This window comes from Nyctibius grandis, chromosome 10, assembly GCF_013368605.1.
Source record: "Nyctibius grandis isolate bNycGra1 chromosome 10, bNycGra1.pri, whole genome shotgun sequence".
Taxonomy (NCBI): Eukaryota; Metazoa; Chordata; class Aves; order Nyctibiiformes; family Nyctibiidae; genus Nyctibius; species Nyctibius grandis.
The window spans coordinates 7,283,501-7,347,887 of NC_090667.1; the positions used below are offsets into that span (position 1 = coordinate 7,283,501).

Consider the following 64,387-nt stretch of genomic DNA (forward strand, 5'->3'; position numbering starts at 1 on the left):
TATATAAAGGCCAGAAAGGAGGAAGGCCCGGCCGGGGCTGGGAGAGGGGCCGCGCTGGGGCGGAGGGTGAGGAAGGCCCGGCCGGGGCTCCGGCAGCGCCCCGGGCCGCCCCCCCGCCCGCCCGCGCGCAGGCCGGCTCCCTGCTGACACCTAGCGGCCGGCGCGGCACGCGCACGGGGCAGCCCCAGCCGCGCACGCCCGGACCCGCCGTGGCCTCCCCGCCGCGCACAGGGCCCCGGCTGACCGGGCCACCGGGGGGTTGGCATGGCCTCAGCGCAGCGCGGGGCTGCACCGGGGCACGGCTGCTTCTGTGGAGAACGGCTGGGGGTGAAACTCGAGGTGTGAGTCCTCGTGGAGCCGGTTACTGACGGCCGGGCAGAGACGCTGCTCCGAAGCACGGGACCTTCTTGGGGTCACCCACCCCCTCAGACCGCCTGAGCCCTCTCCCTCTCTCCTACAGTTGTCCCAGGTTCCCAGGCTGGGTGCAAAGCAGAGCTGGGCAGAGGAAGTTCCTTTCTTGCCCTTGGTTTTGGATGGCACGTTTGGGAGGGAGAGATGAGATAGGAGCAAGAGACAGGGGAGAGCTGTCATAGAACAGTTTGGGTGGGAAGTGACCTTAAAGATCATCTAGTTCCAACCCCCCTGCCATGGGCAGGGACACCTTCCACCAGACCAGGTTGCTCCAAGCCCCATCCAACCTGGCCTTGAACACTGCCAGGGAGGGGGCAGCCACAGCTTCTCTGGGCAACCTGGGCCAGTGTCTCACCACCCTCACAGTAAAAAATTTTTTCCCAATATCTAATCTAAATCTCACCTCCTTCAGTTTAAAACTGTTACTCCTCATCCTGTCACTCCATGCCCTTGTAAAAAGCCCCTCTCCAGCTTTCCTGTAGCCCCTTCAGGCACTGGAAGGCTGCTAGAAGGTCTCCCCGGAGCCTTCTCTTCTCCAGGCTGAACAGCCCCAACTCTCTCATCCTGTCTCCATAGCAGAGGTGCTCCAGCCCTCTGATCATCTTTGTGGCCTCCTCTGGACTCGCTCCAACAGCTCCATGTCCTTCTTATGTTGGGGGCCCCAGAGCTGGACGCAGCACTGCAGGTGGGGTCTCACGAGAGCAGAGTAGGACAGGCCATCCAGCAGGACATCGCCATGCTTGGGATTGAAGACCATCCCTTCTCCATCCAGGGGCACTCCCTCATTTTAGAGCCTACACATGTCTCCCTGGATTGTCACTTATCCCTAATGCCAGCTGCCAAGAGCAAACCTGCTCACAGCTCACAGCTCTCTGCCCATGGTTGCAAAGGCGGGACAGAGACAGATGCTCTCCACAGCATTCGAGGGACAGACACCCTCCAGGGTCATCCCACACTGGTCAGCATCTCTACCAGACTGGTCTCCCAGTTCCCACACTTCCCCAAAGCCTTTAACTGCAAAGATGGGCAGGAGCTAGTCCCTCCTGCCTTGTTTCACACGATCACTTTCTGCGAGCAAAACCACCTTATTTTTTTCCCTTTTTGCCATCTACCTTTGCTGGACTGTATTCACAGTGTCTATCTAATTTGCTGTCTGAAGGCCAGGGTGTCACCTCTCCCTGCGTCCCCAAATCTCCCTGGTGATGCCCAAGCACCTTCATCAATGAGCACCTAAAAGTTAAACACCAGCAACAAAACAACAACAAAAAAAGGTCTTTATTTCAATGACCAGGAAGAAAATTTAATTCAAAGAGCAAAGATACTAATACAAACCCCGAAGGTGCTCTAAGCAAACGAGAGTGATCTGCATGAGTCCCTTCCCAAAGCAGCCAGGCAGATGTGGCTCTGGTGCCTGGCTCTCCCCCAGCATGGACATGGTGCAGACCCACGCTTCTCCCCTGCATCCCCTCTTGCTGGAGGGACCCGCAGCGGCCCAGGGAGCTCCCACACCTGGGGAACAGCAACTCGGGGGGTAGGTGAAGGGCTCAGGGCAGAGGGGGTCACTGGGTGAGCTCACATCGACCCTGCAGAAAGAAAGGCACTTCCCAAACTTCAGTGGTATCCTGCCACCTACATGCACCTGCCCCAGGACTGTGAGGCATCCCTCCATCACCTACCCCTGCCCACCCCGATCCAACATCCTGGGGATATAGCTCCTTGCGGGAGTCATGGTGTCCCAGAGACAGCAGCAAAGTGAGGGAGGACATGGCTCAAAGGTAGAGGAGCAAATCCAGCTGAGTAGTCCTCAGTCACCCTGCGCTCACTATGGTCCAGGCACTTTGCTGGAGAGGAGAGACCGAGATCTCTCGCTCCTGGAGAGAGCAGGACAGGGTAAGGCGGTGGCCGTGGGCAGGGATCTCTCCAGAGCTGTGCCCAGAGCCTCCTGCCCCAGGCTCAGCCCAGCAACACGTGCAGTAAGGAGCACTGTAGCCCCAGCCTGATTTTCTCTCCCGTACACATGTCCAACAGTCCACTGAGACCCTGGATGGGGTGCGGAGCCTTTGAGGGAAGCAGGGATAAAATTCTGGAAGCAATATTAATCCAGCGACTGAGTGGATGTCACTCCTAAAATTCAACCCAAAGCCACTGAAATTATGGATGGGAGACAAAAATCCCAACCCTTCAGGATTTCCACGGAGGAAAGCCTGGTCTGTCCAGGGGGATAGTCTTCCCTGTGTTTAGAGACAAGCAGCAGCCAGGCACTTGCAGACAGGCACTTGCTCCCCTGACACTGGGGGCTCACAGCCTTGGTCACTGGTCCTACTCCCTCCCCACCTCTCCAGGGGTTCGGCTCCCTTTGACTTCACTCTGTGCTCTTTTGGGGACCCTGAACTGCTCTGGGTCCCAAGTGCAAGGATCCGGCCTCAGATCAGATCCTGATTTTCTCCTGAGGAGGCAGAAAGTTCACAAGAAACACTGAACATGGGAAAATTGTACTAGTCAAGGAGCAGAAAGTCTCACAAAACCACTTCTACACTTAACTCCCTTGTACCATCGGCTCCTTCCAGGCCCCGGGTCCGACCCTGGAACCTGAACCCAGCCAGGCTCAGGAACAGCAGCCTCTGGGTGGGGGTAAAAGCACCAACACTACTGAATCCCCCCCTCCCACGGCACTTCATGGCAGTGGAGCCGGCAGTCGGGGAAGCGCCGGCAGGCTCCAGCACGGCTCCGGCCCAGGGAAGCAGCCGGTGAGCTCGGCACAGTGAACATGGCAGAGCACCGAGCACAGCGGTGGGAAGGGGACGTCCGGCCCCGGGCATGTTCTGAGAGCAGCACCTCCTCACTGTGTGGCCATGGAGGTGGTTATGAGCAGCACTGTGGGCTTCGGACTGTTTAATTCAACCTTTCTTCTTGTTTGAATAGAAACGAAGTCAAACTTGTAAGTGGAGGCAGAGCTGTCAGCTCCCAAGGCTGGGGGAAGCCATTGGGACCTCTCTGCCTCCCAGTGCCACCTCTCCCAAGCCTGAAAATCTGCTGCACAGAGCAGAACCATCTACCAAAAACCCTACGCTGTCCTTCAAAGAGGAAGAGGCAATCCTGGCACTCGGTCCCCTGCCCTAAGGAGAGTCCTCCTTGGTGCCGAAGCAGCTCAGCAAGTGACTTTGGTTCCCGAGACACAACCCAGCTTTCCATCCTGGTCCCCCCTCTGATGGCACAGCACAGCCATGTCACCAAGCAGCTCCCAGAGGTGGTGTGGACGGTGTAGTGTTGCTGCTGGTGCGGCACCGGCCCCACCGAGCCGGGCAGAGGGTGCCCAGCTCATCGCTAAGGTCACTTTCACAGGGGCTCAAACCACATGCAAAACCATGAAGCAACACATAGAGAGACCCAAGGGAGTGGAGGTCTCCCCTGCAGAGAGGGCCGGGGTTTGGGGGAGCTCAGATGCGGCCCCAGGGGCTGCGCTCAGGCAGCGGGAGCCCGGCGGGGGGCTGCTGCAGCAGGGCGGCGAGGATGCGCTGCAGCTGGGTGAGGCGGGCACGCAGCGACGTGCTGGAGAAGAGGTGCAGCTGGTGGGATGGGTCAAGGGGCAGGATGGAGATGAGCCACCAGCACCACGTCGGGCCATCTGCCAAAGCCTGGAGGGGAGAGAGGGAGAGACCCCCAGGTCAGGAACTGCAAAGTGAACGCGTGGTCTGCGGGCAGCATCGCGGATGGGAAACAGATGCTCTCGTCAGGATAGCAATGCCGGCTTTGGCTACGGTATTCCTCTGAACGGCCCTTTTGTCTGTGCGGGCTCAAAGCTGCTGCATAAACTAATTTAATTTCCAGACAAGCATTCCCCAGGGAGTCTCCAGACACAGATGTAACTGGGAAAAAGTCTATCCTAAAGAGATGAAGAAACATCTTGTGCGTTTCCTTGTTTAAGGCAATGCTTTTCATACACACAGGCCAAAACCTGTGTGGTCCGTGTCTTTTGGGGCATTTGCCCTACCATCACTCAGAGAGGCGAGGCGCAGGCCAGGCAGGCACAATCGCTGGGCAGTGCTTTTGTAAACTGGCTTTTTTGAAACCTGAGCCAAACTAAGAGGGAAATGCTCGATTCGGCTGAAGGAGGATGAGCTGGTTTGTAGCTTTGAGCACAGCGTTGATGCGGCCGCTGGCCAGGACAGCCTTAGCCTGGGACATTTTGTAATTTGGATTTGTAATGATCCAGGCAGGAAACACTTAAGATTAGAGGAGTGAAAATTATATTTTGGGCTTTTTTTTTTTCTCCAGAATCTGAATTTGGCAGAGCAATTTAATAAGCAAACTGGATGCTGCCCTCTTAGCTCCTCTCCTCTGGCCAGCTGTGGCTGTCTCAAAGGAACACGATGAGAAAGGAGATCACAGGGTTGCTGAGCTGTGGGGTTCGTTTCTTTACCCACTTGTTTGCGTTTTTTTCTCCCAAGGGTTTTCAAAGCCAGTCAGCTCAGTTTCTCGGTTCTCACTTAGGAAAAGACTCTGGGAAAGCTTTTAAAACTCAGTGCTCAGTTTCCAAGAACAGTTTACAACCACAAAGAAACATTAAATGGTTTAACAAACAAGCCCTACCATCTCTCTGAGTGAGAGATGCCCTAACTGGTAACAGGAGTGAAAAACAGGAATTGTTTTGCTCATCTTGGGGCTGAGCCAAGCAGGGCAGCAGGGTGGTTAGCGCAGGAACAGCGCAGCTTCAGAGGTTCTCCTGGTACCCTCTCTATTTAGAGCATCCCTTTCCTCGGGGCATTACCTGGATGTCCTCTTCCTTCTCCGGCAGCGGTCCGTGCTGCATCAAAATGTGCCTGGAGGCAAGGTCGCTGTGCTCACAGAACCGCTGAGCCAAGCGGTAGGTGCTTTCGTGCAGGCACTGCAGCTCCTGCAGCTCCTCCCCAGCCACCTGCGTGGAGGGAAGAGGAATGCTGAAGGTGGCCATGGGGAAGCCTTGTCCCACCACGGCGGGGGCTTTGGCCCTGGCCCTGTCCTCACCTTCTTGTCCTCCAGGTAGTCGATGTCGGCAGTGTTGTAGCCATCCCTGTGTCCTCGGCTCAGCACCCGGAACCGCTGCCTGCCGATGGTGTCCACCAAGGACCTCCCGTCCGCCAGCAGCTCGATCTGCCGAATCTCCAGCATACAGCCGTAGTCAGCAAAACTGGAGGGAGCCAGGGAGAGAACAGAGGGGCTGAGCTGGGGTACCAGTGGTGGGAGAGCTGCTTCTCCTAAAAGCACCACCACCAAGGAGGAAAAGGCCTAGGAACAAGTTGGCTGGGAGGGGGCAAATTCAGAGATTCATTCAACTCTGTTGAGCTACCACTTGCTGCTAAGAGGGCAGGGAATAGTGAGCACACTGTCCACGCTCCCTTGGATTTGCCTTATAACAAAATGACTTGGGCCCTTGTACTGCCCTGACATCCAGTGGTCCTGAAGACACCATCCATTGCAGAGACATCTTCCCAAAGCCCAGAAAATGTTATTTATCTCATTTCACTTGAACAGGACTAGAGCATGGGGAGGATATGTCATGTAAATACAGGTATTTAACAGAGTACTTGGGTTAGGAGCCTGGAGACTGAGCCCACCCAAGATCTGGAGGTGCCACCAGGAACACAAAGATGGCAACACTGCACCAAACAAAAGCCCATTCAGCCCAGTGTCCTCTCGTAGCTTGTTAAGGATAGAGTATGAGAAATATGGCAATATTGAAGTGCTCACTAAGAGGAGCTGGAGGACATGGCCAGGGAACCACGCAGCTCAGAGACATCCTGACCCAGCAGCTATTCCCAGATTGTTGTATTTACCAGCCACCACTGGCTCTGCCCAGCCCCAGCCCTGGCCCCATTCCTTGCCCGGACAGTGTGATGCCGGGAGGCAGCGAGATCCCATTTCACTCTGCTGTACGGGGAACACACCAGCTCTCTGCTGATTTTATCTGTGGGGGGCAGTGGGATAGGAAATTGCACCTTGTTCCTCCTCTCCAAACTACTCGGGATTTTAGACATTAGGGGCTGGGGCAGAGAGGGGCAAATCAGCCAGGGCGGAGGGAAGCCACCTTGCCCAGGAGCTCACCTTTTCCCATTCTCGTATATACACATGCCGAACCTCCTCGTGCCGGTCTCCTGGCACCGCCGGATCATGAGGCGGTAGCGAGGTTCAAAGACGTGCAGAGGGCAGGCGATGCCTGGGAAGGACATCGTGCATACGAAGATGGGGATGTTCTTGGTCAGGCTGAGGAACAGGAGGAGAGACCACTTTGAAACCTGCCAGAGCAAATCCCATCCCAAGCACTCTGCACCAGGTGTGTCCTTTACCCCAAGAAGTGATGCTCTAGATCAGAGCAACACCAAAGCTTCCACTTGGCTCACAAAGAGCCCAAAGACTGACTCTGCCCACAAAATAGCTCCTTGCAGAGACGCTCCCTCATCCCCAGGTGCCCCATGGGGCACGTTCACACCCACCCAGCACTGCTGTGACATGATCCTAGAAGTGGGACGAACATCACTTGAGCAGAACCAAGCCAGAGCAACGGTGTGTGGTGTGGCAGCCCCCTCGGAGCCCCTCCCGGCCCCCGTGCACACACACACACAAGCACACCGGAGCAGGTCCCTCTTACTTGGAGAGCTCTGCCATCTCAGCCCGGTGCAGCTCCCGGCGCTCGGCCAGCTGTGTGGGGAAGGTGGCCAGCATGATGTCCTGCAGCAGCACAGTGGGGCTGTAGCTTCCAGCCTTCAGGTACTAAAAGAAATTAGACCCAGAAATAGATTGGAGAAGAGCAGGGAGGGGGAGCCCTGAGGCCCTGTTGGGGTCTGAATGAATCACTCCCACTTTTATTGGAGCTGAGGGCAATTTTAGATCAGAGAAAGTCAGGGATAAAACCTATCGGGGGATGTCAAGCCATCTAGCAGGACGGATGTCAGCTCCACCGAGACCTGCAGATGCGGCTCAGACCCAGGGCCCGTCCAGCACAGTGTCCTGTCTCTGACAGTGATGCAGTCCTTGTATGACAACCTAATTTCCCCGATGGTCTCGTCCGAATCCCTTTTCATTAAAGATTAAATCAAATCTCCAGGGTAGCAGGTTTTCCATCCATTTCCATTTTTAAAAGTAATTAGCATTCGCTTCTTTCTTTCTCTCTCTCTCTCTCCTTCTCAGTCCTGTTTACAATCTCACTAAATCGCTGTGGCATCTCGTGGAAACGAATCTCTTGATTCTAATTATCAACTGTCTGGTCATTCCCACATGAGCGGAGCCGACACCGCTGTGCCAGGGAGCTGCTGACATAAGAGCATCGCACCTTCCCATCCCAGCCCTGGGCACGCTGCTGGTGCCCGGCTCTCCCCCGGCTCCCTTCCCTGGGACTCGTGCCCTCACCTCTCTCAGGCTCTGTTTGCAGAGGGGGCAGTTGGGCCGGTGGTCCAGGCAGCGTTCGAGGCACTCCTTGCAGAAGGTGTGCCCGCACGGCGTCGTCACTGGCTCGAAGAACATCCTGCAAAGGGACTAAAGTCAACGGACCGCAGAGAGTGACGTCGGAGAAGGAGCACAGGTAAGACCAGCAGAGAAGAGACTTAACAGAGCCTCTGCTCACAGTGGGTGCCCTCAAAGCTGTCGTTCCCAAGGCCTGGCTCAGCATCCTGGTTTGGAAACCCCGGCTGGTCTCAGCCCCATGGCAGGGGGTCCCCCAAAGCACTCTGCAGAGGCCCAGGCTGATGCTGCAAAGGTCTAGTAGGACAGGGCAGGCGAAGCCATGCACACAGCTGCTGGCTATCCCCAGCCTTGCACCTGCATCTTCCTTGAACCACCTTGCTGAGAGCAAGAGATTTTGCTGCCAGTAGGAACAAGACATTTCCCATGTCCCCTACGATTTCAAGAGGAATCTGCTGCCTTCATCAGCCTTCTGCACTGAAGACAGCAATGCTGCAGGGATGTGACACCACAGAAAGCCATGTCACACTGTGTCTTCCACGCCCTGGCAGCCCATGGCTATGCAACTCGCCTTCACTAAAGCTGCATTGGCTAAGCTTTGCTCATAACTCCTGTTAATTACATGTAAAGGTTCCTAACTAGCTTACTCTTTTAAGTAGAAGTCTGGGCTCAGGCTGTCGGACTTGCACAATGATGTACAATGAGAACTGCCACAGGCCTGAGCTCTGCTCCCCATCCCTGCAAGGTCCCTGCAGACCCCCTCAGCACCCACATGGCACCCCTTGGTCCTGGCAGGGCTGAGGTCCCACACACCCAGAGGTGTGTAGCCCAAAAGGCAGTGAGGGAAAGTGCCTCCTTCTCCCCTGGCTCTGGGAGCAGAGCCAGCAGCAAGCACTCGGGTTGCTCACGGGGGGCTCCAGGATCAGAAATGAAATGAAAGACTCAAGAAAGTCCTACTCAGCACTGAGCCCCGACTCCTCCTGAACATTACATCTCCCTGTTCTCACAAGAGACCTAAATTCACCTAATCTGGACCAGATACAGCCTTAATCTCTCCCTCCGCTCTGTCATTCCCCTGTGCCATGCCCAGACGTGGAAAAAGCCGCCACACAGGAGACCTTGACCGTCTCTCACGTCCCGTGGTGCAACACCCAGCCCTCTGCGAGCAGCTGCTTGCACAACTGCTCAAGGTCCTGAGACACCAGAAATAACAGCCTGGTTTCAGCATGCTCTGTGGCAGCACCCAGCCCTTCCCCGGCCGAGCCAGAAGACAGACATAGGCTCCACCTGGTCCCCTCTTCCATCTCCAGGCACAGAGCTCAGAAATGCTCCTCTCTGGGTTTGCAATACCCCTGCTGCTGCTCATGGTATTTCCCTGGGGCAACACCCTCCTGTTCCAGCCTGTGGTTACAAAGGGCAACCACCGCTTTCAGTCTTTGACCCCGCCGAACATCCCCACCTCCACACCGATGTCCCAAGCGATATAGACCTAACGATGCTGCGCCCTGAGACAGAGTGATCTGAGCTCTTACAGCCTGGCAGGGCAAAGCATGCCCCTGTCCTTATCTGCTATCTCTACTGAAACCTGTGTTTCATCACTACTGGGGATGCAGTTTGCTATTAAGATGTGAAAAAAGATCCACACCAGGAAAGAAAACCCAGCAGGTGCTAATTCTTCATCCTAAAAGCTCTCCCGCCGGAGAACTCACCGAATGCAGAGGGAACACTCCAAGTCAGATACGCTCAGCAGCTCCCCGAGGCATGTCTGGGTACCCTTTGCTGCTGCTGTTTCCTCTTCGTTATCTAGTGGCAAAAGAGAAGGAAAGTGAAGACGACCCCCCCATTTCAATACTGAAAATTAATCTTCGCTTTCTGACCTTGTTCTGAGGTGTAAGTAGTTAGCTGCTACCCAAAGTGCTTGGAAGGTTAAAACAAAACCACTAGGAAATGTGACGTAAACCCCCCTATTGACCCATCCATGTTCACCCACAGCTTTTCCATCAGTGGGTCTCATGGTTGGCAGAGGTAGGTGGTATCTCCCTACCTCCTTTTGCAGGCAGGGAAACTGAGGCACTAGGAGGTGAAGTGGCCTAGGAAGCTCCCAGATGGAGGTCTCTGGAGTCCTGCCACGAGGCATCATCACTGCCTTACACAAACCCACATACGTGGAAGCCAGCTGGCTGGACACTGATGGCAAGTTCATGCCAACGGAGGTGCCGCTGTGTACCTTGCAAGGGAATTTAAGTTCTGATCTAAAACCCACGGGAACCAAAGGAAGCCTCCCCCTGGCTCCACACAGGGAACAAGGGAAGTCTGGCTTTAGCAAGAGCTTTTCACCAAGTGAGACCCAAAGCTCAACCCAGGAAGGTCAGATCCTCCTCACATGCATGAGAAGCAGCAAATGTGCCGGCCAGCGCTGCCCCGTCAGGTGCCCCTGCGATCTCTGCTCGCTGAGCTGGCACACAGCACAAACACTAAGTTTTCAGGACCAAAATGGATTTTAAACAAGTATTTTCCATGAGATGAGATTTTGGTACCTTTGATGACACTCACCCACCACCTGCCGGCCCTGCCTCTCTGCTGGAGTCTCTGGTTCCTGCCGTCGCCCCGGCTGGGAAAGGGTGGCTGTCCCCTGGCCGTGCTCAGACCCGGTGTCTCCTCTGCCATCCACCAGCTCTTCCCCCTGATCCTAGACACAGAAGAGACAAAATCAAGCCCAAAACCTCTTCACCCTTTGAATACAGTGCCCCATCTACCCCACCGAGCCCGATGGCACCGGGAGTTTTTCCGGTGTGTTGATGCATATTAACATCTTGCATCTGTGGGACAGCAGGTGAGCGTGGCCTTCACAGACATCCCTGCTCATCTCATGGTTAAAACATGGGTTTACTCTGTCCAGATGTACCACCTGGTATTCGGGTGTATCTGAGCCCATTTTCTCTGATTTCCCCCTCTCTCCAAACCTGCCAAATTTATCTATAGAAGGCAAAGAACAAAAGACAACATTCCTTAATAGCTGCTAATGGTTTGAACGGTTCTCAAGTGTGGGGTTTGGATTTTAAAAAACACTAAAACTGACATTTTCTTTTTTTTTTTCCTGAATGTAGTGTGACTTGAGTATTTTAAACACAATGAGAGTCTAAACTCTTACCAGAAGTATTGCAAAATAAGACTGGGAGAGGAGAATGGAGGCAGAAAGAGCCTCCTCTGTTTCCCCAGTGCCCGCAGCATCAGCTCCGATGGTGTCTTTACTCTCCCACCCTCCACTACCCACAGCTTCTCATCCCAGCACACAACCACATGCACATGGCTATGGTCCTGCACAGCCTCCCCTTATCACGCCTCCTTTCCCATCACTGGAAAACCCCAATTTGGGATGTCCCAGAGGGACATTGTGTCCCATTGCAGACTCAGATCTCTCACCTGAGCTTGTGCAGAAGACAATGGGAGCGCAGGGCTCCCTCCATCGACCTGGGGACCAGTCAAGCCCCAGTGAGCATCATCTGGGAGTGCAGCAGCTGTGCTTGGCTGAGGAGCATCCTCCCGCATGAGGATCTGCAAGGAGAAAGTGGGGCTCAGGGGGTGCTGGGAGAAGGAAGCAGGGAAGTGGGTGGGCTGCCAGGCTCCCTCCTTCCCCAGAGCAGCCTCCTGCTCACCACAGGGCACGTTGGGGTTCCTTGTTTCAGCGTTGGCTGAGCTCTCTGTCAAACAAATGCCTTGGCAGTGCGTAAGGAAGAAAGCAGCACGAGGCAGCGAACAAAACGGTGTATTTCAAGGGGTGGGACCCATGTTCTCCAGCACCCACAAAGAGCAGGAAGGGAGTGAGCTGTGGAGGGTACAAGGTTGTTTGCCGTTCCCCTGCCCTTTCCCTCCTCAAGGGCAAGTGTCCATTCATGGCATGAAGTCCCCATGCCAGGGACACTGCCAGAGGCCTCACCGGTGATGGTGATTTTGGTACACAGGTGGGTGCTGGCCTGAAATCATCTGCAGAAAAGACATTGACTCTCCAGTGGCAGCTTTCAGCTGGCTGCTTTGCCTTGGGTGACTAGTGATGCTGCCTCAAAGCCCACCTCATGCCATGCCAGCATCTAAACACTGCAAAACCTGAGACTTGAAGATATGGACTGAGGAAGGGGAGTTTTCTTCATGCGTGAACCTGCATTGGAGCAATGGGAAGGCTTTTGGACCAGGACTTAGCTTCACTTGATCCCAGTGCTGACCAGAGCAGCGCAATTGTGATGGACACGAGTCCTTCAGAGGACAAGGGCATCTCCCTGTGTGATCAGAGGGCACAGGACCCCGCCACGGTACAGCCCACACACCTTCTCCATCTCTCTCCGAGCAGGATGAAAATGAGGACTGAGCGTCAGGCAGTGCTCCCACGCCAGCAGGGCTTCAGCTCTCTGTCCCATCTCCAGAAGCACCTTCCCTTTCCTGAAGAAGCCCTGCAGAGCAGAAAAACCCACGGTGACTACAACAGTGACCAGCTGAGCACATGGCCCTTCAGCTTCCATGCGAGCCCCGAGGGAACCTCCCTCCAGCCTCCTGCCTGCTCCCATCCCAGGCCAAAGCACCCGGACACGTCGCTGCTACCACGCTCAGACCTGTCCTCTCTGCCCACCAGGTCCACCCGCAGCCAGGTACCCACGGAACAGGACTGCAGTTGCAAAAGCCAAGCCAACAAACTCTACAGAGACCTAGGGAAGGAGGCAGGGGCGTCTGCCTCCGAAGCTGCAAAACTAGTGCCAACGAGCGCTTCACAAACCAGCAAGCGAGCTCCCAGGGGTGATTTCTCCAAGGGCAGCTCAGCCTCTGGCCAACACTCCCCTGAGCCCCTGGCTGCGATCCCGCGCACCAGCACAGCGACGTGCCCTGCGCGCCAGCCAGGACAGACGCGGCCCTGGACCTCTCCTGTTAGCACAACGCAGCGATCGCAGCCTGGATTGGGGCTGGCAAGCGTATTTGTGAGCAGGATGAATGCAATGGCTAGGAGGACTCAGGGAAGGGGAGGAACTGCTCCCAGACAGTGAGATTTGACTCCAAGCGCGGTCGGACCTGCCCTCTGCTCACCTCGTGCTCTCCAGGCTCAGCCCTGCACACGGTGTCCAGGTCCTCCAGTGCCTGCACGTGCTGCCCCAGCGCTGCCAACGCCTCTGCCCGGCACAGCCGCAGGGAGCTGGCGTCCGGGGCTGGAAAGGGAAAGGTCGTCACTTGTGTGATGAGTCCGTGCACGGTGAGGTAGCGGGGCTGGATGGGGCCGGGGAGATGCCACCGTGGTGGGACAGCCCCTGCGCCGCTGCCTCGCACCAAGCACAGCCAGCTCCTGCACTCCTCTTCAGCAGAAGTCACTGGCCTCGTAAGTCTGTGCAAGGAAGTGATTTTCCCTAAATATCTAGTTTTAAATTCTCTGAGGCTCTTCCCTTCATTTTTAGCCATCTCCCCTGAAAACCCTCAGCCAAGGAGCCCCACCACTGCCTTGGGGCTCAGCTTCAGCACTTAACGGCTCAGCCACGCTGGGATCTGGGCTCTCATCCATCCTTCTGGGATGCAGCAAAAAGGCAGTACCACACACGCATTCCCTACGGGGGCTGCTGCCACGGGAAGCTCTGCGACGTGATTCACCCAGCACAGCCACAATAACACGTTACCTAACGAGCCTGCAGCTGCAGAGACCTGTGATCCTAAAACACCGGGGAGCCTCCTGGACCCACCTGGCTGCCACCGGCCTCCCAGGGCAGAGGGGAGACTGGGGGGGTGCAAGGATCTGCCCCCGCCATGTGACTTGGAGTTTCCAAGTATGAAAAAGGCTGAGATTTCCAAAATAGAGGAAGGGAACTGGGCACCCAGTTCCTCGTCAGTGAGATGTCACTGATGGGATCTCAGTAGTAGGGGGGACCCAGCTCCTGCGGGTGCTGCTGGCCGTGACACCCCAAGTGTGCTGGGCACCCCACGCGCCCAGCACTGCCTGCTCCTAAATAACAGGCAGTGAGACACTCTTCTCTCCTGCCTCAAGGAAACCCCGTAAAGACCTTCCCTTCTACCAGCACTGCCAGCAGGGGAATCGGGGTGGGGGATGTCAGGGAGTATGAGCAAGCAGCACCCCGAAAGCCCACACTCATGGAGTAACCAGGTGTGGTAACGTTTGTGGGTTTGACCCGCAGAGATTCCCAGACCCACCCCGTTATATCACAGCTTGCCATGGAGGTGACCTACATCCAGTGCCTGCTGGCTTTCCAGCTAAGGTAACAGGTCTGTGCAGCCAGCCCTGCGTCCCCTCCCCTCTGAGCATCACCAGACGGCTGCAGAGGGCTGGAGTCGGGGACCCACTGCTCCCTGGTCCCTCTGAGGAGGCCTCCAGTGTCACACAGGTGCCCGCTGGCTCCCAGCTCCCCGTGGGACAATGGTAAGGCCAGTATGGGCAGCACGTGTGGTGGCCCTGCAGGATGCTGGCTCTGAGGCCATCCTTGCATCATAAATTAGGCACCATTCGCAGGCACTGGTGCTGCATTCACTGTGGCAAAGGGGAGCTGGCAGCATCACCTTGCTGAAGGGCCAGCAGCTCCCTCTGGGGTGAGCCGGGTCCAGGGGGCCGGCCAGCAGCCAACTGGCGATCACCGGGAGACCTGCCCAGGCACCCACTGATCCGCCCCGGCATCCACCACATCTTATGGTGGAGGAGGAAGCTCTGCCATGGCTATCACCTTCTTTTGTCCCCATGCCCAGCGTGGAGCACAGGGTGACCTTGTTCACCACCTGGGGCTCAAGGTGCCACCGTAACCCAGAGAAGAGCAGAGAGCCCAGTCCCAGCCGCTCCGGCACCACGGCTGCACTGAGCTGTGCAGCAGAGCAACACCTGATCCCTCAGAGCTTATTTTCATTTATAATGTTAGCCAGGTCCTTAGGGCTCAAATCAGGAAACGTGGGAACTTGCTCTTGGTACCGTCCCTCAAGCACGCATCCAGAGGTGAACTGTGCCAGCCCCTAACAACAGGTAGAGACGAACAAATGGGTACAAAGTCTAGAGGATTATTTTCCACATGGGCAAACCCATTTGAACATTTGCACAGCCCAGCAATAAAGCAACTGACTTGGAGAAAACAAGATGTGCAAAATGGGGCTATGAATTCTGCATTTCTCTTCTGCTGCAGCTATTTTTGATCTATGATATCAATGGACATTTGGGACCTAAGCCAGCTGGCGGCCCCGGCTGCTGCTGAGTGACTGATAGCTCTCCCCAGCCTCCCGGCTCCACGCGTGTCGGGAGCCTCCTGTTTTACACGCTACAGTACATTTTTTTTTTGTTCACTTAGAAAAACAAAAGATAACAAGTTGACAATTTATTTTCTCCCAAGCAAAGAGAGCTGCTCTGCGCGCTGGGCTGAGTGGGGCACTGCAAACTGGCCCATTGTGTGACACTGACCCACAAAAAAAACCCATTCTCGTGGGCTGGATATCAGCAGTTATGTCTGAAAGCAAAGGGGAGCCCGTAAGTTGTGCAGCCTGGAAGTGGTCTGCAGGAGCTGGAAAACATGTCCCGAAAGCACCACCCACATGGCTGAGCCCCAGCACCACCAGCAAGCGCAGGTTTACGGGAGCTGCGGCTGTGATTGCAATTTCCTCGTTGCCCTAAGCCGGACTTCCCCTGTCCTTCGGGGAACGGAGCGTGCAGGGAAGACCGAGGACAGAGCTTGTCTTTATACTCACAGAGGCTTTTTACAAAGAGATATATAATTGTACACCCCAATCAGACAAAGCCTGGCAATAAGGCCAGCAGGACTAGAGAACCACGCACGTGCATTTGCACTGAAGGACGGGTGCGCAGGGCAGGAGCCGGACGCCTCGGGAGGTTGCATAAAGGGACCTGCTTTCTGCTGCCAGCACCAGGACTGGCCGGTTCCAGGCATACCCTGAACCTCTGGCACTTGTGTCGCAGTAGGCGATGAATAAGTGTCTGCGCCGCAGGAGAGCTGAGTGCTGTCATAGAAACGCCGGTGGAGAAAGGACCTTCTGCCTCCGCCGCCCCAACCCCCTGCTCCAGACGCATTGTATAACCCCTTTTATTTAAGCATTACTCTCCAAGAAATCCACTTACAGCCACACATTAAAGCAGATCAACCCCTCTGGGTCCGATCCTGACCCTGCAGGCAAATGTCTCGCCAGAGCCGGTTGCAAAAGTGGTGTGGGGGGGGGGGACACATAACACCCTGCCCTGCGCAGGAGGGCTGGCACAGGAGCTCGGCCAAGGCTGTGTCCTCGCCAGGCTCTGGGGGTGAGGACATGTCTGTCCCAGGCTGGAAAAGTCCCAACAGCTTTACATAATGGCCACCCCCTCCGGGCAGAGCTCTTCCTATGACCCTGAAATATTGCCGGGCAGCAAGATGCAAGCAGCTGTTTGCAGCTCTTTCCTCCCCGGCCGCTCGTTAAGGCCAGCAGCGTGTGTGCCGTGGGACACAGGCTGCGCACCCTGCCCTGCCCGCGGCCCCGGCAGCCGGGATGAGCGGGGGGGCGAGCCCCGCCACCCGCCCCCTCCCATCACCCCGGGACACCTGCGGACACGGGAGAAATGCCGAACAGCTGGATCCCCCCTTCCCATCCCCATCCCCAGCCTTGCCTTTCCAACACTCCCACCTTCCCAGCTCTGCACCGTGCAGGCTCGGAGGGCGCCGCGGCGCTGGGCCAGTGACCCACATTGGTACCCGCCTGCCCCAACCCCGCACCCTGCGCATCCCCGTCCCGCTGCAGGGCCCTGGCCCCCAGCACCCCCAGCCCGCCCCGCCAGCCCCTCGGGCCCCGGGGTGCTTACCCAGCTCGACCCCTTTCTGAGCCGTCCTCAGCGCTTCCCGGGGGTCCCCACGGGTGAGGCAGTCCCGGACACGGGCTGCCAGCCCGGCCAGCCCGCTCTCCAGCCCCACGCATTTCTCCAGGAGGCCGCAGAGCACCACGTTGCACCTCGCCGCCCCGCCGCCCAGCAGCTTCAGCCTCTCCTGGCACAGGGGGCAGCGGGAGGGCACGGCCCCCCCGAGGCACGGCTTGCAGAAGGAGTGACCGCAGGACACGGTCACCGGCTCCCAGAGGAGGAGGAGGCAGGAGGGGCAGCGCAGCATGTCCAAGCCCCCGCTCCCGGGGCCGAGGGGCTGCCGGGGGGGGCAGGACGGGCTGGGGGTGCCGCGGCTCATCGCTGCCGCCGCCGAGGGGGAGCTGCCCGTAGTGCCGGCGCTGCCCGCACAGCCCGCCCGCCGCCGGGGCCCCGTGCACGGCCCCGCCCCGCTCCGCTCAGCCCATCCTCCCCTGCGCTCCCGGCACGGCGCGTCCCCTCCCGGCCCGCCGGGGCAGGACCCCCCCTCCTAGCCGAAGCGGCGGGGGGCGCCGGTGGCGGAGCTGCCGGAGCCGCCATTGGCTGCCGCCCCGCCCCGCCCCGGCCGCGTTTCGTAACGGGACCGGGGGCGGCACCGGGCGGGCACCGGGCTGGGGGTACCGCGGCGTGGGGTCGGGCACGGGGGTGTTGGGGGGGGCTCTGGTACCGATCCCGGGAGCGGGGCGCGGGGGTGTTGGGGGGCTCCAGAGCAGCCGGGGTGCGGGGTAAAGTCGGGGCACTCGAGCGTGAAGCCGTGTGGGGGGTGCTGGGGAGCTCCGCGGACCAGCTGGGTGCAGGGTCCCCGGGGGATCTGGGGCACTCTGAAGGGCGATCAGGGTGCAAAGTGCTGGGGGATGTTTTGGGGTGCCCCAGAGTGGGGCCAGCGCACTTTGGAGCCAGCCCATGGTGTGGGCTGCCTGGGGTACCTGGGGTGCTGCCCCCCCACAAGGCCTGGGGGACACAGGGTGCTCTGGGACGGGGACAGGAGGGTGGGATGCTCCAGAGCAGCTGGGGCACGGGATACCTGGGGCGCGGGGTGCCTGAGCTAGCTGAGGCTCTCCAGAGCAGGGCTGGGGTGCAGGCTGTTGTGGTGCTCCAGAGCAGCCGGGGCTGGTGAGGCTGGGGCACACCAAGCACCCCTTCACAGACCCCACCATGCAGACCTGTTGTGGCAGGATTTTTGGGGGGAACAAGGTATCCCTCCAATGTAAAAGGGAAACTGCATCTCCCTCAGATGCTCTACTTATCCAGAATTGAATGCGTTCAGACCCTGTACAGGGACGGTCCCCTTCTCACTCATGGACCCCCAGGATGGGCTCTGTGTCCCAAGGGAGGTGCATCCCCTGCCACACAGCCATACAGCAAAGGGCTGGCAGCTCTTACATAGCAGGTGCTGAAAAAAACAGCTGAGATCTGGCAACTCTGGAGCTTAGTAGATCAGACTTTATATAAGGATGATGCACGTTCCCCAAGGGCTCTTTTGGGTGTCCCCAAAAACAAACCAAACCCATGCACGCACTGGAAGGGATGCTCAGGGAGGGAGATCCCCAGCAGGACATGAATGCTGGTGAAACCCGTGCCCTGCTGAGGGAGTGGCTGGCAGCGGTTTGGGCTGTGAAGCAGGTTTTGTTTCAAAATTTACTGTGATTACATTAAACAGCTCATGAGCGGTTTTAAAAGTAAGTGAGTGGTTTTAGAAGTGATTTATGTCTGCTTGGAAGGCTTCGCTGCTTGCTCCGTTATCTTTTTAAGTGATCCCTTCAGACTGGAGAAATCTCAGGCCCTGTTTAGCAGCACAGCCCCAAACACCTCCTGAGTGTGGCATTAAGGACAGCAGTCGCCCCAGGAGCGTTGTGGGGCTGTCAGGGACCCTGCCCCGCAGGGGACATTTTCCATGTTCCCCATCCTCAGGATCAGTCTTTGGTTGCCCTCCCAGAGGGACCTGCCACATCACTTCCCCCAGCAGTTCTCCCATGGGCATTTCTCAGGTGGGCAAGGCTCATTCACACCAGACACTGTCCTCTCATGATTTAGCTCCTGCCATGACTAGTTCTTCCACCAAAACCTGGCTCTCCAATAAATCAAAAGACTGCCATCAGGTAGTCCTCACCAGTCTTACCTCCAGATTACTCCTTTGGACACATTCATGCCTCCTGAGCCATGGAATGAGGGTGATTTTAGCTACTGTGGTCAACTTGCAGCGACGTGCTTCAAGAATGCTCCCATAACCTGTTTGTGTGGCTCGGCTTGGGAGCAGCAGCCCTCTGAGGAGAGGAGCATCTTTCATCTCCCCAGCCAGCTCCTCTGGGAGACGCCGGGCTGTTCCCTGGGACCTGTCCTGTTCTTTTCCTCATCTCCTGATTCACTCCGCAACCATTCTTGTATGTGTGGGCTCTCCGGCGCCTTGTAAGCAGCGAGCACGTGCCGCTGCCTTTGCATAATGCAGTTAAAAATCAATCACCCGCGACACGCGAGTCCTTTGGAAACCAGGCTTCATTAGTGCCAGCGCGAGAACAATTTGTGGTCTTCATTCCATCCAGAGCTGAGCTGGTTCTGAACTCCAAATGCTTTCTCTTGTCAATGCTGTGTTTGTGCTGACTCAGTACATAACTGGAAAAAAAAAAAGCTTTAAATGCTTCATGCTAACCGTTCTGCTGGCCAGATGAGGGCTTCACGTTTTGCGTAACACAGAACAGATCACACTGTGCTTAGGAACTGTTTGCAAAGCACAATAGGATTTATTTTATAACATTTTTTCTTCACTTTAAGGGTGGGAAGCGGCTCTGGGTCAGCGCAGGGTGAGGAGTTGCAGGTGTTGCTGCAGGGGAACCCAGCTCCTCCTCTGGCTCCCAACCACGCGCGCCGCTTGCTCTTCAGCTTGAGTGCAGCCTCATTCGTGTGGTCCGGGCTGTTGGCAGCACAACATGGGGATCGGGGGTTTCACACCGGCCTTGTTTGCTCATTTTTAGTGCATAAATATTTGTTGCAAGTGTTGACGTTTGATTTTGACACATTAGGGATTAAGGAGTGGTTCAGAGGTGACAGCACCTTCCCAGTGGTGCCTGTTTTTGTGCAGAGAGAAGACGCCTGTGTGCTCCTTCTGGTGTCTTCAAAGGCAGCACAAGCACTTGCTAAACAGGAATGTGCACTGGGAATGTCATGACCCCTTTTACACGCAGCTGTCCCTGCTCTGCTGTCACCATCAGACCTGAAAGTCCTGTTGCACAGAGGTAAAACAAGTTTCCTTGTTTCAAAAGCAGCAGAAAGAGGAAAGTGTCGGCATCCCAGCCGAGGAGGAGGAGTGTTGCCATCAGCAAGGGCCACGCAGGGTTGACGGTGGCACAGATGCGTAAGAGCCAGGGCAGCCTGCGAGGGACCAGGTCCCGGGTTGTTTTTTTTTCTGCTTGGGTGATCAGGCAAAGAGCCAGGGCCAAATCCAGCCTCAGCATCTGTGCAGACGCACTCCCACCCCCATGGCTTCCAGCACCCTTCCAGCAGCGCCGTGCCTGCATCCTGGCTTGTCTGCAAGCCATGAGAGTTGGCCTAAGGAATTATTTTTACACCTCAGTACGTGCAAATAACATGTGGGGAGTTATTTGCATCATACCCCTCCCAGCCTGTCAACAAACACATCAGCTTCCTGGAATTTTGCTTGCTTTGCATCATAATATTTCTAGATCCAGGATGTTATTCAAGCACCAGGTTTCTCCATTTGCCACACACGGTTCAAAGCCAGTCCCAGTGAGTGAAGCACAAGGAAGGGGAAGCAGGTGGTGTGGGAGCCTCTTCATCCACAGTCGTGGCTCATCTTTTATAACAAGCACTTTTTCCTTCAGGTCTCTGTATGCAGTAAGGGGAGCTGCTCTGTGCCTGGCTTTGCTTGGGGCAGAGGCAAGCAGATTGCCACACTGCTCCTTGACGTTTGGTATTCGAGGTCTGTGCTGACTAGGCGGTGGGCAGGGAGCAATCATACAAATGGCATGGTATTGTTCATGGGTCCTGAAACCTCTGGTTGAGAGCTCAGAGAGGCTTTAACTCCCTCGGTAAGGAGGATGAGATGTAAACAGAATTGAGGAATTAAAGAAAACTTTAATTTTTTCCTTTCAAGAAAACTTTAATATTTTCCTTTCTGAGTCATAGAGGCTTTGCCTGAGGCATCATCATTTCTAGAGAAACGAGTTGACTATCACATGGATTGGCAGGACACAGAGCTGCGATGTAATGTTACCTCATTGCTCATGGAACTGGGCTTATGCCTGAACTCCTGGGAACTGGAGAGTCACAGGGGGAGAGCCCAGATCCATATCTGGCTTATTTTACTTCTCTTGGGCCAAACATCTTGGCAAAGAAGTTGGCAGAACATTATCACTCGGTCTTTGAAGCAAGTCCCACATAAAATGCGTGGAGATGTTCTTTTCTGTGGGCGGTCATGTACAAGCCACGTACTCCTGAGAAGGGAGTACAGCTAAAAGCAAGGTCAGAATTGTCCCCATTATCCGAGGGGAAGCCCTAGGATGGGTGACAAAACCAGGATGACAAGATGGGTCTGTGGTGCAGAGTGCTATAAGCTTGCCTTGATGTGTTGCAATTGTTTCATTGGTGTTTCAAGGGCAGCTGAAGATCCTCCATCTGTATGAGATCCCATGGAGTGGCCCAAAGTCAGCATGGCTCATTTAGCACCATCTAATCCTAGAGTACATAAGGGCATGGATAACATAACGTAACCAAGTGATTAGAGGAGGAAAAGCCATAAGGAACACACTTTCTGAGGTCCTGACTCCACCTTTATGTTGCAGCAAGCTCCACCACTTCCAAAGGGCTTGGTGTCCACAGGGAGCTGCACCCTAGTGGGCCAGACCCAGAGGTCACATCACCCACTTCATCTTCGGGATGGGGAGAGCCAATTTATAATCAGTTGTTACTACAGGGTTGGACAAAACTTACCGGCTTCACAAGCTGCTGTGTGTCCACGTGCCTGACCTGGGACGTGTGGCTGGGGGTGACGCCGTGGTGGCCCATCACTGCAGCTCAGGGACTCACCAGGCTGCCCTGCCCTGCTCGTTCACCAGCCCCTGTGGCCTTGGCTCCTCGCCCCAGCAAGAAGCGAGTACGTGCCGCCTCCCTCCTTTCTGCCTTTTGTCACTTTTCCTGTTCAGCTCCCACCCACCTGACCAACATGCCAGTGGGGCTGGCGGGGACCCAGCGCTGCCTTTTCACTTCGCCAGACGAGGCTGCAAGTGGCGGTGGGTGCGCTCTGCAGATCTGCAGTGATGCCTCTATCCTGCCATAGGCAGGTCAGGTCCCCCTCATCCCATGCCTTAATGGGTCACAGGAGGGTGCTAACTGGTGGAGAAGCACAGCTCCCCTTCACAGGGCACCGACTGGGAGCGAATCTGCTGGTGCCAGCGGGGTTGTCTGGGTGCAGGGCAAGCACGGGCAAGCTGTGAGGTCCTGCAGCTGAGCATCCCCTCCATGAACACTCCCTTCCCCAGTGGCCAAGGGCTGCTGGGTGAGTGCTCGCCCTGGCTGCACTGCCTCGGGGGCTACAGACCTTCCCCCTCTCTCTGCTCTTGGTGTTGGCTCCTGTACAGATGTTTTTCGAGGTGAGCTTGTGTGTGTAGCTTCCTCTGCCCTGGTCTTTATTCCTTCAGCATCTCCACCACCACCAGCCTGATAATTCAGTGTCCTTCTTTGTGCGGACAGAAGAACTCTCGCAAAGCCAGTGGCTCAAATTCCAGCTAAGACCCGTGTCCGACCGTGGAGGAGAACGAAGCACCTTGAAGACTCAGGGAGCAATGCAGGAGTCTTCCTGCAGCCCCCCTTCCCCACAACCAGCCGGTGTGAAGCCCTGAACACAGGCACTGGGCTGGATTTCAGGCAGGATGAGCAGGTCTGTGTCTCTACCACCATTATAAATAGCTGCTTGTGGGCTCCCTGGTTGGCCGCAGTGGCCTGGGCAGAGCTCTCTGCTTGGGGAGCAGACGGGTATTTCTGGCTGTGCCTTTTTTTGTTTTCACAGGCTGTTTCGTCTCCACCTCTCGCTGCACTTTGGACGGCAGGTGAATCGTGTCTGGGTAAGCGAGTCATCGCCCCTGCTGCCAGCACACTCTTTCATAACGCACGGACGTCACGGCTTTTAAAGAGGTCAAGTTGTTAGTACTCGCGGGAAGATCTGTCACCCAGAAACCTGTCCTGGTGGATCTGCCAGAGCAAATTGCAGGTTTTCTTTTGCAAGAAGCCTGGCACCATTTCTGTTTGGGTTTTAGGAATGTATTGCAGTGAGGTTTGGGGAGTAAAGAGCCAGCTCTGCTCTCCTGAAAGAGCAAATGGAGGAGTCCTAGAACGGTTTGCAGGGGAGAGAAGGGTGCTGTGGGAGTTGCGTATCCTTAAAGTAATTTTTATGAAAATGAATCCCAAGAGTTCAGTGAATAAAGCTCTTCGATAACTTTTACCTGCTAATCAACAGCAAAACCCCTTCATTTACAGATTTTCAGAATGAAAGGACAAGTCGCAGAAGGATGCAGCCCAGAGAGGAGCGAGTGTAAGCACTCTGCAGGGGACACAAGCAGAAGCAGAGATCCAACCTTCCAAAACACCCTTCGCTTGCAGGACTCAAGTTCTGTTTGCGTTTTGCTTTTCTTATTCTTCAGCGCCAAAAGAGAAGAGTCGTTTCGCAGGAAACCTCTGCCTGGCGCTCTGAGAGATTAGCAGATCATAAGCAGGGCTGCAGGAATCAGCTTTTCTGGGAAAGTCAGGATTTCTAACCGTTTCCATTTTTTAGTGGAATGAAAAAGCAGCTTGAAGTTTTCCATGAAGAAGGTCACTTGGGAACAGAGGAAAGATTTCTTTTTGATCTCTACCTTAGAGAGGCTTGTTTCCCTAATAGGAGACTTTATGTAATAAAGCCCCTAGACACAAGATGAAAAATTTCATCGCAAAATAAAGGTCCAGCCTTTCCGTTCTGAAATTGTTGGCATTTATAAAAAATGCCTTCATTTGGGGGCATCTCTGCATGAAGTGATATGGAAATCAGTTCTTTCTCCACACCTAAGCTCTCTTGGCATCTCTGCTGCTATGAGGCTCCCGATGGCCGCATGCCCTGCGGGGTCCCTGCAGGTACCCCCAGATGCTGTGAGCAGGGGCAGCACAACCCTCCTGCTCCCTGAGGACCAGCCGAGGTTATTATATAAAGAGGAGTAAATGTGCGTAAACAAGAATTGCTTAAGTAACTCCACGGCTGCCAGTTTCTCTCGCTGGTCTTTCTTTTCCTACTCCACCCCTCCAGAGCCTGACGTGATGGGTGTTCAGCAGGGCTCTGTCCACTCTCCTCTCCCAGCCAGCTGAAGGTACGTCAGCTCCAAGGAGCCCCAGGTTGAACCTTGCAGATGCTTCAAGCATATGATGTGGTTAAACACCCCGATGAAGTCAGACCTCATGCCCAGCAGTGCTTGGGAAGCTGCTGGCTGTCACGTCCGTGGGCAAGCACCCATCTCGGCACACTGAAGTTGTGCTGGGGGACGTGTCCCACAAGACAGCCCCTGTCCCCCTTTGGCTGAGGGTCCTCAGCATCCCCAAAAGCCAAACGTTCCACCTGCTTTTTACCTCCTCCACTAAGTGTTTTTAGAGCCCTAATCCATGCGGCTGGCACGAATGCTTGTGCTCTATGCCCGTTCACATCGCCTGGCTTCAAGCCAGGGCTGAGCTGCAACAAGGATGTAGGGATGCCAAATAATTTGAAATGGTTTTCACCCTCACAATTTTCTGGGGAAACTTGGCCAGTTCAAATCAAGGCAGCACACGGGCACAGAGGGGAGCAAGCTGCGTGCAGGGCAAGGTGCCCAAGGCAGGACCAAGAACCTCTCGGCTGCGGGAGGAGATGCCTGGATGTTCACAGAGCCGGTGCCTGGGTGTGTTTTGCTTCTTGCTCTTGTGCCACAGGGACCTGCCTGTCTGGCACACGTGTTCTGTGTGCACAGAGCTTAGCACAGTGGCCCGAGGCAGGACCGTAAAACACAAACAGCAAACAGTTCAGACTCTGCCTGGCTCGGCGCTCGCCGTCACCCAGCAGCGCGGGGTGTACCCACGCTGGCTCCGAGGACAGGAAGATGCTGAGATTTGGGGCAGTGTGAGGACGTGTTAGTGGGGTCAGCTGTAGACAGCCATTTGCAAGCTTCACCCACTTTAGGAGCTAGGGCACAAGGTGCAGAGGAGAATTTTAGGGCTTTTAAGCTCATTAGGTGAGATATCTGCCATCAGCTGAAAAGGAGAATCGCACTCCAGTGAGATGCAACACCTCTCAGCTCCAGCTGAGCATCTACAGGCATGCTTGACCTCAGAAAATAGTCTGGCACAACATGCTTGAGAAGTTTCCAACCTTTAACTTAAAAAGCAAAGGCAAGACCTCCCCTTTTTCTGTCCAGATGCAGAGAATTTATTCCAAGAGATTCCCATCCTGCAGGAGCGTGGCGTGAAGGGACAGTAAAGTGCTGTGACTCCATATACTCTTTGGAAGTAGGTTGTGCCTTGTGCAAGGGGCCTGCGTACTTGCGCGGAGGGGAGGCTGTGGTGGCTGCACGGGGTTATTTTACATTAAGGCATCCTTGTTCACAGAGCAGTGAGGCACTTTTAGACTCGGCCTTCCCTTGCTGCAGCCAAACCAAGTGCATTGAAACCCAGTTTGGCTTTTGGGGTTGTTTGTTTTTCCTGTCTTCATGTTTTCCCTTTAATCTTTGTGCTGGATAATGAAGACAACATTCCTCAGCATCTTTTCCTGCTGTTTGTTGTGATTATACAAGAGCCAGCCCCATTTGTTCCATGAAAACAACATCTAAAGCCACGTTCTGTGGTTTCAAGTAAAATCCTCCACAGCGTTGACTCTTAAACTCGAGTTTGTCTGAAATCTACGTTACTCAGGAAAATACCCTTAAAAATAGATTCCTTAAGGGAAACAAATCAAGGCAGCGACGCAGCGGGGAGATGCTCAAGTTCGCACTGAAGTTCTTATGGCCGGTGAGACTTCGGGGCTTGGCCTAACACTGCCAGCACCAGCGGTGGGTCGGGCTGCGGGTACTGCTCTTTGAAGGGCACAATCTCCTCCTCCGAGGTCCCCTTTCGCTGGGGGGGGATGGACCCCCGGCCGCCCCCTCCCCGCCTCCGGGGCCCTTACAAAACACCCGAGCGGTTATGAAAGCCGGGAGCCCGCTGCCACACGGCCCGTTCCCGGTAGATGGCGATGCCAGATCATTTTTCCCCAGTTTTTTCCCTTTTTTTCTTTTTTTTTTTCCGCCCCGGTTTTTCCCGGTCCAGCCCGGGCGGGCTGCGGGCAGCGCACCCGCTCAGCCCCCGCGCTGGGGACAGCACTGCAGAAAGGGAGGGTTCTGGTGTGGGTTTTTTTTCCTCCCCCTGTAACTGCTTTCCTTATGTTTTTGATGAATTTGCAATCCCGGGCAGCTGTAAGAGCTCAGCCCAGCCCAGGCGCCTGGAGCCGCCTTTTGCGCAGCCCGGCTGTCCCCGCTCAGGCTGCCCCCGCTCAGGCTGCCCCATCCCATGGAGGCTGGGAGGATACTGGTACCACCTCATCTGGGGGGGGACTATGCACAGCCAGGCAGCCAGAGCCCCTGGATTTCTCTCCAGACTCTTTTATGGTCTTGAACAAAACCTGCCTGTGCTCGCCCAGATCCCAGCTCCGCACTGACTGTGGGGGACAGAGAGCACTGAAGAGGCAGCATGACTGGATAAATAAATACCATTTCTCTTTGGGGCCTGCAAACACCTTTATTTGGCTAAAAGTGGCCCAGGCCTCCTCCAGCACGTGCTGCCGTTTGCATCCACATCTCCTCGGCGTGCCAAGGGCACGCACTGTGGCTCCAGCACAGAAAGGCTAATCTTTGTCTTCCTTCCCATCATCCTTGTCACTGACGTGGTCCTGGGGCAGGAACAAAAAGAAAAGGGACACTATGTGAGGGAAGTGCTGGGTGTTTTGTGTCCAGCCCCTGGCAGCTGTAGGTATTCGATACTAGCTGTAACCAGCACCCACACAGGGGTTTGTAGGTGCAAACCCCACGGAGCCGGTGCATAGTGGGGCAGCCAGGCCCCAGCACGGAGCTGTTGGTGTGGTTACCTCCTCCGAGTTGCTGTCGGAGCTGCTGCTGCTCCTCCTGTCCTCTTCCTCATCTCCCTGCAGAGGCGAAGAGACAAGGACAAGTGTCACTGGGGACCCTGGCACCCCGTTTGCTGTTTGAGCTAGAGCCTTGAGTCAGAGTGATGTCTGGTCTTGTGGGTATCTTGAGCCAGGCTTTGCACCACTGATGCTGCTGTGGACCCATGTGTGCCCATGGCCCCATAGAGACCTCCAGAGCCAGGAGCAAGGATTCGGTGGTGGGTGCAGTGCAGACAGCATCGCTGTCCACAGCAGCATCTTATTTGGGTTGGAATAGGAGGAAAAGGAGAGAGAACTAACTGGGAATATTGGGAGCAAAGGGAGAGATGTCCCTCAATGGAAAAGCCATGCACACAGTGTGATTTCTAGGCTGTGGATGGCATAGCTCCATCTGCCAGAGGTGTGGGGTTGCCATGGGTCAGACACAGCTTTCCTTCACAGCCAGGATGTAAACCACTTGGGGCCAGTGCTTTCTAACACCCTACGAACTGGCTGCTGCCCATGACGATCTTTTCCATGCATCCTTCCCAGCGGGGCTCGGTGGCAACCTGTGAGCTCTGCATTGTTCACATCCCTGCTGCACCATGCTCACCTGTGGAGGTGCCCTTACTCCACAGCTGCCTGCCTCCCCCTGAGGCACCGATTCTCCTCATAGGAGCTGGCCCCATCCCGCTGCGTGCTGGGCAGCGGGTGCTCAGGGTGCTGGGTGCCCCACAGCCACCAGCATGGTTGGTCCAGGGGCCCCCCAGCACAGCCCCCAGTGTCGGCTGATTTGGGAAGTGCTGGGCTCACCCTGAGCACCACGCTGGGGACTTTGGGGCTGGAAACCCTCTGGCAAATGGTTCAGCAGCTGATCTGCAGAAAACTCCATCATTATCATTCCCCTACCTTTTCCTCTTCCTCCTTCTTCTTCCTCTTCTTCTTGTCCTTCTCTTTTTCTCCCTCAGCCTTTTCCTTCTCCTCTTCTTCCTTCTCTTCTTCCTGCTCCTCTTCCTTATCCTTTTCCTTCTCCTCTCTGTCCTTATCTTCCCGTCCAAACCCTACAACAAGGGCACAGAGGGATGTTCATTGCTAGCGTGCAGTGTCCAGCACACACCCAGCAGGTCCCCCTGGGTTCACACCAAACACTCACATTTCAGGATTGTCGACATTTCACCGAAGCCAAAGAGCTCTGGGGCACGAGACCGTCACACCTACGGCACAGAAAGGACCCGAAAGAGTGACTGGGAGGGTGGAATAGGGTTAGATTTTCAGGGATGAAGATGCCTTCCCAGCCCCCACTGTTCAGTTTTTTCTTCTCCCTGGGAGAAGAGTCCCTGTGCACTTCCTACCCCCAAAACAGAAGGGAAGGAGGTAAAGCAGTCTGTGGCCAAAAAAAAAAAAAAGGATCGGACCTTGTGCCCACCCAGGCAGCACCCACGGCCCTCCGCACGGGGAAGCAGCAAGGAGTGATGGAGCCAGACAGAAATCTCAGGGCAAATGTGCAGGGAGATGCCATAAACCCACTGTGAGCAGGTGCAAATTACAGAAATATTTACAATTAAATGAGGATGTATCAACAGAGAGCAGGTGTTGTGGGTCCCAGGAAGCCCCGACAGAAAGGAGACCTCTCCCAGGGACAGGGCGATGGCGGGGAGGGAGATGGAGACAGCAACGGCAAGAAAACTCCGTGTCTGAAAGGTGATAGATGAGAAGAAAAGAAGGAAGACAGCTTTCTCTACCAATAGCAGGACCAAAAAAGTCCATGAAATAGCCATGAAACAGGGGCAGAGGGAAGGCAGCTGGGGCCAGGGATCAGGTCCCTTCTGCTCGCAGGGAAGAGCAGGTTGTTCCTCTGCCGCAGCAGGTAATTGGGAAGCAGCTTCTCTGCCAGCCACTGATGGAGGGAGGCAGGATATTAATGCTTGCCTTTAATGTTTTTTTTAGCCACAAAATGACATCATCTGGTTGGTATTTGGGCTTTTAAAAGAGCCAGTAGCAGCCTCTGAGCCAATAACATCGATCTGTATTTTCTAGGCAGGTTTTAAAACCCCCGTGATGCTGCCGGGCAGTGGGAAGCAGCGGGGTTTGGGGTGGCATCGGGGGAAAGGCAGGTTGGACAGGGAGGGCAGGAGTGAGGGAAGTGGCTGATAAAAGGTGTAATCAGTGCAAAGATAAAATCTCATTAATAATGAACAGTAATCTAATTCATCTCTGTAATTAAGAAATACAAGTACTAATTGAAAATAATTACATTTTAATCTAAAATCATTAAAAATAATCAAACATTAACAAAAGGAAAGGCAGCCCCAGGAGGGAGAAGGTGTAGCCGATGCCCTGACCCCAGGTCCTGTGGACCAAAGCTGCTCCGCAGCTCCCACAGCGTGTGCCCAGCCCCAAATCCGCAGGGAAGGTCCCTGCCTTGTGCCTTCACTGCCGGGGGGTGAGCAGATAGGAAAGGCACAAGGTACACAGAGGCAGACAGAGGTGGACCTCAAGCTTTGCAGTAGGACGTGGGCAACCTGAGCAAAGCCTGTCAGCTGGGGCTGGGAACGGGTACTGCTGCCCAACGCATGCTAAGAAATGCCACCACGGGGGGTTACAACCCCTGCATTCCCCACCGCACCGCTAACCCTGTCCCTGGGGACCAACCCAGCCGATTTCCAAGAGCTGGGGTGGGCTCCCCCACCCCAGGGCTCTGCTGTGCTCCTGTCCAGGGGGTGCCACCCAGCCCCCTGTGCAGCCCCTGCCATGGGTGGTGGCTCAGATGATGGCTGCCAACGCTCAGCTCTTTTTCCCATCCCAGACCAGCAGATCCAGTTCTGCCAGTTTCTTCGGAGCCTCGGCCACCCCTCGTTTCGGGCAGGCAGGTCTCCCTGCCCTAGATGAGCTGGTTACCTAAAGCCCAGGCAGGCAAACCAGTAAAACCCAGTGACCAGCTCTGTGGTCCCCCCTGACAAGCTGACAAGTTCACCATGCCCAAGCAACACACAAGGATCAAACCTCTGGCTAATGAAGCAAACCTGTGGATTCATACCCCACCAGGTATGATAGCCTAGATGGCCTTACCCCCAAGGCACAACGGGCTTACAGGTCACAGTGTTTGTGCCCACTCCCATCTCGCCCAGGGGACTGAAGTCCTTCCCACGAGGCTCAGGCATGATGCCCGATCCCCATCCCCAAGACTGCACAGAGCACGAGCCATCCCAGGGATGCTCCTGTGCACCCTCTGCTTCACCCTGCCCTCCTGCTGTGCTTCTCCAGCCCATAAAATTGGTAAGCGAGCCTGTAAATCCCCTCGATGAGACCAGAGAGACAGGAAAGCACCTTACCTGGAGCTGAAAAAGGCAAGTGGCCTCCTTGATGCCTGGCTGGCAGCTACCGGGGTTCTGGGTATTTGAGTGTTGTGGTCTCCTCCCCAGTCCCACATTCAGAGCAGAAAAACTGGCTCTGCCACCCGCCACGGACAGCACATGACACCAGGAACATGACCAGCCGAACTCGTACCTGCAAGAGGCATTGCCTCCAGCACGGGCAGGAGCAGAAAGACCTCCTGGCCCTTTGCAAGCAAGCCAGGGCAGCTCTGGAGGCTGCAGACATCCACGGGGACCAGCCCTGAGACCAAGCAGGGCACTGGGGACTCCATCTGGGAACGTGCTATGGTCAGGATCCTGCTGGAAGTAGAGAAGAGGGGATTTGGGGGTATCCTTAAAACCATGGTGAGAGGAACCTCCAGCAGGTCCTTGCTCCCCTCTTGGTGGGAGGCGTCAGCTGGCTCCAGGAGGTCCCAACAAGGCTGGACCAGGCAGGGCTCAGTACTCCCAGCTCCCTCCGATGCTTGTCCTTGCTGCTGGCTTTCACTCCAACATATCATTAAGCAAATACCTGTCAGCAGAGAGCAGTTACTAGTAGGTCTAAACACTTGCATAACGTGCTTCCCCTCTAATGCAATGCCCTCGTTTCTAATAGCACCAATATGGGATAATAACAGTAACAATAATGCCAAGAAGGGCTTGTGTACCTGAAAGCTAATTTGTTTTCTCCACCTAATAAAAGGTATTACCTCTCCCGCAAGATTTGCCCCATTTAAAGCTTTTGACTCTACAACAAAGTTACTCCTGCAGTCATTTTACTTTAATTTACAGTAATTGTAGCATACGTGGAGCCCTCTCCCACCCAGCGAGACTAACCCTGGGTAACTCACACAGGGAGCAAGAAACTGTATGAAAGTCGCTCATCCCATAAACCCGGCCATGTCTGCCCCAGGCCCCCTCCCCTGGAGCCTGCACCGGCCCCAAACGCAGAGCACGAGTCCCCTTGGCAGGTTTAGATCAGAAATAAGGGATGGGTTTTGACGGCAAGGATAGATAAACCCTGGAGCAGTCCAGCAAAAACAGTGGCAGAGTCCCCATTGCTGCCAATTTTACAGTCAATAGCGGTGGTGCTTTCTAGCAGAGATGCTGCAGCTCATGCAGAAATCTTTCGGGGAACTCCCGGCAGGCAGCCAGCGCTCAGTCTGGGGGTCAGCGGTGGCCGCTATCCCGCCCGAGCCTGGGGTGACACAGCCGGGGAACTCAAGGTACGGCGTGGGAGCTCGGTGGAGGCGTGTGCAGGGAGCACCGGGCCCTGGGCTGGATCTGGGGAGGCTGCTTGGTGTTGGGACCAGCTGGCATCCAGCCCCACTCCTCTGAGCAGCTCCTGCCACAGCTTTAGGAGGAGCCTCCCCCACAAACACCACGCTCAACCTTATCTTGAACCGGTCACCTCATTGCTCACTCCCTGCCAGCCCCATCCGGGCTCTCAGTACTCTGATACAATACCTAAGCCTGCAGCATCCTCCAGTTAGAGCAGCCCAGGGGACAGCCCTGCCATTGCTCCCTGGACACGGGGACACAAAGCATCTCCCCAGGGAACTGGCTCTCAGAGACTGCCCCGACCATCGGGCCAGGCTGCAGCCACCAGCATTGTACACCATGGGGGTGGCTGCCACCACGCAGCAGGACAGCAGAGAGTGGCAGATGCAGCCACTTCTTGGTCCCAGCCCACAAACTGCACGGGCTCTGCTCTCACCCCGCAGTGAGCACAAAGCTGCCCTTGAAAGAAGGAAAGCAACCTGCCAACCAGCACCCGAAACACCAGCGCATGGCCTCCGAGCTGCTGTCCAAGCGCAGAGCTGCGAGGGACTAGCGAAACTCCCAGAAAACACTAATTAACGCAGTACTGGGCACTTACTGCCTTCATTTCTGTGCCAAGGAGCCTTTGGCTATAGAAGACCAATCTCTCTGCTTAAATCACATCATTGTAGACCGCTGTTTATTTAGGATACAGTGAACACACCTGGGAAAGAGATGCCGGAGCTCCCCTCCTCCCCTTCCTGCCTCTGAGTCAGGGCATTTAATTTGTGCTGTGGTGACCTGGGACAGATGTGCGCTTGCTCCGGCCCACCAGTAGCAAAGTAGCTGGTGCTTCTTCCAATTGAGGACAACTGCTCATCCCCTGTGTCAAGAGGTTTTGCTGCTGCTGAACGTGCATGTTTTAATAATGAAAAATAAGGCCCTGGGAAGCTGGTTGGGCAAGGGCTGGGAGCAAGTCCTAAAGCCCATCGAGAGGACCGAGCCTTTTTTATGTTTTAAACCTTTCCACAGCAGCTGCCAGGAAGCAGCTTTTACAGCTGCAACAGAATCTCTCCCAAGGAAAGAAAATAATTGTGGAAGGCTTTTTTTCGCCCCCTCCAAGTCACTGCCAGCATCTTGGCTAACTCTTATCTATTCTCAGCCACCTCCCACCTCCCCGAACACTACCAGAAGTGCTCGAGTTACTGCCAGCTCTCGTTAGGTTCATGCGTAAGGCAAGGCCGAGCGATAAGACCTCCAGACAGTTGGATGCTGAATTCAGATGAATCCTTTGGGTAGGAAGATTTCAGCAATTGTGGAACTGTTTTTGTTGGCTGTCTATTGCAGTCCTTGCACTGGCACACAAGTGAAGCTGGTGCACTTTCCATTATTGGCTGCTATAATAAAATCCAGGTGGGCATACGACTGAAAGAATTACTGTCTGCATCTTCAAAAAAAAAAATCACCTCATTTCCTTTAATTATTAAACTAGTCTACACTAAAGCACTGCAGGTCATTAGAATTTATCTGCAAGAAAAGCAGCTGCTGCTTCATAAAACCCCGTTATCTTTATTTCTTCTCTTCTGACATCTCTGTACATTCTGGCTTTGCGGCAGCAGCAAAGCTGCCATTTTGCTCTGCTGCAGGAATTAGGAGCTGGGCTGTGGGAGCTCTCACTCCCCAGCCTGGGTTCAGAGCCCTCTCTCCTTTGAGATGGTTCCCTGCCATGAGAACAGCCCCAGCAGTCCTGTCCCCAGAGCAGCTCCCAGCCCTGCCCCACAAACCACAATCAGGGCTGAGAAGAAAAACCACCACAGTTCGTTCTTCTCATTTCGTTTGTGCCCACTGCTATCTTGATAGCTTTTAACCAAAACGGCTGTCAAAACAAATCCTTTAATAATGCTATCAATGTAAAGAAGAAAAAAATACAGAGTTTATTGCAGCGCAGATTTTTTTACGCCAGACACACTCCTTTCAAGTCTAGTTTTCTTTAAGATGCAAAAAAAGGCTCTCCCTTTAGAGATCTGATGAGTCCAACCAGGACTAAAGCAAGGCTTTTTCCATATATATAAAATCAAAGGAGCATTAGCCAAAAGGTATTCTAACAACAAAAACACTTCTCTACTGCACAGATAGAGCAGAGGAATGTTAAGCCTTCAGTACAGCAGAAATGTGCAAGACCTGCTAAAACTCAGAGGATTTTCAAAATGGGATTTGAGCATCATTGTTACCAATGAGCAAGTACAGAGGCAGGTGTGACACTCGGTCACCTCTGGTTAGCTGTTCTGGTCTTCCTGAAGTTCCATTTTAGCTGTGCATTTCTGCTCTTGTGATTCCAACTGAGGCTGCTCCCTCCCAATGGGCAGGCTCAAAAGAGAGAAATTGCAAAAAGGAACAGAGCAGGGCACTTTCACAGCACAAAGAAAGACACCATATGTGGAGCAGCTTCTGAGACAAATTAGGACTCCCGCTAACAGAACCAAATTGCTTCCTCACCCCCTCCTTTAATATACCTTCCAAGAAGAAGGAGCATTGTGTTGTAGTGTTTTTACACAGAAACAGGAGAAAAGCCGTATCTGAGTTTGTGATCAGTCTGTGGCTGACATGTCAAGCTGCACTGAAAAAGGGGAGTCCTCCTCCTAAATTTTCCCATTAAACTGCCCAAACACGAATCAATCCCTTTTAGTCAGTTCTCATTTATTGCTATAAAGAAAAGTACCCACATTCTTAGGGCCAAATCAGCATTTTCCCAGCTCGTGCTGAAGCAAGCACTCTGCAAGAGAATGAGAAACAGCACCCTAGTGAGATTCCCCGTCCCACATCCCTGAGTCATTAACAGACATCTTCAGGAAGCCGGGGCTTCTCTTCAGCAACAACAGCTTGATAAGGAATCCCCTCCGCTCTTTTCCAGCCTAGGAACTGCAAGGTTCATAATCATAAATATTTGCCTTTTCTTGCACTTCCTATCCAATATTCACTTCAATAGCAATGCAGAGCTATCAGGAACCTAATTATGTCTCTGCGACTTAAAAATCACACCATGATTTTAGCTAACTCTTTAACTAGACAGCTGCTCCTCTTTTCTCCAGCATTGTCTTCACAGTCCAGAGAGCTTCTCCAAAGAGCTTGTTAACACATACAGCAGAGGGATTTCAGTGAAAAGATACAGACAGTCCATGCAAACAGAGAAGCAATCTGCACTTTAAGTCTGTCACGTTGTCCACCAGCCTGGACTACGCTAATCACGTCTCACAATGTGCTGTAAGAGCTGTCATCGCCAGACTGCATTTAATCACTGTTCTTACAGCAGCAGCGATCAGAGTTAATCTTTTTCCCTTTAATAACAGCCATTACATCATTCTCCAGCATGGAAACTATGAAGTGGGAAGGTCAAAAAGTTCTTAATTAGAAGGATTTTTATTGCTGTGATAGTTCCGTTCTAGCCTCAATAAGAGAGATCTGCAGTACAGGCAGCAAGAGCTGGAAGGCATCTTGGATATATGAAGCACTGTTTGAAGCCTGTGAAAACAAAGGTCAAAATACACACATGAATAATTATGCTACAAATCGGCTTTACTAGTCACATACTCACTTCAAACAGCATTGATTAATGCACATAAAGAGCAGCCTTGTGGATTTTTAAGGCTTCATTCTAGAAATCAATTTAATAAAGTTTTTGAGGGGAAAAAAACCAACTGGCTTAAAAACTGTCAAACAAGATCAGGTGCAATCCAAATGTAGGATATTGTTTTCAATAACAGATGAGAATTTATTTCAAAGTGAAGCATAAGCATGTTGTGGCAGGAAGGAAGAACACACCAAAAGGAAACACGCGTTTCCTACCACACCTCCGAAGTTTACAAGCATTGAGAACCAACTTAACAGCTGGGAAGCGCTGGGACTCTTGCACGCTATTTTATAAGCTTGTCTGAGGTTTGACTTTGGACATTTAAATTCTATAAATCCAGACTGCTGAATTTAATATGTGTCTTCTGACCCATTGTAACTGTCAGCTGAGACCACATAAGGCTCACTCTTCACCAACTCATCTCTTGTGCAAATCTACAGATATTAACACTTTTAAGTTATTAGATAGATAAGCAGGATCTTAGACCATGAGTTAGAGAACTTGGCATGCATAAGGATAAAGAAGTGGAAAAAACCAGCACGCGTATTTTTTAAGTATTAGCTTAGTTTTAACTTTAGCGTAACTGACCTCCAAAAACACTCCAGTGATTAAGGGATTAAGCACATCTGCTTTTTCTTTGACCTGCAGAGATCAGACGTATATTATCCTGATTGAAAATTTGATCACGTTTCTTTGAGCAAGATAAAGCTAAATCCTCAGTAAGTTTAAAATCACCATTGCTCCCTTGACTATAGGAAAGCTAAGTCACAAGCTGCAGAGGACCTGCCCACTAGCATGCAAATGCTAGTGCAAATAAGAACAAAGTAACCCGCACATGTCCAACACAAGTCGTATATGAATACAAACATTACACCTTCAAATGAACTGTGGACAACTGGAGAATTCAGAGATAATGATATTATCTTCAATAACACCCGAGTGTTTCGGACAAAACACAACAGGCTCACAAACCTTATTTTCTTCTGTCTCCTTAGTACTGTCAGCACCAATTCCCCACCCCGACTCTGTGCCAGGCTGAATGCAGCAGGAGGCATTCAAAAGCTCAGCATACATTCAGCTGCCACAATTTGGGGAACACTGACCTAGAAGATCAGTTCACAGGGCAAAAAACTGCATGTAAAAATGTGCAAACACAAAAAGCACTTCATGGTGAAGATCCCAAGGCTGTAATCAACTAACCACATCTCATTCCTAAGAACTACGGTGTTAACTCTTACCCCTGCAGTCGTTAAGCACGTAGTAAACTCTTTAGAGAAAGTTGACAGTTCTTTACACAGCACAATAGTCATTCTGTGGAAGAGTGGGGAAAACCATGTAGTAAATACAGTCTACAAGAACAACTTTCTTTTTGCATTTCTTTTAAACACAAATACCTTGTTTCCATGCGTATAAAGCTAAATTAAACCAAAATTGATATAGAGCATATACACGGTGTACGAAGATCCAGAAGTTCCCCAAATAAATTAGGGAGGGGAAAGATGGAAAAACAAATAATTAAAGCTGAAGATCTGAAACAGCATTCAGAGGACAGACATATCCATTCAAAAAGAAACAGTACTAACTTGCTTTTTTTTTACTGACAAGTGTCATGTTCTGAATAATAAAGTACTGCGTATTTCATACGCTTGCCAAGTATCTCCTGACATAAAAGAAAAATCTCGTGTTATGCATTATTGGTAAGAGCAGTCTACTAATTAGTTCCAGTAATTTTACAATATCACATACCTATCATACTAAATAATTAACACAGAGGTAATTAAGAATCACTTTTATACAACTGCTTTATCATATTTTAAATGTCTATCTACTAACACAAGCTTAGGGCAAACATTCTTCTTGGCTATATAAAAGCTTTCAAGCATGGTTTCCTCTTTCAGGTCAAGAAACGTCTTTAAGCTGGAAAAAGACAGCTGAATTCTGCTGGAAGACAGTGATGCCACCCATTGCAACTTCGAACACATGCAGAATTCAAGAGCCCTGCATCCCATGGATTTGCAAAGAATTATTAGACAGCTTAATCAGTATGTAAGTAATTATATGCTACCCATTTACTAAGAGATGAACTTACTGTGAAAGGGACTTGGCTCTGTCTGCAGCAGTCACCTCTTGTTTCTGACCATGGAGAAACAAAGCTGCAGTTTTGTGAAACATTTCAATGGAGCACGCTGTCAGTTCAGCCAGACTTCTTATGGCAAACGCATGGATATCCTGCAAGAGGTAAAAAGATTCCCCATACCATACAAAAACTAGCAGCTTTTATTATTTAAAACAAGTGAATCACACAATGTACTATCACTACCCTGTCCTTTCAGACCTCAGAACCTGCTCAGAAATAGAAACCCATAAACTCTGGGAATCATAACTGTAACTTAGCAGCCAGATAAACACTCTGAAGTCAAATATTCTCTTCCTTCATTACTCAGTTACCTCTACTGTTTTTTTAGCATCATGGTCACCATCTCTGGATTCTACTTCTTGCTTTTCTTCACTCTCTTTTTCTTCTTTAGGAAGACTACTGTTGAATCGTGCTATCCATTCATGAGCAGAAGTCCTCACCTGTATGAAGATGTACCATAGTATTTAATGACTGGAATGAAGCCCCCCTGCACACCACAACACAGAGTATTGGATCTGTCTAGAGGAAGGAAACAGTTATGACTCCTGAACTAGTGAGAAGAACCAGAACAAATGATCCTAGTGCCTTCAGGACTTTGTAGAGGGTTGGCTGCACTGATGTAGTTGAGGGCAGTCATTTCTCCAGCACCGGGTGCTAGAGTTTACCAGCAAGACCACGACTAACAGAGGTGCTTTAAAAACACGTCTGCAGAATGCTGCTGCCACTTGGTGGATCTGAAGGGTAGTGAAATGAAGGCAAGAGAGGCAATTCTACCTCATACCAACTTCTGAACGTAGTAAAACCAGTTGCTTTGTACCAAGAGGAGGGCTTCAGTTCATGACTGTACATTGATCTCACTGTGGTGGCTGAAGGCTTACTGCTCCGTTATCTTTGCCACCAATTATTACTGCCCAGTGACAGGGCAAAGACACACTGGTGTCTATTGATTCAGAGCCAAAGACGTTACTGAACATGATTTTGCCCCATAAAGTCAAAGGAAAAGGCCCATCTCTTTTGCCTGCCATTGTCAAAGGATCTAAAACACAGCTTGCTTTCATGCATTTGATATTTTCACAAGCAAAGCAGGACTGAGAAGCAGTTCACGTGAGGAATCTCTCCAGCTCTTAGAAGATGGGAAATAACTCACCATGACCAGTTTGTCCGGCTTTGAGGAGATACGCAATTCTGAGAACAACTCTGTTACTTCTTTTGTGAACTCCTCATCTCCTAAAGGACAGGAAAGGCTGAAGAATCCACACAAAGGACAAATACAGGAATAAGCAGCACTTCAATGCACAATCAGTTCTGCTCAAGTCTGACAACTGTTTCCTTTATTTCTCTTTGAATCATCACCTCAGGCAAGAACGCATCAAACCCGGTCTTTTTAAATACAATTTTTAAGGTAAGTTCTGAAAAGGTGGAGACACCAGTGCCAGAAGGTTAGCTTTTGCTTTCTCAATTCTGCTTTTTTAGCTAAGGTAATTCCGTTTTGGTTTGGTTTTTTTGTTTGTTTGTTTGTTTTGTTGTTTTGGGTTTTTTTTGTTTTTTTACAGGCAGCATTTTATAATGCACTAACATGCACATCACCCTGGAGAGTCTGAAATACCGCTTAAAGCCTATGGTTCTCCTATTATATACAGCAGGGCAGATGTTAACAGTGGGGGGAAGGCTGTGAGATCCATCATGAGCAAATATAAAAGATACATTAAATGTTAAATGACAGCAAGTGCAGGTGTGTAAGCCCTCCCTCATGAGCCATTTAGGTAAAAGCAATGCAAGAAATTTACATTTAAATCTGCGTAATCCTCAAGAATCAGATGGCTCTTGTGTATGGAGGTACCTCTGAGTCTTTTGGTCTGTGTGGCTAACTCTCATTTAAAAAATAAATAAAAAGGCTTTTTGCTTTTCCACTGGTTGGACAACTCTATTCACAGTCTTTCCCTCATGGTCAGGGAAACGCAGCATCTCTGAGTTTGCATCTTGGCTTCAAGGTCAGTCGCATGAACTGCCCAGGAGTCAAGCAACTCTAATCCTGCTCTGGCAAGAAATTGTTCCTGCTACAGAATTAATGCACAGCAGCTTTCCAGAGATAAAGGGTACTGCTACCTGTCATGCTCCTGGCCACAGACAGCTTTAGGATTAAGCACCAGCTAAAGAATAACTTAACTTTGGCATCATGCCCATTGCTAGTGATCTCAGGGCTGGTTGGTTCTACACTGAGAATTTCATTGAGAACCAGTTTCTCCTCCCAGAACCTGGGGCTCTCTTACCCTTCTTTTCTTCCTCTTCTTCTTCAAAGAATTCAGGTAAAGAAAATGCTTCTTTGAGTTGTTCCATTTCCTCCTTCAGTGTGTCCAACTCTTCTCCAGAGAGGGCATTTAGAACTGATTTCACCTAGTTAGGGGCAGCACAGACAACGAGAATCATAAATCCAACAAGAAACAGGCTGGAAGATGAAGCACTGGTTTACATTGCATGTAAAAACATCACAGACTGATACTAATGACAAAGTGGTATTTTCCTATGGGAAGAAGGAAAGGGAAAAAGACCTATTTCTGAAGTCTCATTAGATAATAATGAATTTGTAAGGAATCAAGCAATTTCTTTCATAAAAAAAGTGAATGTCTTCTGAAATTGCAGCTGATCTGCCCTCCTCCCTGCCCCAAGACAGAGAGGACAATCTCTGCTGTGCTTACAATACTCATCTTCTCCAGATCAAGGCAGCAAACAAGCGGTTATGACGGGAGGATAACTTGTGAGAAGTTGTTGAAGACATGCAGGAACTGAGGCTAGCTGGGTAAAGAGAATGGCTCTAGGAGTTGAGGACAGGACATAATGCTCCCAAGACAAACACCAGATCATAATGCAGGGGTCAAAGTGAAGTTGGGTAATCAATCATTTTATAACAAGTTCTGAGCACCTGATTTTACATGTATATACATACATTTCTAATCTTCTTTGCCCTGCTCAGCTGAACTCAAAATAAAAGGCAAATTGCTCAAGGCCATTACCTTTGATTCACTCTCTCTGGAAAGCATCTCTAAGGCCTCCAGATGCGAAAGACCTTGAAACTCATCAAACAGTAACCCATAATGGGCTTTCTTCTCCGTAGCCATGGTAACCTCAGTAGCTGTCTGCTGCTCTTCTTTCTCCTTTGCCTCTCTTAAGACCTGAAAAAGAAAAGCAGAGGACTCAGGTCAGTGCTGGAAGACACAGAATATGGGAAGAGAAGGCTTTTGGTTAATAGTAAATGGTCGCTTAATGACAGGACCAGAAAAGAAGGGAGAAGAAATGAGAGAAACCAACAAGGAGCTGATACGGAACTGCCATACCTGAGATAATGTAGAGTTTCTGTTCATTAGGCCCTTTGTTTTTTTGAATCCAGGGTCTCCCTCAGCTATTACATCCATCGTCTTTTTCCCAATGAATTCCAAGGCATCCAGACCTCCACTAATAACACTTTTCCCCTAGGAACCAGATTTGGATACAGACAGCACGTAAAACTGGCAGAAGACTATACAATTGAAGAAATCGAACTGGGGGATTTATATCAAGGCAAATTGGTCCTGGTCACCCTAAAATTCAACCCTAATCACCACAAAGAGAGGAGAAGGATACAGAAAGAGCCACAATACACTATCATCCAACAGTTTAATATAGCACTCAGATAGCTGCAGCAATCTGATGGGAAATACATTTTTATTTTGTGAACAAGCTGGTTCTCAGCACATTAAAGTATTTCATTCTCATCCCTCCAGTCAGAAAACACTAGACCTGTGGGTTTGCATTGCTAACTCTTGTTCAAGCCTTAAAAGCAGAAGCAAGCTTTCCATCTGCAGCTCTTTCAGATTCATGGGCAAATTGACAAGACAGAGATCAAAAAAGCACAGTTTCTAAGGGTAATGGGTTCCTTTGAAGTGCATTTCTCATGGTCACAGGAGCAAGCTGATTTCCAAGCAATTTGGGCTAGTTTCACAGAAGTTTTTGAAGAGGAGAATGGATTTCATCTCTAGACAGGTCTGTGGAAATCAGTGAAAATATTCCAGGAATAAGTCTGACCCAGCATTTACCTGAACACTCTAAAGGGAGGGAGAAGAAATAGAGTACAAAGGTGACGTGCACGGGAATGCAAGCACCACACTGTCTACCCTTAGGGGTTTTTTGTTATTTATCAACATTTAATAGAGAACTATCACAATTCAAGATGACTTACACAGTAAGTGCCAGTTAGAAGCAAGGCACAGGATAAAGGTTGTCTGAAGGTTGAAACAGTTTCTCACCATTCATCCCACAAAAGTCAAAATTAAAAGCTTCCTGTTACGATGCTTCAGATGCAAGGCAAAAAAACCCAATGCTCTCTTCAACCCATTTTCTCCTGACTTCCCAACTCACTCACTGTGCTTTGGACAGCAGTAGAGATGGTTGATAAAACTCCAAGAGCCCCAGCAATAGGAAAGGAACTGCCATCATCAACTGCATCTGTGCTGCTAGCACCAGGATTCTCGCTTCCTGCATTAGAAGGCAGAAAATTAACTTCTTCACTCCCAAAAAAAGATCCTGTCAGCTACAGAGTGGAGAAAATTAACAAACAAGTTAACAAGTGTCAGCCAGGAGCAGGGCTAGAATTGGGATTATTTTCCTACCTACTTTTTAGAGCTAACAGAAGTAAGCAAGAGAGTATTATTTTAGCACATAGATATCTACCTCAACATGCAAGATGCAGAGTAAGGTGATGCTAGTTGGGGGCTGATTATGTTATAAGACATGTTTCAGTGTTGTTTTTATGCAGTAAAAACTGACCTCTTGTAGCATCTCTAGTCTCTGAAGAGATTTCAGTAGGACTGGGGATCCCAAGTGTTGTTTCTGCTTTTTCTATGACATTTGAAATACCTTGACCTAGAGAAGACAGCAGTAGTACTTTAACCATGAGATAGAAGAGAAATCAGAACAGAAGCAGGATTAGGACTGCATATTGTTTTTTATTATTCTGGATTCCTTCTGTTCAAGACAGTTTACCCAGCACTAAAAGCTACTACTATCCAGCTTGCTTACCAATGTAACGAACCCAGGTTTTATCTCAGCTTTTCAATCAAGTTGTAAATACCAGCTGAATACCAGTTTAAAATACCAGCTGAAAATTATACAAACATACAAAAAACTTGAAAGTAATTTTGGCTTTGCATATCTCCTTAATCTTACTGTATCTTTTGGTACAAGTTTTCCCCATTACCTGAACGATTCTCTTGACATTTTGCCAAGAATTGCTTCCATAACAGAAATCCCCATCTCTAGAAACAAGACCAAAAGCAGTAGCTTGAGACATGAAGTGTGGTTAAAATATTTATCAAATACCAGAAAGAGCCTTACCTACAGTAGCGACAGTAGCAGACGCAGTTGACAGAAGAGATTTCCCCCAGCTTCCCCAGTACCCCCATCCTGTCTGAACTGCAGCAGGAGAATCTGAGACCTTTAATGAAGAAAAGCAGAAGAGAGTGATGCAGGTATTATGGTGAGGTGAGGAACACAAGCTGTCTGTGACCTGCAACTTCTGTGCAGCTTTTTCTTTTCAAGTAAACAGCAATGTGAATTTTCAGAAAAGGAGTGGGGCTCACGCTCAGAATTCTTCTGTGCTCAAAGATATGAAATGTGAAGTCACCTTATTCAGAGCTAGCACAGAAACACACCTTGGGGGTTTCAACGGCAGGCTTTTCTGGGGCAGCAGGCTGGCTTGGGGGTTTGGGCTCAGGTCTTTTCCGAGTCACAGGCACAGGCTCAAGCTCTTGCGCTCTCTCTTCATTGCTCTCAGCACAGCCAAGTTCCTCTGCTTTCTGTTCGTTTTCGTCTTGGTAAGACGTTTCTTCTTTCAGATTTTCACTGCTGTCTTTCTCAGACATGACTATGACATCCACAGAAAGCAAAGGAGATAAAGTAATCACTCCTTTGTACACTTTGACAGTAGTTCAAAAGCATCACATTAGTGTTTTAAATAATTAAACACAACTAAGACAGAAATCCCTTCGTGTTGCCACACATACTCACACAAACAGATTATGATTTTAAGGGAGTGTGTACATCGAGTTACATTTGACTGGAAGAAATGTCACACTTGGAAGTTTAAAGTCCCACAGAAACATGTAGCTTTATCTAACTGACACACCCTCTCCGCAGGAAAGAAACAGGTTACTAACTCTGAAAAGCCAATGAAAGGTACAAAAGGTCCTCAGATAATTAAATTAATGACTTGCTTCACCAAAAACAAAGCGAAAACAAATTGCTCGGGATGGCTGCTTTGAAGGGTGTGAGATACGAATGGGGAGAGCTGTCAGTACGCCGGGCAGGCAGGGAGGCAGCGACTGGTTCGCTTCTGTATATAAGGCTGAGGGTCACCAGGGCGTTAACACCACCCAGAATGTGAAACGTGCTCCAGCTGCCGCAGCGACCAGCCCCGACACGGCACATCAGGAACAGGGCTGCCAGGCTGCGGCCTGCTCACGGGCAGAGGTTTCTCTCTCCTGGCTTCACTGCCGGCACTTCACCAGCTCCACGGCAGTAACCCGAAGGCAGCAGCAGGCAGGGCCACGTCCAGCACCCCACGGACCCCCAGCATTGCCACTGGCGTGGAGCAGTGTCCCCAGAGAGGCGGCCACCGATGCAATGAGGTCAGCTACCCCCAGCATCTGCGTCACCCCACCGGGCCCGTCCCCACGCGGGGCACCCCACTGCACTCCCCAGCCCTGGGGGCCTCCCTGTGCCTCCATTTCCCCGGGAGACACCCAGGGCCCCATAACCCCCATATGGGGCTGTCTGACCCACAGGGGACCCCAGGTTCCCTAAAGCCCCGCCACGGGACTCCTGGCCCATAAGGGGACCCCCAGGTGCCCACAACCCCGCCCATAAGCACCGCCTGCCCCACAGGGGACCCCCAAGTGCCCCCAAAGCCCCCCTCCCCTTGGGATTCCCGGTCCTACATAAGGCCCCTTCGAGCCCCTCGTGCCCCGGCCCCCGCAGACCCCCTCCGCCGCCCACGGTGCCGCCTCACCTGCCGGGCCGAGCCGGGCCGGGCCGGGCCGCCAGCGCCGCCTTCCCGAGCCGGGCGGACCGCAACCATAGAGGCGAGGCGCAGAGCGGCACCCGCCGGCTGACCCCGGAATTGCGGCCCAGCCCGGAAGGGCGCGCGGGGAAACACGTCCGGGCGGCGGGGCCGGCGGCGGCGGAGGTGCGCGGCGGGACGGGGCTGGGGAGCGGAGCGGGGCGGGGCGGGGCGAGCCGGGCCTGGACACCCTCCCCGCGGGGAGAGCGCCGTACCGCTACCGCACTGCGCCGCGGTGACGTCAGAGTGAGGGGGACCGGCGCAGCGGCGCGCGGGCCCGGCGCTGGTGCGGGACAGGCCGGGGGCCCGTGTCGTACCTCGGTATTTTGGCATGGAAATGCTGCCGGGGGAGGGGGCCGGCCTGTTGGCGTGACGTCAGGCCGGCGTGGCCTGGGTTGCCCGGGCTACGGCGCGGGGGGCGCGGGTGGACGTGGCGTCTCACGCTCCTCCGAGCAGCGCAGCGTGAGCGGGATGTATCCATGAGCGAAGGTGGGCGCCGGCGGGGCCGGGGCTGCTGGGGACAGGGCGTCCGTCCGGGGGAGGTTTGTCCCCTGTTTAGCTGATAGGGGGAAATGAGGTTGTTTCGTGTGCGGCCGATCCCGTGGCCTTCGTGGGTGGCCCCGCGACACGCGTCAGGCAACCAAGGGGCCACGTACATGGCAAAGCGCCGTGTCCCCTAAGGTAGCCATGGGCAGGGGAGGTCTGCGCTGGGCTCCTGTGGGTTTGCTCCATACGTTGGTGTTTAGGCTGTGGGTGCAGCTGCTGCCCTGCAGAGCATTCACTGGTGTTGGCAGAGGGTGAACACTCCCTGTGGCCTCTCCTGTGCTGGGAACACTGGTAGTGGCTCTTGTCGAGGCCACGCCGTCGATTTTCAGAGACTCCAGGAGTTAGTGTCTTTGGGGCTCTGCCATGTGCTGCTCCCACATTTGAAAGGGGATTAAAAAAGCTTCATGGGATGGTCACGGCAGCCTTATTTCTACAAGACATCGCGCTGTGAGTAGGAAGGTGTGCTCTGTCTAGAAGTGATCCCTTTAGATCTATTTAGTGTGTGTTATTACCAATTAGTAAAGGTCAAAATATGTTTCCACGTCGTATGCCAGAAGTGGCAGTCAGCCAGAGCAAGTCTGTGGTCTGTCAGGTGTGCCTCGGTTTATTGCTTTACTTTTCTCCAGGTTTGAAATGATGTTGTGAGCAGTGAATGTAAAGCCATATAACTTGCAACCTCTTGGGCCCCAGTTTTGCAGAGCCTTATAAATATGTAATTTTAAGTACTATCAGTACTTCCATTGACCTCAGTGGGACTGCTTATAGTGCTCTCAGTTAAACAAACGTACATTTTTTCAGGCTGAGAGCCAAAGATGACTCATACAAGCATATGCATCACAGATTTTTATCTTTCTACTGATATTTGTTGTTACAACTTACGGTTTAATAAAGGTTAAATACGTTGAGCTCAACTTCAGGTTCAGTTGTAAAATGGCCAGTTTCTATTCTGCATGTTCCGTCTTGCTTGGGCTTAATGCTTTCTTGAACAATTGTGATGTTGGCACTGTTCGCGTTTTATTCTTTTTGGATCCTTTATCAGCTCCAGCAGCTGTTTTGCATAAGTGTGATGGTTGAAGAATATGGATTTCACAAATCATTTTGTTTTTCCCAGCACTCGGCACTGAGAGATCATTGTCTGCTTAGCAATAATGGCTTTTCCAAAAGCAAAATGTGACAAACAATTTCTAATAAATCAGACCTCGAGAAGTTTAATAGTAAAATTCAATGACCCATCACCAATGTTTTATACATTATGCAAGCTCAGTGCAAGTAAAGCGGAGAGCATATGCAATTACTGAAGATAATTATCTTCTTCTTGTGAGGGGAAATGTTGCTGAGTATTCCTTGTGTTAAATAATTGACTGAGGTTCCTAATGTCATTTTAGGAGGAGTGTCACAGACACTTGAAAGTCTAACAATTTAAATTTAATAATTTAAAATGACAATAACACAGGCAAAGTACAGGAGGTACTGGAATTATTCCCTAATAAATCTAAAACATTATTAGTTGGGAGGTTATTGTTTTGGCAGACTGGAAGTTACTCTTATGTATTTGATCCAATAACGAAGGGGAGGGTTTGTCTTCACTGCAGAGCTTTCCCCAGTTGTAACTGCATCAAACGCTGTGAAGTCAAGTCCCGATGCCTGCAAAAGCCACTAAATGCATTTTTAACTGAAGGCAGCTGGGTTGTGGAGTGTTGTATGTTGAAGATCTGTGACCACAGCCCCTCGCTTGCTAGTGCAAGCTGTGACAGACGCTCAAACGGCAACACTGGCAATCCAAGTGTCGGTGGTCACAAACTGCTAACAGTCCGCAGCCTGCCTTTAAGAAATCTGCACAAGGTCACCAAGTTGTCAGCAGCCTTCTGAACACTCTGAAACCCTCAGAACATACTCAGGGTCTAAAAAAGGAAGGCTAAAACCACTCCTTCAAACAGAAGAATAGTTGTTGGTCAGCAGCAACCTTAGTATTGTGTTTTTTTCAGATCTGTGCAGTTGGTGTAGCTGGGATGCTCTTCTTCAGAGGCAGCAGGACTCAGGAACACTTTCCCTAAAGTGTAACTGGTGGAGAACAGGAGTGAGAGGCCTTGATACTTTGTTTAGATGTGGGAAAGTAGCTTCTTCAGCACAACAGTATAATTGAGTTCTTAGTGCTGGTCTCACCTCAAATGAACGGACAAGAGGCATAATAGAAAACAGAGTGGGGCCAATAAAAAAAAAAAGAGGGCAGATGAAGGGATTGCTGTTTACAGGGAAGGAAGGGGCCTGTTTTCCAGTTTCTCTTTCTAGGATTCAGTGGGTGAGTTGGTTAGTCAAGCTGGAAGGAGAGTTGGACACAGCTTTGCCTTCTTTGTTAAACAGGTTTTAGCCATAGCCACAACAGAAATGGGTCACATACACATTTCTCATCAGATTTCAAGTCTGGAATCTGGTTTGACCTTCGACAAATTAACTTTAACTGAAAAAAATTCCTAGCCTGGGTAGTGTGTTATCAGCAAATTTTCCCATTCTTGAATATGCTTATTTTTTCTCTGTTGAAAAGACAATTACTACAAATCACTTATATTCATTTACATTAAATTATTTTTCATAAGTAAAAGGATTTCTGTCTGCTTTAGGCAGTGTTAAATAGTGATTCTGGAAGGATGAGAAGTGTCTGCATTATTTATTAAGAAAATGTATTCTTTTGTGTTGTGATATTTATGAAATTCAACTCTGCTAGCATTTGTTATTGGTAGAAGAAAAGATGATAAATTTGAAGTCACACAGTCAATGGGATGAAGCGAGATATTCTTTAAGATAACATTTTGGCTTGTGGCTTCTGTACTTTGTAAATTGTTTTTTAGGCCTCTGGAGCAGTCTAGATGGAATCATAACTTTAGGGAGTGCATGTTGGATTAGAAATTTTCTTGAATCTGGATTCTAGGGAAATTGATTACAGATTTTCTGTTACTGGTGTCATCTCATTTTGTTACAAGCTGGTTTTATTCTGGCTTTTAAAAAAGGAAAATCCTTGTGTGCAAAGGATGTAAAATTAAAGGCTATATCCTAATGTCTTAAAATATCTTTTGTGCACATCAATTTGAAGAATGTGAATTCTGTCCCTAGACAAAACAATTTTTCAAATTGCTGTGAAATGTGGGGCAGCATTTGGGTAGAGAAGATGATAAACAAGATACAACCGCTGAGATGTAGCAGCGTAAAGTAAAAGATTTTCAACAGAAGTTTGTTGGAAAACAAACAAGAAAAAAAAGAGGCAGAGTTAGAAAATATAGCAGCAGCAGCAAGCGGGATTGCGAAAGAGGAGGTGTGTTTAGACATCGGTGTCCTGATATTTAGAAAGGGACTTCCTCTCTGTGCCTGTAGATAACTACCCAGAGAGTTCCCAACACAAGACACTATAAACATTGTGTAGTGTTTAGACATCTAACACCGATTGTGCCTCTAAAATCAAGTAAGTACATGTATAAATGATACAAATCAGATGTGTGTGTGCTTTGGGTTTTCTCTCAATGCCAAATGAAAGACTGGCTTTAGAAAACTAGGGCTTAAAAGCACTTTGATATTAGTGGAGATCAAGGCAGAAATTATATCCTCTTTCTTGCTTTTCTTCCTCTATTAAGAAAGCACTTTTTTCTCTGTTAACAAATACAGAATCTGCTTTCTGACCCTAAAGATAGTTATGCATTTTGAATAGTCTGAACAATTTGTTCTTTTTTTAAAACCTTTTTCCCTTAATGATTGCTGTTCCTGAGATTATTTATTTGGATGGGAAGATGAACATCTAGAGGACCGAAGGCTGTGCTAATGCCTTCTTACCCTCGTTTCATTACTGTGTGCTGAGCAAAGCTCTGATTTGGCACCTCTTGACTGACAGTGTATATTATGCTAATCTAAATCTATTTACTGGAAATGACCTTTGAATACGCCGTAAGCTTGCTACCATTAATAAAATTAATTCTTTTTTTTTTCTTTCAGTTGGGGTTCCAGTTTCCACTTCTAATACTGATGGTCTTGAAAGTACATTCGGATCCCAGGCATTTTCTATCACTGAACAAATCAAGAGCCTGCTCTCCTATCTCAGAGCCATACAGACAGCTTAATATCATCTGACCTCATTTCTCCAAATTAAATGAAAAAAGGATTTTCTCTAGCTTTCCATGAAGCTCAGCTATTGCCTGTTAATTTTGACTGTTAGTGCTGATCTTTCAATTGGATTTACACTGGAAAATGTAGTTTTTAACAGGACAGTTGCTTTTGGGTCTTTCAGTGCATCACTTCATACAGTGTCTCAAGCTTTAGTAAGTTCTCCACCACACCATGATATCATAGCCAAAGAGGGGACCAGTATTTTAATTGAATGTAAACTGAACATCAGCCAGTATGAATATATTCTTTGGTATAACTCCAGAGGACACCTGCTGGAACAGGAAGGTGAAGGTGAGCTTTCCTGTTTTCTATGCTTTAGTATTCCCCTTTTATACAGTACCTGAAAACCTCTGTGACTTTATTATCATTTTCTCTTCCTATGCTCCCATTTGTACAGTTGGGAGATAAGGAGAGAGACAGACAAAGCTCTTTGCCCTCTGGCATACGGCATGTGAATTATACCTGAGTTCTTCTGTCCGAGCCCATCCATCCTGCTGTGTTGCCCCACAGAATCATTTCGTTCAAGAGGCATCACAGCATTCAATACAGAAGAAATAAATCTACATCCTACAAGATGCTAACTGCTGTTTTTGTTTGTTATTGCTCTGGTTTATATTCTATTTCTCCAAACATATGAATTAAACACAATTCTCCACAACTTGTGACCTTTTCCAGCTGGCAATCAGTGCTTCCATTTTGTTACAGGATTTTTTAAAGCATGGGATAACTTATTACATTTATTTTCTGGTTTATGCACCAGTGAGACCGTGGAAACTAACGCAATTTGTAATGGCCAACAACGAAGTGCATGCTATTTAACCCTTTTGTACAGAGGGAGAATATCTTTTCCTAGCCGTTGGCTCTTATAGTTCTGTCCCTGTAGTTTTTCGTTTTCAAAAAATAATGTCTTTTAGAGATGCCTGTGGTTTTCTCTATTAGTATTAATGAAAGTCATTGAGCTAATTGATAGGATCTTCTCGGAGGCCATCTTTCTGCCTTAAGTATTCAGTAACCTCTTTGTAGTTAGAATGCCATCTGGAGATTAGTTCGAAGTAGAGTAATTAGAAGAATGAGTTATGAAAACAGTTTTCCCCCTAAGTTACAAGCGCATAGGAAATACTGTATAAAGCTAGCTGCTTTTAATGATTTGTTTTTACATGGTTTTTGTGTATCAGCACTGCATGCTCAGCAGAAAACTGTGTCTCAAGAAAATCCTGGGTTCTTTTGCCAGCAGAGCCATTTGCAGACTCTGATGTTTTTCATGGGTCACTTGGCTTTTGACTCTGAACATGTGGAAAATTAGACTTTACAGAGGACAGTCTTTCAACGTAGAGTTACGCAGTGGGTGAGAAGCACTAGTTAAGAATTAGGTTCCCTGTCAGAAGGAGCTAGCAGTCCAAAAGCACACAAGAAAGTGCAGACGAGAGAAAGCAGAAGAACCAGAGTAGCAAGTGTGCAGAATAATTTACCATTAAGCAGTAGCATCAGTAACTGGGATATGACTTTCTGTATCACAAGCATGAAAAGGAAATTTCAGTCCTTGGTGTACTGTTTGTGTTATGCTAGAAATTGACTGCTTACTTCCAAGCTCTGTCTCCTGTTGATGGAGCAAACAGCATGTGTGTAGTTTACTAAGTGATTTTTGTTTCATTAGCTCAGTTTATTTATTTTGAATCTCCAGGTGGCCGGTGGAGGATTGCTGATAATTCCCTTAACATCACAAAGGTCAACTTTGCTGACCGGGGGCGATACACGTGTGCGGCTGTTAACCGTAATGACACCTTGTATTACACAGTCACCTTGAGGGTTATCTTCACCTCAGGAGACATGAGTATCTACTACATGATTGTATGCCTCGTTGCCTTTGCTATCACCCTCGTTTTAAACATAACCCGTCTGTGCATGATGAGCAGTCACCTCCGCAAAACAGAGAAGGCTATCAATGAGTTCTTTAGGACGGAAGGGGCTGAGAAGCTTCAGAAGGCTTTTGAGATAGCCAAGCGTATCCCTATCATCACATCTACCAAAACGCTAGAGTTGGCCAAAGTCACTCAGTTTAAGACCATGGAGTTTGCTCGGTACATTGAAGAGCTGGCCAGGAGCATTCCCCTTCCACCACTGATCCTTAACTGCAGGGCATTCATGGAGGAGATCTTTGAGGCTGTGCGAGTTGACGATCCCGATGAAGTTGGTGAGGAGGAGAAACAGACCCAAGCTTGCGGTACCCAAGCTGCAATATACCCTGTCAACCCAGAGCTCAAGCGGAGCGATTCACCAGCCGGGGATTCAGACGATGGGTCCATGAATGAGCAAGGCCAGGAGATAGCCGTTCAGGTGTCAATCCACCCGCAGTCAGAAGTGCAGAGCATTGACACTGTTTCTCAGGACAGCTGCCAGTTTGCGCCTTCCGAGGAAGGCACCTGCTGAGTCCAGCGATACGCTGCTGTGAAGGAAGCACCAGTGACCCTGGGATACTGCGAGAAAGGGGTCTGCAAACAACCTGCCTCAGTCCCATATGCACAAGAGTTTTCCAAATTGCAAAGTGCCAGAACTACTACTGAAATCTGTATTTTCTGTCAGTGTTATCTAACAATTTCAAGTCTGTTAGAGAAGGCCATTTGGAATATTGTGCAGTGGCTCTTCTTTTTAAAGCAAGCTTGCTATTCTTAAAATATTTACAAAACAGGAATTCTTTGTCCTTGGCTCCCTGGTAGCTTCTGATACTTCTGATCTGTATTAAAAGTGGCAGAGCTGAGCAGCACAACTTGCAATAAGATCATTTCCTTTGTGGACTCTCTTCCTTCACAAAGTGGACCTGGAATTCCTTTGAGTCAGTGTTGTTGTCCTGATGAATTGAGTTGTGTGCTCTGTCTGAATTGCCTCTTGGTGCGTGTAGCCCATCAGAACCATGGTGAGCTCGAACAGATCTGTTTTGTGTATGTGTGCTTCTATGTTGCTATCAAAATGTACTGTACTTAGGAAAGGAATAGTACCAGGATCTGCTGCTGGATTAAACAAATTTGTTGTAGTTTCAAAGCAGCTTAGAGAACAACCAGGGTGTCTCAGTTTTCTGTGCATCTGCAGAAAACTTGTGCGTACTGTGGTGTGCGGAGAGCGAATTGTTACAAAGCTTGTCGCTTAAACTTGGTGCTGGTTGCCAAAGCGCCTTACCCTGGTTCTGTCTTACAGAATGGAGCAGTAACAGCACTGCCGGCACTGTCTTTCTTTTGACTTTGCTGGTTTCACTCACTATAGAAAATACAAAGTTTTATATTGTATTTGACATTGTTGTGAGAAAAGAATGACAGTAATTACGTAGTGGCATAATTTAAAAATTAATTCATGTACAGATCGGGTGTCTCAGGCACTTCTTTCTGAACAACGTTATAATAAAGCAGGTGGAAAGTAGTGACACTTCTTTTGCTCTGGGTAGTACTTTCAGAAAGCAGGGGAAGAGAGAGTGGTTAACGGAGGGGCTGGCTGAGCTGTTTGCCAGCCACTGTTTACAGGAGTGGAGTAACTCGCTGATCGTGCCCTGTCTCATCCGCTGAAGAGGGGTGGCAGAAGGGAGAGGTGCAGGTGCTGACATACGTACAAAAGTACTTCACCAAGGATCTCCTGCATGGCTTCCTCAGCTGTAGAGGTCCAGCCTTGAGGAATCAGAGTGCAGACAAGATTCTAGTTTCTTCTTTCACTCTTTGGTGCTGATTTTTTTCCTCAACATTTGTAAGTTGTATCACTTAAATAGCATTATATATCCTGTTGAGATTTAGTAGATGTAAGACTTGTAAGCACTCCACAAATTAATTTCTTACAACTACTGGAAGCATATTGCCGTATAATTTTACCAACTTGGCAACAGGAGCACCATTTAATTTCCCACAACTCTTTTTGCTTTCCTTATTATTACAGAAATGTCAGTTGAACAAGTGATTCTGGACGACTGCTCAGGATTCTTAAGAGGATTTGACATTACATTTACATGAGTAGAGACGGAAAACAAGCAGGCACAGTGGTAATAACAGGGTGGGGCTGTCTGTTGTAATGCATGCTCATAACAAAGGGTCTGAACAAATTATATTTATCGTATCATATCACAGAATGGGAAACTGAAGCATCTATTACCATTTTGAACTACCTTCTGGGGAAGGCTCTGCAGTTAGCCACCAGTAAATGCAGCCTAGTTGTCTTTGGCGTGTCGGATAAGAACAGTGTTTGTCAGGAAGGAAGAAAATTGCTAGCCTTGCTTCTAGTAGTGTTCCCACCAGCTTGGTACCATTTCCAAGACTGTAGCAAATGTTATCTACTTCAGGGGAATAAAGCCTGCTGTAGACACTTAGAATAGCTACTCCCCTCAACAGTAACTTCTTTTTTGCTTCCGTAGTTTGATGGCACTTTATGTCCAGGTGAAAAGTTTGTATAGTTTTATGTAACCTGACTGCTTTAAGTTTTTTGAGGTGATCAGTGTTAAAAGAGACTCTTGTAGATAAATGCCTAGTGCTCTTTGAAGCCCTGCCAAGATGCTGCTGGCTTCACTTCTGTACTACAACGAGCTCTGCAGGTTTGTTCCACATGCACGAGTGGAGATTTGAGGGGTTGCACCATGTTGGATGTCCTGGTTGAAAGAGGTGGAGGCTACAAGAGAGAATGAACTGTTTTAATCTCTGTGCCACAGGCCACCAGGATTGTACCTGCACCTGCCTTTTTTCCCCATAAACAGCTCTCCTGTAAAACTGTTGCATTATATGCAGCAGTAGCATCTGGGCCATTTTGCCCTGAACTACGTGCGCAATGTAGAGATGCAGCTACAAAATCAAAGCTCCATTTAATTGCTTCCTAAGAAGCAGTTATGCAATCGTGATTGACAGATGTCTCATCAGACATGGCAGCTTACAGGCAGCAGAATGACACTTAGAGGTGTGTCGGATGGGTGTCAGGAGAGCAGTATCTAGACTAATTCAATTTGTTCTTTGATTTTTATACTTTATTTACATAGCTCCGAGTCCTTACTAAGCACAGTTACTTGGTGTGTTTGTGTGTCTTGTTGCTGGTGGAAAGAATGATCATGCATAAAGGTGCTCAGAAATGCAGTTGCAGTGTCAATTGCTGGAGAGTAAAGCTAAGAGTTTTGCTGAATTACTGTTTTGTTCACTAAATTAATTTCATTCCTAGGAAGGAGGCTGTTTTTAAGGATTTCAGTAAATCAGAAGTACTTATTAAATGTAGGAACTGATCCTACTCCCACTGAATTCAATTAGAGCAGATTTGAAGCTCTAGTGTATTTTACAAACTATATTACAGAATTTTTATGCATCTGAAAGCAAAGATGATGGTGATGTTATACTGTGAATGTAATTCCCAGAGAATGAAACCTGACACTGGTTTCCAGACAACTTGTGAACTATTATTGTTATCCTGAGCAGATGTGTGCACTTAAATTTGTTTGATGTGTCTAATCAAACATTAACATTGAAAGATGATGTAAACGTCAGTGTTTCTCTCAACTTTTTGTAGGACAAGGAAAGTCTACAGTTGTTTCCTTGCTTTAAACTAAATTCTTTGACAATCACAAGGCTATTTTCTCTCATCTTTGTGACTTTTATTTTAAATGATGTAAAATCTACTTGTTATCCAAGAGTACTTAAAACTAACTTTGTAGTGGTTATTTGTATTACCTGGACTGTAATGTAACTGTTTCATGTAACCACATAGGATTTCATACTTTCATAAAATAAATTGGTAGATTTGCAAAATAAATTAAAAACAAAAGCCTTGTTTTGTTAGGGCTTTCTTTTTTGTCAGGAAGGGGTGATGAGTAGCTGTCTATCCGAGGTTAAAGAGCAGCTGTATTCAGCTAAGCCGAATGTTGGTACCCAGCCTGACCAAGGTTGCTGGGATATTCAGTTATCTGATAGACCGTTCCTGCTATGACATCTTTGGGTCTGTCTTTTTTTATGTCTCAAAGTCCCCAGCAGCATCTGTAATAATTGTTACCAGCGGCATAAACAGATGGTTTATTTGTCTATAACAAATGGTTACAGACCTGAAATGGTTTCAGGAAGGCCCATGCCTTCTCCTTGGTTTCACTTTGCAAGCTAAAAGGGTGATTGTGAAGTTCAGTGACCTTCAGCCACAAACCTGTGTTTTCTGTTCTTACCTTTTTCACAGGATTCTACTATTCTATATTGTAATCACCTCTTTTTTTTATCCTCCTCAAAACCGAGTATATTTGGACACAACTTACCTCCTAAAAGGCAACGCAGCACAAATGTGGAGTATCTAAAGCCTTCAAGTGACCAAGTCTGTGTCACTGCTTTTCCAGTGAGTTGCTGTGGTGGCATAAAGAAATTTCCCCTCCTGCGCCAAGGGAAGGGTGTGGGCTGCTCTCACTCTGCGTCCCTAGAGGGGTCTGACTTTACCCTTGCTCTTTGCCAGCCAGCAGTTCATTAAATTACACGGGGAAGGAATAACATCCCCTGGAGTGCTCTGCTAAGCACACTGAGAGTGGGAAGGAGGGGGCCATCCCACCTCATCTCAGTGACCAGGCTTGGGTTCCTCCTCCCTTTGCAGTCAATTAAACACTGCCTGGGGATGATCCCAAGCCCCTACGTGAGGCACTTGCCTATCACCACTGGTTACACCTGGAGGCTGCATTTCCCATGTGAGTGCCTGATGTTGCATCATGGGCACATCCTGCAGCGCTGGGTGCCAGCCTGGAGCCACAGATTAAAACTGCCTCCAATTAAGTTCAAGCTGCAATCCCTGCCCCTCCAACACCAAAAAAAACCAGCTTGCTGAGAAATATAATAATTTATATATTTTAGTCAGTGGGGTTGTGCAAGTGTGAATGAGAGCAGACTTCACCCACATTGTTTTTAAAGAATAGTCTCTGGTTGCCAGTCTCTGCACAAGGCAGATAATAGAATTAAAGCTGAATCTTGGGGATTTTCCCATGAGAATCATCTGCCTAAAGGAAGAATTATTGGGCCCATACTCCTCAGGCTAGGTCAATGTTTAGTCAGCATCTGCTTTCTATCTCCCCGTTATGAGATACGCATGAATGATAACAGTTCAGTTTCTTAAAGCCCCTGTAACCTGACTCTTCATGATCCACAGTGAACAAATTAATCTGCATGAATTTAAAGCACTTTTCCAGTTGGATAACAACAGATCATTGAAAAGGGAGCAGCGTTAAGGATCATTGTACTTTAATTTTAGGTGTGCTCCTTAAAAAATACAATTTTTCTTAATGTTGCATCACTCGTGTGAGTCAAGTCTCCTGCCACAGACATGCAGTGGAGACACCCCCATATCATTCAACTCAGGCAAGTTACAGCTTTATCGACTTCCATTCAGCCAGGTCATTTCACACCAGCTGGGTCTCTCTCCTCTTCATTTTTTTTATTGTATAGCAGCTCATTCAGATGTCTCCAAATACTGCCAGCTTTTTTGCATGTGGAAGGGAGAATTACACTATCACTCAAAAAAAAAATTGTTTTGCTAGATGTTGAAATATCAAAAAAGCCCCCAAAAAGGGAAAGTTGTGCTTTATCCCTGGTAAGACTGTGCCTATTCTTTGGTCATGCCTGGCTGCCAACGACCGTAATAATACTGAGCAATTAGGTCTTTCATTTTCATTAGGCTAATTAATTGTTTGCACAGTGCCCTGAATATGGAATCATTTTCCTTTGGAAAGAATAAAAGGATTAGAATGGCTTCATCCCAAGATGCTCAGAACGTATTTTATTTATTTTATGGGAGAAAAATTCTCTTGTGCCCCAAATGCAAACCATATACTTGAGCGTTAATGCCTGCGCTGGGATGTTTACATCAGCAGAGACGCACACAGATTATACATATGTCCATCCATCTGCCTCCACGCTCCATATGGTATCTGGGGTTTCTGTTGCATGTCAATGAGCCCACAAAGAGGCTGGAGTCGTCGTGTGTGCGCTGCCGGGTTTGTACATCAGCTGTGGTCAGAGGACGGGCGATGAACACGTCCCCTCGACGATGGGCTGGCCACGGCGCAGACGGGTGCCGCAGGCAGCACCTCTGTGATTATGAACGCTGTGTTGTGATAGCACTCGAGGGCAGGACGCTGGGGTGGATAAATGTACTGAAGACTGGCTCAAGAGGTTTATACTCAAAGTAAATCAAAGGCAAATGAAATGTGGGCTAGGATTTCGTGAAGAAGGGTACCCAGTGGATATGATATTGCAGAGGCTATTGCTAGCTCTGCTTTTTATGTTTGTCCTATTCAGCGCCTCTTAGTGCCACTATGTTATTAAATATATATTTCATATTGAATCGTTCCAAGTGTAACACAAGCTTGCAGAAAGCCATTTCAGTGGAAAGTCAGGGGACGTATTCAGCCTCAAGTTTAAGGGAGAGGCTGCCATCACACAAACTTCCAGTACAGGAGTTGGGCATAGCTACCTGGAGTTCCTCTTGCCTTTCCTCCCCTCTGCCTCTTGTACGGGGCCTGTTGCGGGCTGGCTGCAAGCGATGACAGTGAAAATTGTGTCCTGTGCTACTTTCTCTTCCTCTAAAGATCAGGGCACTGAGAACAGCCCTGGGTTGGAAGGGAGCATGAGAGGCCACCCAGGAGACGCTCTCAGCCACAGATGTCCACCCCGTCATAGAAACAGCCACTGGCAGAGTTGTTGAATCTCCCAGGCAATCTGTTCCCCTGCTAAACTATCCCAGCTACTGGAAAGATTTCCCTAATGCCTGCCCCCAAGCATCTCCAAATTCATCACCCATCTCATCCTATCCGTGCCTACTGCTGCTACATCTCAGCCCAAATCAGGGCCACCCCAAACACGCAGGAAAGGAATCAGAGGGTGACATAAAGCAGGGCTGTACTTGGCTTTATGTGCCTGCTGCGTCTGATGAGGTCATTCTGTGTCCAGGCTAAGCCTTTAGAATTTAATTGAAAGTCGAACTCCTTTTGTTTTTTAAATGCCCAGATGACCGAGTGTTGCTTCTTGGGCTTTGGACCTTCCTGCTGTCTAACTGTGCTGAATCATGCAGATGTCCCTGACATCAGCGCTGGAGCCAATAGTCCCTGCCCCTATTCATGTCAAAGGATCAAATCCAGTATTTCAGGTGCCATGTTCTTGCGATAGCTTCATACATGTATGTGGTAGGGGATGGCAAGCAGCCACTGCAAAGAACACGAGCATGTCCCACAATTATCTCGAGAGCTTTTCAGCATTTCACTTACTTTCCCTCCTTGGTGCCTTCTCTTCACTTTCCTTCATGGGAAATATTCTGAGTATCTTGCCTGGTCAATGGGAGAATCCCAAGTTTTCATTTTTCTTTCTTTTTTTTTTCTTTTGTGATTTTTTCTCAAGCTTAACTCTCCTGAATAATGACTAGGGAGGAGGACAATGAACCAGAACAGACATGAAGGAGTTTGGACAGCTGTCCTAAATTAGAGGATGGGTTTGCTTTGGAAATCCTATATGCACCACACTCTGTTATAGAGAGTTGGCTTTAACAGCAAATCTCTTGCAGCAGGGTGTCACTTCACTTCCATACATTACTTGAAATGTTTATTAATTTGATGACCTCATGTGCTCTGAGAAAAAGCCATTTATCAGTGTTTTGAGGAAAGAGAACTCCTCTGAGCTAAAGGGACTGGTTTGTTGCTCAGATTTATTGCTTGGCTGACTTAATTCACCATTCCAACATGATGATTTTTAGCTGCTGGGCAGTGGCCTTTTCAATGTTGAAACTAATTAACTGATAGAATTCTTCTTAGTGAGGCTGTTTTCTTACTGGTGTTTTGTTTTTTTTTTTAATCCACAGAAATAAAGCAAACACGATCCTTGAAACAGAGGTTGCATGGATACGGTATCAGTGCAGACATAGCACTGTGTTGAATGACTTTGTGTGACAAAGAAAGTAAGGCTGCTGGCTGTCCCTGCTGTCAACGTGACGCTATGCAAAGGTAAGACGAGAAAAAGAGACAACATTTGAAGAGAGAAGAAAGGAGGGATGTCAGAGTCATGACAAAGCGGGAGCTCAGAGAATAGCAGGGGAGGTCTCCGATATACAGCTACGGATCCACAGCCATCACAGATCGGAGCTAAGGACCTCGCTGGCAGGGCAAGGTCAATGGCTACGCAGCTGGGGAGTCCTTGCCCCCCCCTCCCCTTCCTTCAGCCCCACCGCTGCTGTTGCAGTCTACTTCTGAAAGGACCATGTACTTCATAGCTCGGATGGGTCATAAGGACTGCAGTGCCTGCTGTCAGACCTTCTCACAGCCTTGCATGGGAGGAGAAGGAAGGGAAAGGGGGGTCGTGGGTTGGCAGGACGCATCCAGCTGCAGGAAGTTAAGTTATTGGTTGTTATATCATCAGGGAATTCTGCTCAGCAAAATATTTCCTGGGGAAAGTTTATAACCCCTGTGGTATTTCGTGGTGATGTCTAAAGAAGGCATAAACAGGTCTAGAAGCTGAAGTGCAGATAAATTTGGTGTCTGTGGTACTCCTCCCTGCAGTGTTTTTGCAAAGCACTGCTGCCCTGCTCCTTGCTCCGAGTCCGTAGGTGCGAATGAAATATAAACCACAGCCGTTAACTGCAAGCAGGGAATCCCTCGCTGGCTCCAGCGAGCTCCCCATCTGTCTTTGTTCCTGACAGTTTGATTACCTTTATCATCATCTTTAAATGCAGAGCTGCAAATACCATTCGTGGTCATAAAGAACGGCAATTCTTCCTGACATGCCTCAGCCACAGTGTCCTTCTCAGCTGGCAGCAAGGAGCCCAGGCCAGCCGGCTTTCTCCTCTGAGTCTGGGCTGGGAGTCTCAGCCGCAGCTGTCAATTCACCTCCATCTGATTTTCTTTTTCCCTGCATTTCATTTCAGATGTCTCCAGGATTTCCAGCCTTCTGCTGAAGCTTCATGGTCTAGTTGCTCATCCCTGGAGCACAGGAGTATAGAGGAGCATCCCTGGGTGTGTGGTCAAGGAAATCTTATGTCATTTGACTTGCTCTGAACAAAGGGGAATGTGCAGAAGACCAGCTGCAACTGGGAGAAGAGACCTCTGCTTCCCATGGGTGCTGGTGGAGCTCACCTGGCCTTGGCCAACTAGGGGAGAGCTCCAAAAGGATCGTGAGGTTTTCGGTCTACTAGTCTCTAGGAGAAGGAAGAGGACAGTTGGTGAAAGGTTGTCATGGAGGGGGGTTGAATAAGAGAAAACTGAATTTGGCAGCTGGGAGTGTCTTTGTTTAGCCCGCACCCAGGGCTGAACAATAACAGTTTTTCTCTCATCCAACGTCCCTTCCCCGACCGAGGAAGGGAATTGGGAAAAGGAGGGAGACTCGTGGGTTTAAAGTTAAACAGGTTTAATAAACTAAAGAAACCAATACCAATGACAATCCAAAACACACAAAATTATACTTAGCTACAGAGTTACAGCAAGTTGCTCCAGGAATAGCAATCATTGGGGGTGAGAAAGAGAGAGGAGAGGAGAGGAGAGGAGAGGAGAGGAGAGGAGAGGAGAGGAGAGGAGAGGAGAGGAGAGGAGAGGAGAGGAGCGGAGAGCAAAAAGAGCCCCCCCCTCCCCAGCAAGCTTTCCCTTTTGTAGTGGACTTGATGTTAATGCTATAGAATACACCTGGGGCAGCTGCCCTGGGTTTAACTGATCACCATGGCGGGCCACAAACTGAAACCAAATCTAACAGAAACTTGATTCTATAAATTTTATCCCATGAAACCAGGACAGGGAGAGTCCAAAACATCTCGGGATATGTTGTACCCATCAGCTGCCCTACCTCTTAGCTCTCATGCCAGATCATGTTCCAGCGTCCCCTGGCCTGGAAAGGTGACTTTAGAGGCAGGACAGGACACAGTCAGGGTGTGAGGGGGACAGTGCTGAGGGCTGAGCGTGACCCCGAGGATGTACCAGGCCTGGGGCCAATGAGGCAGACCAGTTCTCTTCAGTCCCCGACATTTCTCTGTGCACCGGTGAAGCCACCCCCAGAAAGAAGCACATGTCTGGTCCACATGTCTTATCGTTTGCCAGCCGTCTCTGCTGCTCTCTCCTGCCTGGGAGCACCCATGCCCTGATTCCCATCACGCTGTCCTTGAAGGGACGCAGCAAAGTGCAGGGCGTACCTTTGCTGCCGCTCTTGTCTCGGCAGCCCAAGGCTTTCGGTTTGTTTAGCTGAAAGGGAGCCTGGGCCAAGGTTTTTATGTGCCGAGCTGAATCCAAACAGCAAGAACAGGCAGGTGAGCTCAGAGCTGGGATTTGGGCTGACAGTGGCACTGGCAGGAGGGGCAGTACCATGCGGGGGACCAGGGCAACGCGGAGAGAGAAGGGGTCTGCTGGTGGCGGGTGGGCTGGGAAGCCATGGGGTCCCTCTCGGCAGCCCCAGCCGGTTGTTGGGTGGCAGGGGCACATCACAGCCATGCAGCAGGCCCCAAGGCAGGGCCAGGAAGGAGCTCTGTGCCTGTATCCCCGCACAAGCCCCGAGGTGTCAGCTACTGCTGGAGGCAGCTCCTGTTTCGAGCATGGGGAAAGCAGCCAGGCCCTCGCAGGCACCGGGGACTGCGCTGCAGGCGGGAGAACAGGGCTGCTCCTGCCTGCCCTGAGCAATGGCCCTTCCTCCGCCAGTGACCCACAGCCCCTCGGCACAGCCCACCCGGGGTCCCACGGCCCCTTCAGCAGCGGCTTTTCTCCATGGTGGCAAATACAGTGTGTTAAAGCCGAGGTGGGCAAAGGGACCCCCAGCACTGTGCCAGTGAGCCTGAACCCGGGCAAGAAGGGGTTGTAGGGGACACGGGAGGCTCAGGGGGCTGAAGGTGGCACCTGGGAGCAGTGATGTCCGAGGGAGGAGGCTGGAGTGAGAGCCGTGTGCCCCCCGGTCCTGCCCGCGCCTGGGCCACCGCCCCGGAGAGAGCGAGTCCCTGCTGCCAGCGTCCTGCAGCAGGAGGGTGGGAGATAACAGCTAAGGGGGAATGGCCTTGGTTTGTCCGTTGTAGAGTAACAGATCCAGCTCTGACTGAGGGATTTAGTGATTACAGTGACTAATTGCATGGGGGAAACATTTCCTAGCAATTACTTATTTTCCCATCTTGGCTTGCTGGGTGTCTGGGTGTTTCCCTTCGCGCGGCCATCGGTGGGGACAGCCCTCGCGTGTCACGCTGCCCCGGCTCTCGGGGACACGGCCGGCCCCAGGGAGGGCCGCTCGCAGCCTGGGTGGCACACATGGCTGCACCCGCGCCCCGGCCAGGCCGTCAGGACAAGCCCTGCCAGATGGGTGCTGCCTGCAGTTGTGCTCCTGCCCCGGGGAGCCCCGGAGGGGCCGCATCTGCTGCCCACCCTCACTGGGCACAGGCAGCCAGGCAAGTCCTGGGTGGCCGAGGAGGTCCCAAGCAGCCATCCGACCCTCTCCATTGCACCAGTGATTTCCAGCATTGCCCTTTTCCTTTCAGTGCAGCAGGAGAGGAGGCTTAAGGTCGCCTTAAAGGAATAAACGACGCATAAAAATATTTGATCAATTAAGCCAAGCGATTTTGCAAGCGCAGGCTCCCACTGTACCCATCCTCCTCACAATTGCCTCATTATCCAGCCCTAAATCAACCTGTCACAGCTTTTTTTTGGCTTGGAGGGGAGAGGGAGGAAGGGAGGGAGGGAGGAAAGGAGGGAGCTGCTTTCCAGCGTTCACCTCCAAAAGAGAAAACCCCCATCCCCGAGCAGGGCACGGGGCAGTGAGTCACGGAGCGCATCCCCCCTCCCCGCCTGCCCCCGCCGCCCCTTTGCTCGTGCTCTGCCTGCGCTGCTGCTCCTCGTTAATTTGATCGCAGAGCAGAGACGTGATGGCAGCAGCCGAAGCAAGGGCCGTGTCAGCTGGGCACAGGCTGGTGTGGAGGCTGTGGGGCTCCACGCTGGCTCTGTCTGGGACCAGAGGTGTCTTTTTGGTGCTGTCCCCAAAGCCACTGGCTCTGTCACTCGCTGCTGTCCAGGAAGTATCCTGGGAAGGGGACACGTGTCATCAGTGGGACAGGAAGGTCTGGAGGTGGCCCAGGGAGGGGGTCTCCACTCTCCTTGGGTGCTAAAATGAAGAAGGGCCAGGTCCTGCTTGCTTCTGTCCACGCCACATGTGACAAGGGTCTGGAGACCCTCTTCTTGCCTTAGCCAGGACAAGGAGCCCCTGGAGCCCCACACCAATGGACATATTTGCACAGTAGTATCAGATCAGCCTCTTTTCATTGGGAAGCCATGAGAGGATTGCACCAAGAGGGTCTTGATATGAGCAAGTCCCAGAGGGACGCTGTGTGTGTGTGAGTGTGAGCCCCAGACACTAGACATGGAATCTTTCACTGTTCATTAGTCAAGAGAGAAGCAAAATTTGTTTCACTGCGAGCCTCAGCATTTCACAGGCCCTGGAGGAATCCATTTCTTGGATCCTCAGGACAACAGAGCATCCCTCGCCCTGCACACAGAGAATCCCCTCCCCAGGCTGGGGGGTTCACCCTCCCTTGGAAAGGGTCTCCCTCACCTTCTGCCCTGCCTCAGCTGTGCCCGGATGCTGTGTTGGGTCTGTCTGACTCTCTGAAGACCAAGTCTACTAAACGAATTTGGAGCCAGACCCGTCAATTCACTCTGCTGGGAGAGTGAAACAGCTGCAAACTCATCTGTTGTAGGGAGCAGAGCCAGGCAGCCGGAGCACCCCCTGTGACACTGGCCCCCTCCGCAGCAGACAGCCCAAACCAGAGCCTTCCACCCAAGAAGACCTTCAGGCCAAGAAGGAAAAGGAGGGGACCACGTGGTATAAACACAGATCCTTGCATACAAAAGTGCTGTGGCTGGAGTTAACTAAAAATGTGTGGGTTTTCTCCTGCCAGCACCACCCCAGCAGGCAGGGCAGGGCAGGGGTGCTGGCTCTGGCAGGCAGGCTGGGACTCCGATGGTCCCTGGGACCTGCTGTGCTGCTGGGACCACCAGCAGATTGGTTCAGCACTGGGCTGCTGATGCCGGAGCAACAGTTTGCACGGGCAGCATGTTCAATCCGCACTGTTTAGTTTCCGTGCCTTTTTAACGCTGTCAAAACGCAAGACACTCCTGCTGCTTTTGTAGCCTTCCTCACTGGCTGCAAAAAGCAGATTTCTGTTCAAATTGCAGTTACTTTTAAACTTCGGACTTGCCTTTAAAATCCAATTCCTACAAGGGTTTCCCCCCCACCCTCTGCTTCCAAGCACGGCTCTGCTCCAGCTTGCAGAGCTCTGAAGCAGCTCAAGCAGCAACTCGCTCCTGCAGCCCTCCTTGGAGGACCGAGCACAGGTCGCACATCCCACAGGGATCCCACAAGGGCTGTTCTGCTCCTGTGCTGGTTGCCCTGGGCTCCCCCAGCCTCTGGGACCTCGGGAAATAGA

General features: G+C 50.5%; 3 protein-coding genes across 8 annotated transcripts; 1 reads left to right on the top strand and 2 right to left on the bottom strand.

Annotated features, from left to right (window-relative positions):
- Window positions 1-1,668: 1,668 nt before the first annotated feature.
- On the bottom strand, window positions 1,669-17,181 carry LOC137667783 (LON peptidase N-terminal domain and RING finger protein 1-like). The gene is made up of 12 exons (XM_068408864.1): window positions 16,649-17,181; window positions 12,916-13,034; window positions 12,168-12,290; window positions 11,269-11,400; window positions 10,399-10,534; window positions 9,555-9,648; window positions 7,795-7,909; window positions 7,037-7,158; window positions 6,493-6,651; window positions 5,416-5,578; window positions 5,180-5,326; window positions 1,669-4,046 (listed from the first exon to the last, which is right to left on the bottom strand). Exons 1-12 carry the CDS (start codon window positions 17,019-17,021, stop codon window positions 3,849-3,851), a joined length of 1,881 nt encoding a protein of 626 aa, XP_068264965.1. The 5' UTR covers window positions 17,022-17,181; the 3' UTR covers window positions 1,669-3,848.
- Window positions 17,182-34,126: 16,945 nt separating this feature from the next.
- On the bottom strand, window positions 34,127-44,342 carry FAM114A2 (family with sequence similarity 114 member A2). Its single transcript, XM_068408815.1, has 14 exons — window positions 44,255-44,342; window positions 42,900-43,111; window positions 42,583-42,682; window positions 42,016-42,111; window positions 41,612-41,724; window positions 40,548-40,682; window positions 40,227-40,385; window positions 39,486-39,609; window positions 38,363-38,442; window positions 37,527-37,655; window positions 37,168-37,307; window positions 36,317-36,389; window positions 35,667-35,720; window positions 34,127-34,969 (listed from the first exon to the last, which is right to left on the bottom strand). Exons 2-14 carry the CDS (start codon window positions 43,107-43,109, stop codon window positions 34,868-34,870), a joined length of 1,515 nt encoding a protein of 504 aa, XP_068264916.1. The 5' UTR covers window positions 43,110-43,111; window positions 44,255-44,342; the 3' UTR covers window positions 34,127-34,867.
- MFAP3 (microfibril associated protein 3) lies at window positions 43,792-60,399 on the top strand. 6 transcript variants are annotated; one of them, XR_011048841.1, is made up of 5 exons: window positions 44,385-44,431; window positions 48,830-49,291; window positions 50,682-51,911; window positions 58,817-58,958; window positions 59,876-60,399. XR_011048841.1 is itself a non-coding variant. In XM_068408820.1 (3 exons), exons 2-3 carry the CDS (start codon window positions 49,012-49,014, stop codon window positions 51,425-51,427), a joined length of 1,026 nt encoding a protein of 341 aa, XP_068264921.1. In that variant the 5' UTR covers window positions 43,792-43,874; window positions 48,830-49,011; the 3' UTR covers window positions 51,428-54,805. The 6 variants fall into 6 exon arrangements, 5 of the variants coding, with proteins under 5 accessions (XP_068264921.1, XP_068264918.1, XP_068264920.1 ...); XM_068408820.1 differs by lacking the exons at window positions 44,385-44,431; window positions 58,817-58,958; window positions 59,876-60,399 and adding an exon at window positions 43,792-43,874 and having other exon boundaries at window positions 50,682-54,805; XM_068408817.1 differs by lacking the exons at window positions 58,817-58,958; window positions 59,876-60,399 and having other exon boundaries at window positions 50,682-54,805.
- Window positions 60,400-64,387: the final 3,988 nt, after the last annotated feature.

Coding starts and splice junctions, on each gene's coding strand:
- LOC137667783 (XM_068408864.1), bottom strand. CDS start 17,021: ATGAGCCGCGGCACCCCCAGCCCGTCCTGCCCCCCCCGGCAGCCCCTC. Junction 12,291..12,915: donor CTGAGCCTGGAGAGCACGAG/GTGAGCAGAGGG, acceptor TCTGCTCTGCAG/GGCTTCTTCAGGAAAGGGAA. Junction 4,047..5,179: donor AGAAGGAAGAGGACATCCAG/GTAATGCCCCGA, acceptor TCTCCCCTCCAG/GCTTTGGCAGATGGCCCGAC.
- FAM114A2 (XM_068408815.1), bottom strand. CDS start 43,109: ATGTCTGAGAAAGACAGCAGTGAAAATCTGAAAGAAGAAACGTCTTAC. Junction 37,308..37,526: donor ATGCTAAAAAAACAGTAGAG/GTAACTGAGTAA, acceptor TACCTCTTGCAG/GATATCCATGCGTTTGCCAT. Junction 36,390..37,167: donor AGAGCCAAGTCCCTTTCACA/GTAAGTTCATCT, acceptor ACTCTTCCACAG/AATGACTATTGTGCTGTGTA.
- MFAP3 (XM_068408820.1), top strand. CDS start 49,012: ATGAAGCTCAGCTATTGCCTGTTAATTTTGACTGTTAGTGCTGATCTT. Junction 49,292..50,681: donor GCTGGAACAGGAAGGTGAAG/GTGAGCTTTCCT, acceptor TTGAATCTCCAG/GTGGCCGGTGGAGGATTGCT.